Consider the following 72,089-nt stretch of genomic DNA (forward strand, 5'->3'; position numbering starts at 1 on the left):
CTGAGGATAATGGTATGGCCTGACATTGACGGGTTTGCAATTAGGAGTGAGGTGAATTTTATGGTCTATATTTTGCTGGGGAGGGAGGCCAGTTGGCGGAGCAAAGACTACCTTATATTGAAGGAGGAGAAGATAAATAGATTCTGGCAAGGAAGTGGGTAAGTCAATTTCAAAAGTTGAGGATGTGGAGTTGGGAATATGGGACTCGGATGTGTTACTAGAGAGGAAATGTAGCTCGAATAAAGTGTCAACTGTTTCGCTGTGTAACAATGCTTGAAATTGATTAAAAGAGTTCAAATTAGGGAGTTGAATAGGATCACCTCGTAAAAGGACTTGGTTACCCTCCCAAAATCATTCCATAGTCATCTCTGAATAATCTGTGGAAACACGCCCAAGGCGTTGAAGCCACTGGATGCCCAAAACTACCTCCGGTCCCTCAATTGGTAAAACAAAGAAATCCAAGCAAAACTCATGGCCTTGAATAACAATTGGCACTTCCAGGCAGTGAAAACGACAAACCAAAAAATCCCCGTTGCCGATATAAACTCGAAAAGCTGAGGTGGATTGAATCGAAAGACCTACCCGTTCAGCTAGCTGCGGTTTGATGAAATTGTAAGTACTACCGCTGTCTATAAGAACATGGAATTGATGTTCGTTAATTTCACCCAAGACATTCAGAGACCGCGGATTGGACTGTCCAGCCAAGGCATTCAAGCATGAAATGTCTGCGGTAACCACTTTCTCAGTTTGCTCAATGACATTCATATCCTCCCCCGGGTCACACTCTTCATCATCAGTACCCATCAACAACAAGAATTTACTGCGACAGTGATGGTTTGCACTATATTTTTTTATCACAATTATAACATAACCACTTTTCTCTTTTATCTCGTAACTCAGCTAGAGTAAGGCGACGGATTAGTAAATTTAGGGTTGGTAATAATGGAGGTTGAGATGGTGGTTTTGGTGTAGTAATAACAAGGGCAGCCAGAGTATTGATATTTTTAAAAGTGGAAGTGTTTAGTAAAACATGGGGGAAATTTTGTGGAGCTAGAGGTGTAGTAGGAGGCCATTTTGACCAAGAACGACTGGTTGTTTTAACTTCATCAGATCTAGCCTCATAAGCTCTAGCAAGAGCAAAGGCTTCCATGAGAGAAGTTGGTCGAGTAAACAACAACTCACGACGGATATCGGGTTTTAAACCCGTGATAAAGAAACTAATTAACAAAGGCTCAGATATACCAGTAACGTTGTTCATTAGCTCTTCAAAAGCAGACTGAAAGTCAGTAGCTGTGGAGGTCTGTGTTAACTTTGAAAGATTCCCTTGATGGTCTTTATACATGGAAGCTCCAAAGCGATTCTTAAGATTGACAAAAAAACTTTGCCATGTGGTTAATAGATTGTTAGCTTTCATCCATTGATACCAAGCAGCGACTCTCCCTTCCATGTGAAACGATGCAATGCGAAGACGCAAATTATCTGGGGTCCCATGGAGGTCAAAAAACTTATTGATGCAAAAATCCCACCCGGTCGGATCCGAGCCGTTAAACTTGGGGATGTCCATTTTCATGGAACGTAAAAGCGGTGAAAAGTTTGTGCCCACAGCAGAACCCTCTGTAAACGCTGACATCGGCTCTAATGGTCATAAAGGGCCACTCAAAACGCCGACAGAACCACGAATTTGAGCTTGGAATTCCTCAAAACGGGAATCTACAGTGAACATGTACTGTTGTAAGGTCTGATGAGCAGAGAGCGTTTGCTTCTCAAAACGCTCCTTCATGGCGGAAAGAACCTCAGAATCAATTGTCTTTGTTTTCTCAATCATGGTGGAATTTTTTTTTTAAGAAGAAAAAGTCAATGAAAGTACCAATTGTACAACTCTGCAACTCAGAGCTTATATTGTAGATTTACACTTTTCGAGTAAGTACTGACTCCAGCAAAAAAAAGCAAAAAAGAATTGAAATTAGATGAGAAACATAGATAGCAGGAGAGACAAAGAGAGAAGAAGAATATTTGCCATTTCATTCCCTTTTATGACATGTTTCTCTCTACATATATCTTTTACCCCTCAACAATACACGCTTAACTAACCAACTATGTAATGATTGGCAAAAAAAAGGCCACAACAAAATAACCAATATCACAACTGCCATCTTTCTCTCTTTTTGTTCCTTCTCGAATATTCCTTAGGTAATGTAATCCTTGAGGTATGTTGGTGCCCTGCGCATACGAGCTGGACCTTTTATGAGCTCCTCGACCAGTTGGGCTTCTTCCTCTGTTTCAACTGTTGACTTGTCATTAATCTCGGGCAAAGTTGTATCAGCACTATATATAAGAAAGATATAGATAGATAATTGATGATTCTTATAGTAACGCACTACTTGGAGTAGTGGAAATTAAGGGATAAGGCATTATGACAATTGATAAAGTAATAGTAGCACATAAGTTTTTCCAATATGTTATTTGGAGATACTCTATTTAATTGCACCTTAAATACTTAAATAATTTCTCATATAATGAGTCACTTAAGTACTCCAGCTATAGGTAAAATATCTAACCTTACTTCAAAATTCAAATAAGCAAATAAAACATGTGTTTAATTTTAAATGAATGCTAAGATAGTGGCTAGATAAGAAACCACAAACTTGAAAATTTTGAATTCCTAAGTGTCATAGAAGTTGATAAATATATATCCTAAATTATGATTTGGATTATCATTTTTATGATATCACTTTTGAGTTAAGAAATAAGTATAGGTTAGATTTACTAAGAAATCTTGATTCAAGTATGAACAAACACCTAATGAGATAGCTCTACCAGATAACTCAATTCAATGGAATAATTGAAAAAGAATCCTATATCGTCTCTTAGAGATTGAAAGGAATTTCTTAACAATTATTTCATACTATGGTGATAAGCTAGGATTATTTGTATAGAGTTGTCACTCTAAATGCTAAGGAACTATAGATAAAAGCAATGATTAATAGATAAAGTCATCAAATGACAATTATGTCCGAGTCACAGTTGGTCAATTGCTAAATAAACCATTGCAAACAATAAGGTTGTGCATGTGTAAAGCGATAGGCATAAGTACAATATGGACTGTTAAAAGTTATATCTAAGGAGTTTAAATTAGAAAAAACTTTTGGCTAAGAGGTTTCTCTAAGGCAATTATTTCTGGTCAACTTGCACATGCATTCATCGTCATATCAATAGATGTAATAAATGCATCTCAGTAAAAAATCAGAGGAAGAAATATATATATATATATATGGAACAAATACTAGGTGTCGTTGCTAAAGTTTTTAAGCGCATAGTTGTACGCTCGAAATAATGTTGCCAAAACTTTTAAGCTCATAGTTTACTTGCTCAAAAGAATTTTATTAACGATTTTGAGTGCGTAGATTGCATGCTCAGAAGGCTTTTGCTAAAGACCTTAAGTGCATAGTCGGCTTGCTCTAAAAAGTCAATATATCTATATTATCTACAACATTCTCTTAATAATGGAATCTTAATTTTCATCAAGGCTTCTTTAATTACAAATATTGGATGATTTAAGATAGCCAATGCATTTATACATGTAGATGATATTTTTAGATGACTAGAAATTTTTTTAAAAAAAGGATCTTGTCAAAACCATTGGTATTGATTATCCAATCAAATATGGGCAAAGCTGCTTATATTTCAGGAATTTAAATCTAAATAGAATCCTTTAAGAATTTTTTAACACTATCATAAGAGTTATATTTAGATTAGAAACATTCTTAAAAGATTCAAAATGACAAATTGAAAGCTAAATGGATACTCCTATAGATATGAAAAATGTATGGCCTTGAAGAGTCCTCTACAAAAAAATAAAATGGCTAGTGTTCTTTATTTCAATGCCAATAATGGTCTCAGGTACACTGAGATGTACAACACTTGATATATGCTATGAGATGGGTAAGAAATACTAATAAATCCTGAATAAAGCATTGAGTTTCTTAAAGAGGTATTTAGCATACTTGTATGGCACTGTGAACTACACTTTGTACCAATGGGAAAATTTGCACTTGAATACTAACAAGTATGGCAATCTAGATGAGTGAAAATTGACCTCAAGAAAAATGCACATATCTTAGCAAAACATTAGTGCTATTACATACGATATTAAGATAATAAACATGCATAGCCTTGTCCATAATGAGGATATTTCTATACGCATATTTTGTTCAGTAATCTTTATAATATCTTGAGATTGTCATAAGTAATTAAAGACTAATGATTGAGAATGATAAACCAAACAAAAAGGTTTTACATATAGAGGACATTTATGTACCATATTGATAACCAAAATATTGCAATTTTATAATACACAATATGGTATAGATCAGTACAAAGAGGTGAGTAGAGATGTTTAGTGGTACAAGCTTGACCTATTGTAGATTTTGTTAGCCTAAAAGGCTATACGTATTGTAATTTTGATAATAACAAACATGTGTCTTAAGTAATTTGAAAAATATTGTATTTCACATTTTCACTAGTTCTTGAAGGATAATATTTACGATGAAGTGAATCACGTGAAATCAAGCTCAAGACACTCAACGGACAACGGCGCGATTACGAATAAAGTTTAGAGCTCAACAGACTCATTATTGTGACAATTCTTATAAAGCCAGTATGATTTAATATATGAATGGTTTAGTATTTGAGAAGCTCAAGATTTTGTTTAATAAATCATTATTGTTTCACATATAAAACGTTTTACAAGTATAAGCTAAGTATTTTATGAAGTTAGTTATTTTTCAAGATGTTGAGTAAAATAAAAAAGTTTTGCAATCTTTGATTTTAATAAGTATTGTTTTGAATTCTGGAGTTGGACTTATTTGCAAATATTTGAAACTTTTTGCCATATTATAATTTATGAAAGTTTAAGGGCCTGAGTGTAAATATCCTAAGTGGACAGAGAGTTAGCGGCTAACCGCCTGAGGGCTAGCGGGCTAGCCGCCTGAGGAAAACTTCGCACTTTCAAATTTTGGACTAAATTGAAATTTTTTTGAAAACTTTGAAATTTATGAGTATTATGTTAAATTTTGAATAGGACTATTTTAAAAATATTATCATGTATTGAACCATATCATAATTTCAGAAAATTTTGGGAATAGCATGTATTATTTAGAAATTCTGAAGTTCGACATGTTAGTAAAGTTTTATGACTGTTGGGCCATAGTATAATTACAAAAAGTTTTGGGCACAAATGTAATTTCATGAACAATGTTACTGTAGTAAAATTGAAATTTAATGGTAACTTTATTGTTCTGAAGCGGCGAGCCAGATAAATTAAGCAGCTAGCTGCTTGCTCGCTGGAATTTACCCATAACGGCTAGTTTTCGGGCTTTAACTATAAAAACTCAACTCCAACTTCAATTTTGAGACTCTTGTAAGCATAAAAAAGGGCAAACAACATATTTTGAGCTTCCAAATTTGAAAATCATCATAAATTAACTCTTTATTGTGCTATCATTTGTACATTTACTCTAAAAGAGAGTTCATTGTTGTAATCTTTATTTTATCATCAAATTTGTGAGTGTTTAAGTGTGAGAAACACTTGAGTGAAGAGATTGGAAGATAATCTCTTGGTTGTAAAGGTTTATTAACACTTTAGAAGTCAATTGTAAAGAACTTGAAGCCTTGGGAGGCTTGGATAGTGAAATCTTCGAGCTTGGTTGGCTTGGAGGCGTGGACGTAGGCGGGGATTGCCGAACCACGTAAAACTTTTTGTGTTTGCTTTCTCTTCCCTTACTCTTTTATTATTGTGCTTTATTGAATTTATTATTTTTTATTTGACTAAGGCAATAGATTAAATTGTTGTGCGAATTGTTTAGCGTAAGTTTTAAAATCCCAATTCACCCCCTCTTGTGTTGCATAACTTGCATTTCAGATTTGCAGGCTTATTGTCATAAATTAAGAATGTCATTACTAGATATTCTTATAACACCAAATTGTTAACAATGAAGTACCCAATTAGTACTTAAAATGTGTAGCTAGCATAACCACATATATAAGGTTGTAAAAAGATATGTAGTCAGGTTAAGACCAGCTATCTTACACGAGAGGTTGCCTTAGTTGCTATAGTAGCAAGCTGGGATGAGACATATAGAATTACAAAAGAATTAGATATGTGGTATATTGTCTTGGAGTTATGTAATTCTAAATAATGTGTCGCCTCAAGTAGGTCAAGATGAGGTCACATTAAGTAAGTTATTAGACCAACTACAATACACTCCATTGTCATGGAAACTTGATTTAAACTAGATATGAGTTTAACACCTTATGAAGGCAAGCTTATTAAAATTCAAGCTAGGCACTTTTAGTGCCGACTGAACAACGATATGTACAGTGAATAATTAGACATATGCTCTTTATTATAATAGAATTCATTATAATTGTGATTCATATGGTGCGCGCTTATTATGGTCAATAGGGAAAATGAGTGAAGAAAAAACTTAATGAATCCTTACTTCCTCATTATGTAAGTTCCTTCAAGGTAAAAATGAACCTTGGTTGGTATCCTTAGTCAACGTCAACTATATTTTGGGGTAAAAGATTAATGTTTGCTACTTTAGAATGTTATCTATGGCTTTGATGTTATGCTGCTTGTGAAAAATGTCTAAGAAAGCAATTGGTCTAGAATTTTCAAAATATGAGTAGAATCAAAAGATTTTTTTTCTTGCATCTGACTAGTTTATTCACCAGTTGCCCAGTTGTAATCCATATAGAGATAGTTACAATTGTGGATATATAGAGCTTATTGAGTCAAGCATATATTTTACTAAGGGATAAAATATGCTTAGACTGAAGTAGTAAAAATAAAATCTAAGATACATAAAGAACAAAATTTCTAATCTTTTGCATTTTTTTACAATTAATATTTCTTGATATTTTAGCTCCAACTTGTTCATAGGTCACATGTTGCATTTGCCTTTATGATATTGTATTTAAGGCTTCAAGCCTTATTACTCTCGTTACTTTGTTTATAGTGTCACCTACACGTGCGGGAGAGATGTTGGAATTGGCGCCCCATAATAGGCTAGACTAGCCCAACAAAAAGAAACATCTAAAAACTTATTTTAAATAGAGTTTCGTATGACTATTGTAAATCTAATTGGATTTTAAGTCTTATGAAGTCTTTCAGTTAACATCAATCACCCTTTTTAGCTTCTATATCAACATACCTATTGTATCTAAAATAAGTATTAATAAAATGTGTGTTTATTAATAATTCTTAAATGGGTCTAAATTTTCAATGCACATACTAAAATAATTAAAAATAAAAGATGAAAATTGAACATAAACATTCATAAATCTCGGCAATTTATTCCAAACAACAATTCCAATTGAATACCATATCATTTACAACTATTATGAATTATTCATAATATAAGAACCTGCAAGTGAACAGTGAGTTGTATTTATATATAAAATCACATAACGCAAGTCACCTACAAGTCAAGAGTAAAACGCATTAGCAACCTCACTTTTTTCTCAGAAACTGAAAGTTTCTGCAAATTCAACAGATAGAAAAATTAATTAAATAATTGTGAAAATTATAATATACACTTGGAGAACAAAAAGATAAATGGAAACAAGGCAGTTAATTAGCAAATGAAAGTAAGACGTAAGCTCAGCTAATCAAGCAAATGAAACTAAGACCCAAGCTTAGATAATCATTGCAGAAGCTTCAAATATACAGTTAAAAGTAAATTTAGACAAGTAAGTATCAAACATTAAATTGAAAGCTAAAATTGTTTGGGATAAAAAAAGAGATTAATTAATAAAGAAAATGGAATTATTAGTGGGATTTACTAAAGAGGGCGTGCACTCTTCATTTTTCTCCACCTTGTTGGGAAAATATGCTCTTTAAAAGCATATGTGTTTATTTAATTGTAATAAACATTTTTTCTGATTAATAAAATTAATGAGGTATTTTATTCAAATATCTTAATTGCATTAATATTTTTATCAAAATCCATTTAATCATATTATATGTATTTATGTGATCACCATGTGGATTCACAGAAGACATAAATACAAGTTATCTTATGATTAAATAAATTTTGTTCGCAGTTGATAAATAAAGTTGGACATTTTATTTAGGTATAGACTGTAATAAATTCATTGAATGATTTGTCTTAATCATGTATGAATTTATTGATATAGTACGACTACATTGAACAGGATCACATATGAGATTTAATTAACTTTGTAATAACTGTCAGACTTATTAAATCTCATAGGCATTGATTTTACTGTAATCTTAATCTTGAGTTAATTATAATTTCATGATTGTAATTGTTATTCCATTTGAGTTACCAATGGGCATGACACATACTTGTAGTCTAGATTACCCGATATTTTGGTGGGAGCATTTATGAGTATTGGAGTTATAGATTAACAATATAGAATTTGTACAACACATCTCTTGATGGGTTTTCAGCACTTGATCATAGAATTCTCTGGCCAGAGTGTGTCAAAATATTTAGTATGTTGAAAATGATCATTAGAGAAAACCAGTAAGTATCAAGGAATAAGATGTTATTAAATTGATTGGACAGTTGAGATATCAATTTAATTAACGATGTGGTACAAAGGATTGTGCAGTAAAGAAATCAATGTGGCTTGAGACGAATTATTATTCGAGCATACAATTATGGAAGTCAGTTCCAATCTTTTAGTGGAGTAGATTTGGAATTAAATAATTGGGTTAGTTTAATTATAGGCCTAATTATTGTAGCCACTATTGTATGTTCCCAAATGATCCTCGGGTTAGCTCATTTAATTGACTGCACCATTACTGGACTAATAAGTAAGATAACTAGCTATTTGGGTCAAAAGCATAAATATATCATTTAGTGGGAGGCTCCATTTAATTAATTTTTTTGTAAGGGGCCTTATGTTATTTTACAAGGTAGGTCCCCTATTGAAAAAGCAAAGAACGTGGTTTTTGTTTTTTGATTTTTTGGAGCCTAGGGTTTTCACTAAAGGGTGATATAAAAGGCTTATTTTTCTCTAAAGAAAATTGAGCAGCTACTTTATACAGATCAGAGAATAAGATTTTTCTCTCTATTGTTGAGAGAAAAATTTTCTCGTGCTAGTTGTTTTGGTAGTGATAAGGCGCCCACACGTCAAGTGCAGATAGAACCTGAGTCATAACCTAGAAGATCATTGGTGACAGTTCGTGATCTAACAAGTGTGGTGGTGACGGATCGTGATCTAACAGAAGTGGTGGTGGCGGATCGTGATCTAGGAGCCTAAATCACTTCAGCGGAAAAAGCCAACTCGAATTTTCAAGGTACGATTTATAGAATACAAATTCTTATATATTAAGGCTACTAATAACAATAAAGTACATCATAATCATTTTGAAGTACTAGAAATTAGAAACAAACAATCATTTTATAATCTATTTCATATGTACAGTACAATAAAACTCATAATCAGTTAAGTTATAATATAATAATCATTTTCAATTAATAATCCTTTAAGAAATCATTTATTAATAAAACCTTTCATTCATTCAATTACTAGCCAAAAATCATTTGAACATATAACCATTTGTTCAATACATCATTTCACTTAAAACAACAACTCATGTTACATAGTGTCACCTACACTCTCATTGACTTGGACAACTGATTTGTCACTTGTAATCCTAGTGTCCTAGCCAATAATTCAATCAGGGTATTGTACCCCACAATAATCATCAATAGGTGCGCACACTATAGATAACTCTTCAGTCATATCAATAATGATAACTATGGACAATGAGCCAAAACCTTAAATACAATTTTTCAATCTTTCATTATCAATAAAACACTCCTATAAGACATTTAATTGTCAAAGCTTTATAAATATTTTTTTAGGAACAATTTATGAACAAAAAAGTATTTTCAAGTCATTTTGAAAACAAATTTAGGAAAATATTTTAAATTAGTTTTTAACCAAAGTATAACTCATTATCATAAACTATAACAATAATATAACTTTCAAAAAAGTAAAATGACAATCCATTTGAACAACATTATTCCTTTCACAAATAGTTACATATATACTCACAATAATTATTATGCATGAATTCGCTTATTTCAATATAAAACAATCAACAATAACCCAACCACAAAAGCTCACTCTTGCCCTATGATTATTAAGACAAAATCTTCATCAATATCATATTTAATTCTGACCTTGATAGGTGATTGATATCAAAAAGTGTATATTTAATAAGTATAAAATTATCATTTTTCACTTGTAATGTCAATTAATGTGCTCATTATTCCCAAACTATCTTAACACTTCCCAAATACATAAATAAATTAATTTGTAATATGATAATTTTATTTTAATTTTATATTGTAGATATATTTCAAAAATAAAAAGGAGTTGGAACTACAAGTGAGAAATAAAGAAGAATTCTTGGAGCCATTTGGAATGCATTATTGAGGAGATGTAAAAAATAAAATAATAATTAAAAAATTAAAAATTTTAAAAAAGGATGAAAAGTAAGCAAACATGCTAGTAATGGTTAGGCGGCCATTTTGCCACTTGACCATCACACTTCTATATATATATATATATTATAAAAAAATAAAATAAAATAAAATAACTAATAATAAAAGAAAAGAAAAGGACGCATTCCTCGCCTATAAAAGGTAAGGGGATGCAAGCAGTATGGGAGAGCGGGAGAGAACGAGAGGAAACTTGAGAAATTCATTCTCTCTTTTTTTCTTCTATTTTCTTGTATAATCAATTTTCTTATAATATATTATAGAAATTTATTAAATAAAATGAGTATTTTATTTTTCGTGGCTAAATTTTCTAAACTAAGGTGAAAGGTAAAGTTCAAGGATTCAAATTATTAAATCAATTACTTTCTCAAGTGAGTGTTAAAGTTTCTTTTATTTGTTTGTATTTTTCTTCCTTACAGGTTTCTTTTATGTCATGTTAATTTATAAATACAAATCTCTTTAGAATTATATGATATTTTGACAGAATGTCGACACTCCAATATAGTTGTGGTACATCAAGTACTCGGTCCTATATTTATCCACACAAATAGTTAGTTAGTTAAAAATTAAATGACATAATAAGCAACTGACAAAAGAAATGCAAAATATAAATTTGAGAGAGTGTTATAACCATAATTTGAAATCCGAGAGAGGATCCCATAACCTTAGCATATTTTTAAATTGATTCTTATTAATTTCTTTTCCCGCATTTAATTTTCTTTTTTATAAATTGACCACTAATTTTAAATTCCTTGTGCTTCAACACCTGACTCATCGAGTAATAACACTTATGAGTTGTGTCAAATTTTTGATGCCATTGTTGGGGAGTTTTTTAAATTTAGTGTCAATTTTAGTTTTATTTTTTTATTCTCGTCTCTATTATTTTCCATGTTGAGCATCTCCCTTACGCCATTCCTTTGTTTGGTTCTAATAATTCATTTTGTAAAATTTTAATTAGCTCTCTTCTCTCTCTTATAATCATAGCATTGCCATAAAACTTGTGAATAATTTCATTTTAACCCAGAAACTTTGCGAATCAATCCTTAAATCGAAGTGGAACTTGGATCTCTAGATTATAACTTATTCTTTGGACTTTTGGAAATTATAGACAAGGACTCAGACTTTTAAAATTACCATTAAGGACCAAAAATTAAATTAATTTTCTAGTCATTCGGTAATTATTAAAATTCGTTAAAAAAAAGAAAGTTCCGCACTTTCTATTTATTTTCCTTTGTATTTTTTTATTGCTAATTTATGTAGATGATTCAACAACCTAAATTGTTATTTAAAATTCAGTTAATTTATTTTCAGTTTATCTATTTTATTCTTGTAATTTTCATTCCACAATTAATTTATATGTTATTATATAGCTGGTTCTAAAATACCGTCTACATCGTTATATTTTGTTAATTGTTTCCTTTAATTACTTTGTTTATATGGCTGGTTTAACCGCCTAATATTTTCATTTCAGTTAATTAAATTTCAATTTGTTTATTTTTATTTTGCATTTATTTATTTTTAATTTCTATACATTTATTTGCTTATTTAATTTTTAGTTTGTTTTTAATTGTGCAATTTTCATTTTGTATTTTATGCATCACTCATTTGTTTAACACACATCATTAGCATTGCATGCAATGTTGGTCTCGTACAGACAGTAGCAAACTAATTAAGAGATTATCTTCGCCACCCTTAGACATGGCCGACATTGGAGCTGATAATGTTTCAAAGCACAGAGATAACAAAGCCTTATAAAATCTTCATGAACAGCTGTTGGATATAAATTCAAATGCTATTGGTGTCAATGTGCAAGTGTACAAAACAAGTAATATAATGATGAGTATTTAAGATCGTCTCCATGAGGATTGATGTTATTGGATTTGCTACAGCAATTTTAGTAGTGTAGATTTTGTTCTAAATTAAAAGAAAACAATTAATGAAACTAATATACTAATTAAAATAAAAATGCAATAAATAAAATACAACAAAGTTAATTATGACGTCAAACTCAAGGATAAAACCAATGGAAATATAGAGTAGTTGAGTGAATAAACTTTCTTAATGGTTTTGACTATTTTTCTAATGTTTGGCTCGGTTGCTACAACATCTGCTACAGCATTGGGCAGAATCCTTATGTATCCTCAGCTGTTGCATGTTGGATATCTTATATCTATATGCAACCTAATAGCCACCATAAGATATAACATAGCACGCTTAAGTTCTATTTACCCTACAAGGTGAATCCATATATTTAGTTCATCAATGATTTTAGATTAAGCATGACCCTTTTGGGATCAAGTAAAACTCAATCCAGGAAACCCAATCTAAAACCAAGTATTGCTCTGATATGTTCCACTAAGATAGGCCTTTTTGTGGCTCTTCCTTAGCTAGTATTATTAAATGAGTGATCAACCAAAATAATGAATAAAAATAAATATTATCAAAACAAAATGCTACAGCAAATATGCAGCAACATATAAATTCAGTCAATAAACCATAAGGATTGTTTATCACTCAACCGCAAATAAATTTAGTTAATGATTTGTAAAAGAAAAATAAAGAATAAAGTTTCTATCAAACACATCTTCAAGACTAAAAAGTAAACAAGAAAACAAGAGAAGAATAAGAAGGACTGAGTTCTTGATTTATTTTTGTAAATTCTCTTCTTGTGCAGCCCTCAATCTCTCTCTTGAATCGTGTTTTTCTTTTTTTTTTCTTTGTGGTTTTTCTTTTTGGGTGACGGCTCCCCTTTTCCTTATAATGTGTGCTTTTTTTATAGTTGAAAATTAGGGTAAATGGAAGCCTAGGCCACGCATAAGTCAGATTAGGAAACTACAGATCGCAATTCTATAATTATCCCACACATAATTTCTGTCATTGTTCCAGGATTGCTGCAGCAACTGCACTATTCCAAATTTGCTTCAATTCTTTTATAGCCATGTTCTTTCCTTATTTTTGCAAGCCTATTGCATCAACATTCCTTCCTTGAAATTTGAGCTTATGGACACCTACAACTATGCATATGATTTAAGCACACAAATTATTCTAAATCAAACAAAATTTATTACGAATAAACTAAGATGAATGTTTATGCAAAATGTAACAAAAATGCAATGAAAACACATTATTTACTCTCTAAGTATTATTGATTTAAGTCTAAAAGTGTCATGATAACTCTTATTTCATAGAGTTATCAACAACTTAGGACACTTAGAAATTTAATACATCTTACTAGAATATGGTCACTATCATGCATAATTTTTTCCATTGAGACATTTTGTTTTAATTTCAAACCTGATATCATTCAACTTCTACATACTTTTCATGGTTTTGAATTTGAAAATCCACACTTGCATTGAGATTTGAGGAAGTTTGTAACACTTGTACTGATCAAAATTATAGCATGAACATAGTCAAACTTAAGTTTTTCCTTTCTCAGGGAAAAACTAAAACTTTGCTACAAAATCTTAGATCAAGGTCTATTAAAACTTATGATGAAATGTAAGCACATTTTAAAAAAAAAATCTTTCCACCCCACAGAACAAATTCTTTCAAAAGACAAATCACCACCTTCACTCAAAAACCAGGAGAAAACCTCTACCAATGTTGGGATAGGTATAAAGAGCTACTTAACATTTGTCCACACTATGGTTTTGAAACATGGAGGTTAGTGTCTTATTTCTACAAGGGGCTAACATCCCAAAGTGGACAAATCGTTGAAAAACACATTCTGAACCTATAAGCCAAGTCAAATCGGTTGATGGTGAATTTAGGAACAAAAGTCATGAAGATGCATTATATTATCTCGACAATATAGCAGAGGATGCACAACATTAGGACATAATTAGTTTGCATGAGCCATCGAGTAAACCTCAATTATCTCCATCTAGTGGTGACATGTACAACCTTAGAAAAGACCAATACATTCAAGCCAAATTTGCATCTTTAACTAGAAAATTTGAAATATTAGAGTCGAAAAAAAATGATTATGTAAAGTTTGTTCAAGATTTTTCATGTTATGTTTACGATTCTACTGACCATTCTACGCAGAACTGTCCTACCTTACTAGCTCTGAGATAAAGTTTGAACGAACAAGTAAATGACGTCAACAATTTCAAAAAGTTGAATCCTAATCCATACTCCCAAATCTACAACTTTGGTTGGAGAAAACCACCAAATTTCAATTGGAAAAATGACAATCATGCACAACCTTCATAACCAGCTCCTCCACGTTAAAATTTCCAAAACTTTCAGAGTTACCCACCATATGTCCCACCACCAAAAAAACTTTGGAAGACATGCATTCATTCATTGAAAAATAGGAGTCAATCAATAACCAAACGATGCAAACATTAACTAATTTGACAGAAATTGTCTTCAAACTTACTTCTACTCTCAACATGCATGAAAAATGTAAGTTTTCTGCTCAACCTAAACCAAACCCCAAGAGTCAACGACATCCTCAAATGGGTAATGTAGGAAACCAAAAGATGAGCCATTTCAAATTGGTTATAACCCTCCGTAATTGTAAAGTTGTCGAAAAACACATTTTGGACACTCGTGAACTAGTAAAGATTTAATTTTAGAGAATAAGAAAGAATCTATTGAACCTTTAATCTATAAAGAAATAACCAACTCTCCTCATATACTCTCATTTCCTCAAGCAATAGTCAAGCCAAAGAAATCAAACCACAGTCTAGAAATTTATGAAGTCTTTAAACAGTCAAAGTCAACATTTCTTTGTTGGACATCATTAAACAAGTACCATCTTATGCTGAATTACTGAAAGATATGTGCACTGTGAAAAAAAAATGCTGTAAAAGAAAGCTTTTCTAGCAGATATGATATAACTTGAAAAGCCAAATAAAGAGAAAGCATCAAAGTTCGAATTAAAGTCCTTACCAAAAGAATTAAAGTATGCATATCTTGGAGAACAACAGACCTATCCAGTGGTAATTTCATCCCAACTCACAAGTGATCAAAAAGATATTTATTTTCTAGACACGATGCTAAGACAAGATTGATATAATGGATTTTGCTACTTCAAGAATTTAACCTGACAATGAAGGACAAAAAAAGTGCTAAAAATGTGAAAGGCCATAAAATTAGAGCTCCCGAGACAAGAAGAAATTCTTAACAAAAGTAAAAAATTTTTACTGAGATGATCCATACATATTCAAATGTTGTTCATATAAAATTTTTCAAAGATTCATACCAAATGACAAGGTAAGTAGGGTCATTCAATTTTGTCATTCTGAAGCATGTGGTGGCCACTTTTCTAAAAAAAAAACAACTTCACAAATATTGCAATGTAGATTTTATTGACCTATATTATGTAAAGATTCATATGCATGCTGTAAAGTGTGTAAAAATTGTCAAATGACGGCGTCTATTTCAAAGAAAAACATGATGTCTTTAAACTCTATCCTTATCATTGAATATTTGATTGTTAGAGAATTGGTTTTATAGGCCCTTTTCCATCATCATTTGGATTTGTATATATTTTGGTTGCCATTGATTATGTTTCAAAATGGATTGAAGCGATTCCTTGTCGGCACAACGATCATAAGACTATGATATACTTTTTAATAGGAAATCTTTTGAGCTTATTTGGAATACCTCGAGCTATTATTAGTGATGGAGGTAAGTATTTTTGTAACAAACCATTTGAGTCCTTAATAAAGAAATATAGAATTACACATAAAGTTGCTACCCTTTATTACCCTCAAACAAGTGGTCAATTTGAATTCGTAAATAAGGAGATAAAACAAATTTTAATACTAAGTAGCTACGCAATCAACAGAAAGTTAGTGACGTGACTTGCTCCTCAATGGGGATCCCCATACTAATAGCTTGCTTGTGGAACCCTTTGATTGGTACTTTTACTGGGGATCCTCATTTTAGTCAACCGACCATGGAAGCTTTTTCTCAGGGAGGTGCTCTTGGCCCGGTGAATATCGCACTAAACAACACAGCAGTAAAGTATACAGCGGATGAACCTAGCTGAAAAATGAATGCGAATGTATGAAACTTTTTACCTCAATGTGGCAGCAAGAATACATATAATATGTCGAATGAAACTAAAGGCAAACAGACACTTAAACCTCAAGGATTTTCCCTAATGTGCACATAGACTTTCAGTGGTTCAAAAATGAATACAAACACCCTCTTTTAGGTCGATCTTGTGCGTTCAAATCTTGATAATGCTGGTAATGGGTATAAATTGCAATTGAATGAACTTGAGGAATTAAGGAATGATGCATATGAGAATTCCATAATCATTAAGACAAGAACCAAAGTTTTTTATGATAAAAGAATATTTTGGAAAACATTTGAGATTGCTCAAGAAGTGTTGCTTTATAATTCTTGTCTTCATTTGTTTCCAGGGAAGTTAAAGTCAAAGTGGGGTGACCCATTTGTTGTTAAAAAAAAAATCATATGGGTCGTAGTAACTGAGAATCCAAAGGATGGTGTCACATTAAAAGTTAATGGTCAAAGATTGAAACCATATATGGAATGCCAACCATGTGAAGTAGATAATGAAATCAATTTGAGTAACCTACCAAATCTTGATTAAACATTTTGTTTTAACTTTTTGTCATTTTGTTTTATTGTTACTCAGCCATTTGAATTGTTTAATTTTTTTTTCTCTTTTTTCTATCTTGAATGAAGTGTCTTACGTTGTTTCTTATTTAAGTGTTTTTGCTTGACAATTGTGTTTCATTTCACCATTTTTGATATATGTCGTGTACCTCCATGAGAATAATCCTTTTCAAAATCTTAAAGAACTTTACGTGTAAAATTTCACCTGAGAAGCTTGCTCTGAATTTGTAAATCACATCCTATTTAGGATCTACGTATGACCACCAGTGTTAGTATCCACTTTGAAGATCTAGAAAGACAACTCAAGGAAATAGAGAGTGGTATTTATGAACTCCAATTGAAAATTGAGGTAAATTCAATAAAAGATGAAAGGTGAATTACATGTTTGATTGTATTCATTGTGTGTTTTCATTTTGTTGTTTTGTTTTCCTTCACTTTTGACTTGATTTGTTTCTTTGATATGTTTTGATTCACTTACCTATATAAATGGCGGATAACGGTACTCCATGACTTTTTGAGTTAATATTTTCAATTTCCTACAATAACTAAAACCTTAAAATCAAGTATGGAAGAATACAACATAAATTGCATATGTGTTTTCCTTCTTACCCTCAAAATGCTCTGAAGAAGATTTACAAAACTCGTTGTGAATGAATTAGTTTGTTAATAATCAATGGAATTTCTTCTGACATTTGTTGGTAAAAGCTTATTTGTTAAAAAAAAAAACAAGAGCTTAGTAGCTTGGCTGTAAATATCCTAACTGTGTAAGACTTACTTACAATAAACCATGTTGTAAAACTTTAGGTATGGTTTCTGTAAATTGTGAAAATAAAATTAAATTCGTTAAGGAGTGCATGAATAAATAATCGTTAGATGATATTTTACGATCTCTTAAGATGCATCCGAGTGAATATGTGCAACGTGAGATTCATAATTTATAAAAGCTATTCCAAAAGGACAGTGCATAGTTTAGTCTTGGGAATTTGACTCTAAAAGACCATGTTTGCTAATTTTGTTAATTTAATTGGTGGGTTCAACCACCAAAATTGTTATTTAATTTTAAGTTATTAATTTTCTTTTGTACACTTATATTATTTGCATATTTAATTTAATTTTTTTTTCTTTTTGCAATTTTTATTTAGTTTTTGTGTTACTAATTTGTTTTTTATCTTTGTGATATAATTATTGTATGAGACATTGGTTTTGAACTTCAAGTGACAGGTTAATTCGTAGATCTCAATCACCACCACTAATCATGGACGAGATCCAAGTCGAAAACAATTTAGGCCAACTTAATCCTCCAATTGATCAGGGAGACAACTGATCTCAACATGATCAGAATCAATCGAGAACTTTGAGAGACTAGATGAATCCAACAAGAACTGAAGCACTGTCGTGTATAATATTTCCTTCAAAAGCATCTCGATTTAACTTCAAACCAGATATTATCCAAGTTTTACAAATATTTCATGGTTTAGAATCTAAAAATCCATATTTGCATCTAAGAGATTTTGAGGAAGTTTGTAATACATACACAGACCAAAATTGTAGCATGATAATTAGATTAAAGCTTTTTTTTCTTTTTCATTAAAAGACAAAGCTAAAACTTGGCTACAAAATCTTAGATCTGGATGAATAAGAACTTGGAATAACATGCAAGAACGATTTTTAAAAAAAATTCTTTCCATCTCATAGAAAAAATTCTTTTAAAAGGTAAATCACTTCTTTCACTCAAAAAAATGGAGAAACACTATACCAATGTTGGGATAGGTTTAAAGAATTGCTTAACATATGTCCACACCATGGTTTTGAAACTTGGCGATTGGTAACTTATTTCTATGAGAGTTTAACACCACAAAGTAGACAAGTTGTAGAAATGATGTGTAATGGTGAATTTAAAGATAAAAATCCTGAAGATGCACTAGATTACCTTGACCAATTAGCTGAAAATGCACAACATTGGGATACTGTTGAAACTTTTGAATTGACTAATAAACCACAACCATCTCCATCTAGTGGAGGAATCTACAACTTTAGGGAAGATCATAATTTATAAGTAAAATTTGCATCCCTAGTTAGGAAGGTTGAAGATTTAGAAAATAAAAAAAGTGATCAAGTAAAATCTGTTCAAGAAATTGCATGTGATGTTTGTAGTTCTAATGATCATTTTACTCAAGATTGTCCCACTTTGCCTGCACTTAAAGAATGTTTGTATGATCAAGCTAATGCCATCAACACTTTTAACAAGCCAAACCCATATTCACAGACTTATAATCCTGGTTGGAGAAATCATCCAAATTTTAGTTGGAGGAATAATAATAATGCACAATCTTCACAAGCACCACCTCCACAAAACTTTCAAAATACTCAGCCTTATGTACCATATATTCCACCACCATGGAAAAATTTGGAAGATACAATACATTCATTCATTAGGAAGTAGGATGCTATTAACAATCAAAATGCACAAACCTTTTCTAATTTGAAAGATACTCTTGCTAAAATTGCTTCTGCACTCACAATTCAAGAAAAATGAAAATTTCCATCTCAACTACAACCAAATCCTAAGATTCAAAATGCACCCATGGACCAAGTTAAGTCAGTTATAACTCTTCGTAGTGGTAAGGTTATTGATCGACCTATTCTTGAACCTTGTGAAAATGAAAATTCAAAGGGTAAGGAAGAACTAGATAAACTTACACCTAGTGAAGAAATAACTAATGTTCCATATGAACCACCATTTTCGCATGCATTGAATAAACCAAGGAAATCAAACCACTCTTCTAAAATTTATGAAATCTTTAAGCAAGTGAAAGTTAACATTCCTCTGTTAGATACAATCAAGCCGGTACCTTCATATACCAAATTTTTAAAGGACTTATGCACTATTAAGAGGAAATTGAAGGTAAAAAAGAGTGCTTTCATGGTTGAACAAGTAAGTACCATTTTGTCTACTAATAATAAGTTGAAATATAAAGATCCTGATTGTCCTACTATTTCTTGTATTATTGGAGATCACAAAATTGAGCATGCTTTGTTAGACCTTAGTGCTAGTGTTAATTTGCTTCCACATTCAGTTTATCTTCAACTTAATCTTGGTGAGTTAAAATTAACTTTAACTATACTTTTGCTTGCTGATAGATCAGTTAAAATACCAAAAGGAATAGTGGAAGATGTTTCAGTACAAGTTGATAAATTCATATACCCTGTGGATTTTATTATTTTAGAAACTGAACCTGTTGTGAATAATTATAAACCAATTCCTGTAATTTTGGGTCGACCATTTTTTGCAACTGTTAATGCTTTGATTAATTGTAGGAATGGTTTAATGAATTTGTCATTTGGAAATATGACTTTGGAATTGAATGTTTCAATATGTGTAGGCAACCTAATGAGAAAAATGAGAATGAAGAAGAAATTGATGAATAAAAGGAATTGCTTGAATCTTGTATAGAGGAGAATATTCAAAAAGTGAGTTTTTCTGAACTTAGTGATATTTGTTTGGTTAATTCGATTGAATCAAATAAATAACTTGAACATGATACTTCTAATATAAATTTGTTATTTGATTCTTGTCAGACTTTGCAAAGTGATGATGGGAAACCAAAATTTGAGGAGCTTGGAATCATTGAAAAGACTGAAAAACAAGAAGCACCTAAATTGGAATTGAAACCTTTGTTAGAAGGATTGAAGTATGCTTATCTTGGAGGAGAACAAACTTATCATGTTGTGATTTCTTCGACCTTATCAAACGACCAAGAAGGTAAGTTACTATATATTCTTAAAAAGCATTAAAACGCAATTGGATGAACTTTAAATGACATTAAAGGTATTAATCCTTTAATTTGCGCACATAGAATCAATTTGAAAGAAAATGCTAAAACATGTCAACAACCTCAAAGAAGATTAAACCCACACATGAAAGAAATAGTAAAAACAGAAGTTCTTAAGTTACTTGATGCATGAATTATTTACCCAATCTCTGATAGCAAGTGGGTAAGTCCTACACAAGTAGTGCCTAAAAAATCTAGAATCACTATTGTTAAAAATGAAAAAGATGAATTAATTCCAACACGAATTACATCTAGTTGGCGCATGTGCATTGATTATAGGAAATTAAATGAAGCCACTAGAAAAGATCATTTTTCATTACCATTTCTTGACCAAATCTTAGAAAGACTAGCTGGACATCCTTACTACTGCTTTTTAGATGGATATTCAGGTTATTACCAAATTCATATAGCACTTAAAGACCAAGAAAAAACCACATTTACATGTCCCTTTTGAACATTTGCATTTAAAATAATGTCATTTGGACTTTGTAATGCTCCTGCAACATTTCAAAGATGCATGCTAAGTATTTTCACTGATATGAGTGAACGTTGTTTAGAGGTCTTTATGGATGATTTGACAGTGTTTGGGAATTCTTTTGATGATTGCCTTGAAAATTTGGAAAACGTTTTAAAAATATGTGTTGAAAAAGAACTCGTTTTAAATTGGGAAAAATGTCATTACATGATTACTTCTGGAATTGTTTTGGGTCATGTTGTATCTTTTAAAGGAATTGAAGTTGACAAAGCAAAAATTGAAGTCATTTTTAAATTGTCACAACCAAAAACAGTTAGAAATGCGTGATCCATTTTAGGGTATGCATGATTTTATAAGAGGTTTATACAAAACTTTAGTGTCATATCTAAACCACTTTGTAACCTCTTATTAAAAGATACACCATTTGAATGGACTGATGATTGCCAAAAATCTTTTGAGAAAATAATTTGCCTTTTGACATCTGCACCTATTATGTAATTTCCTGATTGGTCTTTGCCTTTTGAATTAATGTGTGATACAAGTGACTTTGCTGTTAGGACAAAAAAAGGATCGTAAGTCGTTTGTGATTCATTATGCGAGTAAGACTTTGGATAGTACTCAAATGAATTATTCTACAATTGAAAAAGAATTACTTGTTGTGGTGTATGCATAAAACAAATTTCGCTCATATTTGATTGGTTCTAAAACTGTTGTTTTTACAGATCACGCTGTTGTGAGATATTTAATGACTAAACAGAATGCCAAACCAAGACTAATTCGTTGGATTTTGTTACTTCAAGAATTTGACCTCACCATCAAAGATAAAACGGGTGCCGAAAATGTCGTTGTTGATCATTTATCAGGACTCACATCTGAAATCTGCACTGATATAACACCCATCAATGATTCCTTTCCTGATGAATTTTTATTATCTGTTACTTCAATACCATGGTATGCTAACATTGTTAATTTCCTTGTTACAGGTGAAATACCTTCGCAATGGAATGCTTAGGAGAAGAAGAAATTTTTTATTGAAGTAAAGAAATTTTATTGAGATGATCCTTACTTGTTCAAATATTGCCTTGATCAGATTTTTCGACGATGCATTCCTGATAATGAGGTAAGTAGTGTCATTAATTTTTGTCATTATGAAGCATGCGGTGGACACTTTTCTTCAAGAAAAACTACGGCTAAAATTTTGCAATGTGGATTTTATTGGCCTACCATATTCAAAGACACATATGAATTTTACAAAACTTGTGAAAACTGTCAAAAATTAGGATCAATTAGTAAAAGAAATATGATGCCCTTAAATCCCATACTTGAGATTGAAATATTTAATTGTTGAGGAATTGATTTCATGGGTCCATTTCCACCATCTTTTGGATTTGTGTACATATTAGTTGCTGTTGATTATGTCTCAAAATGGATTGAAGCAATGTCTAGTCGAAATAATGATAGTAAAACTATCGTTAAATTTTTAAGAGAAAACATTTTAAGTCGATTTGGAATCCCTCGAGCCATTATTAGTGATGGAGGTAGGCATTTTTGTAATAAGTCATTTGAGCCTTTAATGAAAAAATATGGAATTACACATAAAATTGCTACCTCTTATCATCCTCAAACAAATTGTTAAGTTGAATTAGCAAATAGGGAGATAAAACAAATTTTAGAAAAAACAGTTAACCCAAACCGCAAAGATTGGTCTCTTCAATTGACTGATGCACTTTGGGCATATCATACTGCATTTAAAACGTCTTTAGGAATGTCACACTATCGGCTGGTTTATGGTAAACCTTGTCACTTACATGTTGAACTTGAGCATAAATCATTTTGGGTTATTAAAGGTTTTAATTCAAATTTGGATGATGCTGGTAACATGCGAAAATTGTAATTGAATGAACTTGAGGAATTAAGAAATGATGTATATGAAAATTCAAGAATTATTGAGGCAAGAACAAAAAATTTTCATGATAAAAGACTTTTTCGAAAAACATTTGAAATTGGTCAAAAAGTGTTGCTTTATAATTCTCGTCTTTATTTGTTTCTAGGAAAGTTAAAGTGAAAGTGGAGTGGCCCATTTATTGTAAAAAATGTATATCCACATGGGGCTATAGAAATTGAGAATCCAAAAAATAGTGTCACATTTAAAGTTAACAGACAAATAATAAAGCCCTATCTAGAAAACCAACCACGTGAGCCAAGCACCGAAATAAATTTGAGTGACTCACAAAATCTTGATTAAGTTTTTAATGAGTGTTTTAACTTTTCACTGTTGTTTTACCATTTGAATTGTTTAACTGTCTTGAATGATACGCGTTGTGATGTTTCTTACTTAAGTGTGTTTAATAATTGTGTTTTCTTCATCATTATACATCATGAGCACCTTAATAAGAAAGATTCTGTTCACACATCTTAAAAAACTTTTACGAATAAGATTTTACTTGAGAAGATTGATACAAAGCTGTAAATCACATCCAATTTGGGAACGACAACCACCAGAATTAGTGGCCTACGTTGAGGATCAAGAAAGACAACTTAGAGCAATAAAGCGTGATATATATGAATTTCAATTGAAGCTTGAGGTTAACTCAATGAGAGGACGAATGTAAGTTCATTTTCCTTTGTACATATTGTGTTTCTCTTTTGTTGTTCGCTTTCACATTTGATTTGATTTTGCAGATTTGATTTTGGTGTGTTTTGATTTATTTTCCTATATAAATGGCAGATAACAGTACTCCGTGAATTCTTAAGTTGGTATCCTTAGTTTCCCACAATAATTGAAATCTCAAAATCAAGCATGGAAGAAATACAACATAAATTGCATAAGCGTTTTCCTTCTCTCTCTTAAAATGCACTAAAAAAGATTTACAAAGCTTATTTTGAAAGATTGTGTTTGTTAATGATCAGTGGAATTCCTTTTTATATTCGTTGGTTAATTGAAGCAAAGGTCCGATTAGCTGGTGAGTTTCCTAATCCATTTATTTCTTACATGCCTGGTTTTAGTAAAAGCACATTTGCTAAAAAATGAAGATCTAGAAGACTTGGCTCAGAATGTCATAATTGTGTACGACTTAGTTGCAAACTAGAAGTTTGTAAATCTTTAGAAATGGTTTCTGATAATCGAGAAGACAAAATTAAATTTGTCAAAGATGGCACGCATAAAGAATCGTTGGATGATATCTTACGATCTCTTGAGACGCATCGAAGCGGACATGTGCAATATGAGATACACATGTTATGGAGACTATTCCAAAAAGAATGTGCAAAGTTTAGTCTTAGGAATCTAACTCAAAAAGATCTTGTTTGCCAGTTTATAAGAAAAGTGGATGGGAAACCTATCCTCAACCCATAGAGGGCGTTTAAGCCGTTACTGAACGTAAAACCAGAGGAAGATGTGAGCCACAATCACAACTACCAGTAAATATCCTTTTACTTTATTGTTCTTTTATCATTTGCATTATTGCATTTAATGGTGTGATTTTTTATTTAATCATTATTTATTTTCTTTTACTTTTTTTCTTTTCACTGTTTGCTTTTCTTTTTACTGTTTGTTTATGAATAATTGAGACGTGAGCTGTATGCGTCATCTGACAAATACAACAACCCATTTACAGTTGTTTCTCATTTTGTTTGTCACTCAGATCTTTAAATAAGAGCTCTTTTTCCAAACTACTCACAACTTGTTTTTGAAGATGATTCTAATGGCAGCATCTTCGAGTAGACAATTCAAAAACATTTGTGTGTTCTCTGGATTTCATTATGGAAAATACAAAGAGTTCGTTCAAGCAGCTGTAGATCTTGGTCATGCCATAGCTGAGAGGAAACTGCACCTTGTATATGGAGGAGGTGACCGCGGGTTATCAAAACTTATCTCAGAAGTTGTTTTTATTAGAGGAAACCAGGTGCTAGTTATCATTCCGCAAGCCTTAAAACCTCTGGGATGCATGTCTGATGTACTAATTGGAGAAGAGTTAGTTGTCTCAAATAAGCAAGAACGAATAACTGAGATCTTGCAACTTTAGAGGCATTGATTACATTTACATCTTGGGCCCATTTAAACATCCAAAAAAATCCATCGGTTTACTAAATGTTAATAATTTTTTGATGGGTTGCTTACATTCATTAACCATACAATTAAGAATCATTTTATTCCAATCTCTGCGAAAAATCTCTTTGTTTGTGCTTCTACTGCTAATGAGTTACATGATCTTTTACAAGCTTACAAAGCAGAGCCAGATCCTAAGACCTTGGCATTGGAATGGTCGACTAATGACAGTAACCCTAGCCCTAGTAAGAAGTACAAGTTAGACTTAACTCTTCGGTTGTAACTATCTTCTCAGAGCTATGAGGTTATGTCTTCTAAACTCTACTTCTTTCCTTTAAGTCATTGAGGACAATGTCTTGTTCAGGTTGGGAGGAGGGAATAGTTGACAACTGTGGAATATAGCAAATCATAGTAATGCTTTTGTCGAAGATGGCAGAATATGGGGTGTAGTGACCCTAGAAACGCATCTTCAGCGGCTTGTTCAAGTGTGATCTTTCATATTTCTTCTTTTATTATTTTTTTAATCTTTTTTTTTCCTTTTTGCATGCATATTTTTAAATTATGAATTATGTTTAGATTAGGTTGGGGGGAAGGGTAGTTGACGTAAATTGTAAATAGGTATGTTTATTTTTTTTTAAAACAAAACCCAAAAAAAAACCAAAAACAACAATTTTTTGTGTCTACGATGGCTGTGTAAAGAGTCAAAACTTTTGAGACGCATCCTAATAGTCTTGTTGTATTATATTTTGATTTAAAAATTCATAATAAGTTGTTTTTGTTCCCTTTTCTTTAAATTACTCAAATTTGTGAACTCTCCTCCATTTAGTTATAAAGTTATTTTGTTGTTTACTCATTTAACATGTATTATTAAATCATTCTTCACACACACACACTATGACACATACTAGTGGGTTGTAAGTTAAACTTTTTGTAACATTTAGTTCTTTTAATTTATTAGGGATAATATCTAAGGTGGTAGAAAGTGTATATTGCAAAAAAAAAAAAAAAAAAAGAGGTGAAAAAACAAAAAAAAAAGAAAAAGAAAAAAATTGAATGAGTTTAATTTTGTTATATCTAGAGCCCGAGTAATTAATTCTGTAGGGGTGTTTTAACACCTAGTGCCCTAAGGTCAACTGGTCTGGGAGTCACTGGCCTAAAGCTCGCTATATGGGTTATAGATATATTGTTTGCTTATTTATTAAAAACCCGAGTAATTAAGTCTGTAAGGGTGTTTCAACACCTAGTGCCCTAAGGTCAACTGGTCTGGGAGTCACTGGCCTAAAACTCGCTACATGAGTTATAGATATATTGTTTGCTTATTTATTAAAAACCCGAGTAATTAAGTCCGTAGGGGTGTTTCAACATTTAGTGCCCTAAGGTCAACTGGTCTAGGAGTCACTGGCCTAAAGCTCGATATATGGGTTAAAAATGTAATTTTCAAAAAAAAAAGCTTGAATAATCTACTATCTGAAAATAAAATTTCTAATGAGTTTTAGAACGAAAATGTTGTTTTCTTTTAATGAAACCCGATAAGTATTGTGTTAATTACTTGAGCAAAAAAGAAGGTTTATGATATTCTGGATAATGAGTGGACGACCAAGAGTTAAAAAAAACAATTGGGAGAGTTTATTTATTTGGTAGTTTAGAGGATAGATGAACAACTATTAACTTGCATGTAAATTTTTTAAATCTTAATTTAATATAACGCTTTAATTGCTAGGGGCTAACAATAAGCTAGTTGGGGGGTGTGATTAGTGTTAAAAATTGCATGTTTATTAAGGGATAAAAATATTATATTGTTTTATTAGTACAATTTATATTTGTAATTGTGTAACATATTGTGAATTTTTAATTATTTTTCTAAATATTTGATTTTGTATATTTTTGTATGTTTATTAGGTAAAAATAATAAGTTTATGCAATTTGAGGCTTTGAACAAATGTATGGATGTCAAATTTGGATTCCGCAAGTCCGAGAAATTATGTCATTGTCGAGGAGGATCCAAGACTTTTGTTGTAAATTTTTACAGTTTTACCACGGTAAATGTGGTAATTGTAAAATTATAAGTTTTTATCATATTAGGTATGATAATTATTAGTGGAATGTGTTGGATATGCTTGAGTGGATAAGTTAGGTTTATGTTTTATTAGTAGGATTATTAATGGGACAAATGTAAGGTTAAGATGTAATTAGATTTTTTTATTTGTGTGGTGAGGATTTACCATGTATTAGTATAAATAGAGGGGGTTGAATACACCTTTCCACACTTCTCTTCTCTTCTTTCCCCCCAAATTCTTCTTCTCGTCTCTCTTTGTAATTTATTTTCAATCAATAAAATTAGTTTTATTTCAATTTTCAAATTACATTTTTAATTATGTGTTTTTCAATTTAGTAATTTCCTTTATTAAAAAAATGTTTAGCTAAATACTAATAGTTAGGGGAAGGTAAAACTCTTAGGAAATAAATATGATTTAATCAATTTCTATTTTTAATTTTATAAATTAAGTTATTTTCTATTTAATTTTATGCATATTTTATATTATGAAATTTTAATTTATTGTAGACAAACAAGGGAGTTTGACACAATAAATTCTTATTATCTTAACATAAGGTATGGTAAAATGGTATTTTGACTTATTGTAGACAAATTAAATTTTGGCACAATGAATACTTAATCCATCATAAAATTAAATGGAAAATAATAATAATTTATATAATTAATCTTTTGGGCAATAAATCTAAAAAAATGGCAAAAAGAATTTATTAAGTTTTATTTACAACTAAGAGTGAATCCATAACCCTAACTAATTCAATTTCATAGTATAGTTTTATTTAAATTAAGTTGTTTATATTTAAGTTTTATTTTCAAATTTTAGATAAAATAAAATAAACAAATTAAATCTTTTATTTGTGGATCGACCTCGGACTCACCAAGATATATTATAACTAAGCACTCTTATACTTGAGAGTTAATCAAACACTTTTAAATTGTGCCATAAATTTTCAGACCTAGGATTTTAAAAAATGTCACAGGCACGAATACAAGCCCAAAACAATTAGAATTTTCGACAAAGCCACCAACAATCGATACAGTTCACTACACCAGCAATGTCCTATGTCCATTTTTAAGCTTGAATAAAACAAGGCGGCACAATTAACCTTTGATCTAAGCGACAATTGATTGGCATTAAAAAGTGTCATTTAATAACGATAAAATTATTAGTTTTTTACTTATTATGTCGATTAATGTGCTCATTACTTATAAATTATCTTAATACTCCCCAAATATATTTTTATGTTAAATTAATTCGCAATATGTTAATTTTTATCTTGTAAATATTTTTCAGGAATAAAGATGGAATTGGAATCGAAAGTGGGAACAAAGAAGGACCGTTGGAGCAATTTAGAATGCATCATTAAGGAGATGTAATAAATAATAAAAAATAAAAAATAAAAAAGAACAAAAGGCAATTATGATTTGGTTGCTTGTGATGGTCAGGAGGCCATCACGCCTCCTGGCCATCACACCTTGCAATATGTATATATAATATAAAAATAATATAAAATATTAATATTAATAAAATAAAAGAAAAGAATATGCTTCCCTTACCTATAAAAGGCAAGGGGATGCAAGCAATTTAGGGGGGAGTTGAGCCAAGAGCTGATAGAGAGAGTGGTAGCTAAGGGTGCAGCTAAAGAATTTCTTTCTTTCTTACTTTCTTACTTTTCTTTTCTTTGTTTCCATCTGTATCAATTTTCTTTGTAACATATTTCAAAAGTTTATCAAATAAAAATAATGTTGTGTTTTCTTTCAATATGAGTGGCTAATTTTACTAAGCTGAGGTAAAGGGTGAAGCTCAAAGTTTCAAACTATTAAATTTATTACTTTTTCAAATTGAGTTTTTAAGTTTATTTTATTCTTTTCTGGTTATTTTTATGTCATGTTAATTTATAGATTCTTTTGGATTTATATGGTATTTTGACATAATGTCGATACATTAATACAATTGTGGCACATTAGGTACTTTATTTCATATTTATCCACACACATAGAATTAAATGATATAATAATTAACTAGTAAAAGTGAGAAAAAAATATAAATGAGAGAGTATTAAAATTATAGTTTGAATATTAAGAGTGGATCCCATAACCTTAGCATATTTTAAAATTTTTTTTCTAGTGATTTCTTTTACCGCAATTAATTTTCTTTGTCTAATAAATTGACAACTAGATTTTAAATTTCCTATGGTTCGACCCCGGCTTCACCGGATTATATTATAATTAGACAATCTTATACTTGGGAGTAATATACTTTTGAGTTGTGTCAACAATTAATGCTCAAGCCATGCAATGGATTGACATTTTGACTTCTACAATATTAGAATATTGGATGATGTTTGGCAAGTAAGCAAGTAACAAGAAATACTGGAAAACGAGAGAGAATATTTTGAAGAAACTTGTAGAAGATTCTAATTAATTAATTGAAATGAAAGCACATTACATATTTATAGTGCTGAATTCTACATGCTTCTAATTCTGTTATAAATGCTTTTTATTCTGTTATGCTCACGTGAGCTTTGCTTAATACAAGTTAAACCAAATAGCTAATTCTGCTACATTAACTTAGTAGTTGATCTGCTGCTGTTGGCTACACCATATGCTCTGCATTCAAGTAACATCTGATTCACTTGCAGCCTCCCTCAAGTTAAAATGTCTAGAATGAACATTCAAGTATGTGCTTTGGTTCACAACTTAGCTATTTGGTCTGCACTTAGTATAAAACAAACTTGAATTTGCTTGGACACAACTTTGTCTCTAAAGAAATGTATGTCCAGTTCAATGTGTTTGGTTTTAGCATGATAAATAGGGTTATATGCCAAAGCAGTTGCTTCTTGATTGGCACACTAGATTATAGGCGTGGTGCTAGGTTGAATGAGTTAAAGCTATATACTCAGCCTTTGTGCTTGATCGAAAGACCACTGATTGGTTCTTAGATAACTATAAAGCCAAGTTGGGACCTAGATATATTGCAAATCCTTATCATCTCTATCACAAGCCCAATAATATTATACAAAATAGTTTAACTGCATAGCACAACAACTATAGAAATGCAATCCAAAACGTAAAGTACCCTTCAAGTATATCAAGAGTCTCATTCATGCTTCCTAATGATGAGTCCTTGGACGTAAGAAAAATAGGCTTAATTTGTTAATTGAGAAGGCTAGCTCTCGCGTTGTGAGAGTGGCATATTACAAAGCTCTAATAACACTTTTACACTAAGATGCATTATCAATTTCATCACCTAAGTCTTTAAGATATGACCAGTTCACATAGGTATAGGCACTGGACTACAACTAGCCATGTCCATGTTTTGCTAAAATATCGACAATATATTTGGCTTGAGATAAATGAACTATATTTTGAGTCTTTATGACTTCAATGCCTAGAAAATAATGGAGCTCTGCCAAGTCTTTTAAAGCAAATGTGTAATGCATTTCTTGAATAACCTGTTGAACTATAAAAGAGCTGGAGCTAGTGATGATCATGTCATAAACATATGCCAAAACTAGAACCAAACAACCTCTATCCCATTTGAGGAAAAGAGAGTTATCAGACTTGGAGTGCTGAAAATGCCACTGAGAAAGCCTTACATACTTGAACCTAACAAGCTAAGCTCTAAGTGCTTATTTTAAACTATACAAAGCCTTCTTTAATTTGTAAATATGTGGTGTGTGAAATCTTTAATGCTATGGATGTCAATGTGCAAGTGTACATAATAAGTAATATACTGATGAGTATTCAGATCGTCTCTATAGGGATTTATGTTATCAGATTTGCTATAACAATCTTAACAACGCAGTTTTGTTTTAATTGGAAATAAATTGACTAATAATACTAATAAACTAATTAAAATAAAAATGCAATAAATAAAAAATGTAGTAAAGAAAGTTATCACGTCAGACAGAGGGATAAAAGCAATGTAACTTAATGGTATTTACTGTCTTTCTAATTGAGAAACTGTTGCTACAGCACTGGGTAGAATCCCTTATGCATCCTCAGCTGTTGCTTGTTGGATATCTTATATCTAATGCAATCTAACAGTGACCAATTGTTATGCCAACATTAAATATAGCATTAAACTATCTAGATTCTATTTTCCCTACAAGGTGAACCCCTATGTCTAGTTTATCAATAATTTTAGATCAGATAGCTCATGGGTAAGTCCAGTCCAATGTGTTACATATAGATTCAATCTTCTCTGTTGAATATATATACATGTATATGTATGTGTGTGTGTGTGTGTGTGTGTGTGTGTGTATCAAAAACTTAAAACCAAATGATTATTTGACTGTGACTACAACTTAATAAAAGGATCCCAAAAAAGGATTTCCACTATGAATCTATAATTAAAATATTATTCCTAAATCTTTTAATGTAATTGAAGTTTTTAATTACAATACCCTCGCCAAATCCCCAACTCCAACATATTATAAGATTGACAAGGTTTTATGGCTTGATTGTAGATGAAAATAATAGACACATCAGTGACATCACAATTAATTTTGTAAAAGCTTCAAAGTGGCATTGCTAGGGACACAAATTCAGTTTTGTAAAGTTTCATCAACCAAGAAAAAATTACAATGAGTTTATGATAAGAAACTTTTATTAATCCTAAAAAATAATTATTTTTAACCAACACTAAAGCAAGTTTTTGAAATTCAAAGTTATGGTAGAAAAAAATTTTATCTATCGCTTAAAACACCATTATGGTGGAAAAGAATAAAGGGCTATTTTTGAAATTAAGAGGGATGTTTAATAAAGGAATATTTTTTAAATTAAGAGGGATGTTTAAAGGATAATCATAAATTTAAAATTTAATTAATGGGTATCAGGAGAAATACAGCATAAAAGATTTTTTTTATGGGTTTAAAACTTCAAATAGTTTTACTCTTTATTTTTTTATTTCCATTCATCTCAACTTGAATTGACTAAAATGCCGATGCGCATTATTTTAATTTTTATCATTACTCTTTCTTTTATCCATTTTCTCTCTCCTCTCTCTCTCTTTTTATATTAAAAACCATGCTAGAGTGGAGTCCTGTGCCTATAAACTAAGAGCATCTCCAAAAGACTCTATAAATTTTACTCTTCAAATATCTATTTGCTTACCTATGTGGCAAATAGAAGGGTGAAAAAATATGATATTCTCCAAAAGACTCTTCAAATAGAAACAAGTTAATATTATTTTAATCATATAATTAGTTTTTTAAAGGAAAAGTCAATAGCAATTAAAGCACTTCTCTCTCTTTTTTCAATGAAAAATAATAAAATATAAATTGAAGAGAGAGAGATTAACTCTCCAAATTTGAAGAGAGAGAATTAATTCTTATTCGAAGAATCTTAATTGGAGTGTTTTTTGGAGCTTTAAATATTGATGTGGCTCTTCAAATAAGTAATAAAATCTTATATGAAGAGCCTTTTGGTGATGCTCTAAGATTGCATTTGTTTTTTTATCTGAAATCTGAATATGTCTGAATTTAACTAAAATCTGAATAAGTCTGAATGAAAATATCTTAATGACATCTTTGTTTTTCTTTTTCAGCCTCTAAAGAGAAAAACTTAAAAACTAGTAATTTGGCATAAATATCATTTTAAGTGGTGCATATATTTGTTCTTCATAGTTTATAATTTTCACAAGTTGATTAGTTTGGTAACATTAAAAAAATATTATCATTATTGATCTTCTTTTAATTTTTTAATGAAAGATGTAATTATAGCATCAAATTTTATTTTAAACTCAACACTATTATTTTATTTTTGATTCATCACAATTAACATAATTTGATTTGTTCAATATTTCAGTTTAGTTAATGTTATCATGTGAATAAAAATTTAAAGCAATTAAAAAAATAACTTCAAGAATAATACAGAAATATAAGGTTTATACATAATATTGGAAATACATGAATTGTTAAGGGTATTTTTGAGATTTGAAATTAAAAATTTCTATTTAGACTTCAGACTTCAAATAAAGTGGACTTTTTCTACTTTTTTTTATTTAGATAAAACTATCTGACAATAAGTGATAAATTAAAAAAAATAATCTAAAATAAACAAATGTCTAAAAAAAATTAAATTCAGACTTCAAACTAAAAAATAAACAGCACTTAAGTAAAAGAGAAAAATCATTTTTCATCCCTTGAATTTGTTGCAATAGCCTAATTCATCCTTATTATTCAAACGACAGTTCATTTCATCCATACTTTTAAAAAAAAAATTGCTCAAAACACCCTTCCGTTAATTTACTGTTGTTTACTGTGTAATTTATTGAGGGTAAAATTGAATTTTTTTAATTAACACTACAAGAAAAATGGTCTTTGCTGACACTTATCTTGTGACACTTTATTAAAAAGTATCAATAATTACATGCATTTGGGACATTTTCTACATTTAATAGATAAGTATCAAAGATATGTGACATTAAGGTATCAGTAATTAAAAAAATAAAATTTTAATTTTGTATACGCTAGGAGTCGAACCGCAGACTTCTAAGCTTTAGCTTTTTAATTTTAAATGTTAAACCACCAGACCACAAGTTGTATTTTCGCTTGATGTAGTAATTATTAAAAATTAAATTAAATTATCTAGAAACTATGCCGTTTTAATGAGGTGTACATGGAAACCTAAAATCTAAAAATTTTGATGAGAAAAAAATCTATCCCCACGGCCATTTTCTTCTTTGAACTGAAGCTCTCTTCTCTTTCTCTCTCTCTCTCTCTCTATTTAACAATGATCTACCTCACAAGCCACTTCTATAAACCTTCAAAGCCACCATCCTTGAGCTAAAATACCCCTGGAAATAAACCTCAAAACTTTTGTAAAGAACTTGGCTAAAGTTAGAGTTTGAAAGTTTGATTAAAAAAAAGAGAATGAGTTCGTCGCCATCACCAGCTAATTAGACGAAACCAATATCAATCATGGGAACCACATAGGCTAATATACGAAGAACCTGTGACTTGAAAAAGGTTTTGTTTTATCTTCATTTATAATTACTTTTTTTTTCTATGTGAAACCCTGATTTTGATTCCTTTAGGGTTGAAGTTTTCAATTGAAGTTGGGCTTTATGAAAGCAAAGAAGAAGCAGCGAGAGAAGAGGTTCTCGGTCGAATTAATCAGGTAATAATTTTTTTTAATTATTAGTGATTTTGAAACTAAGATGACTTCTTGTGATATTTTCGTTATCAGTTGGTTCATTCTTCATTTTGTAATTTGGTTATGAATTAAGCTTGTTTGAGTTGTATTGGTTATCTTAGAGATTCTATTTTGTTAGAGAATTTAGTGATAAACTAGAAAATTAGAAGAATTGATTCAAGATGGCAATGATAATTGGTTTTCTTTATTTTAGTCTAAGAGTCAGAGCGCTAGTTATAGGCCAATATATTATTCCTCTGAGTGATATGATTTCAAATCTAGTTTGTCATTTGGCCTTTATGTGTATATAGTTCATTATGTTTTGTGATTTTTTTGCCTTCTAGGACATGATAAGTGGATTTGGGAAAACTGATTTTTGTGTTAAATTGATGAAAATATAAATTACTTGCCATTTAATTCGTTCAAATAATTGTGGGTATTGGTCCAAAAATCTCAATTTAAACTAAAGCGTCTAGATTCATGTCCCAACAAACTCTTTTTTCTTTCTAAATATTCTTAATAATATATTTGGATAAGAGTTGTCTTTTCTCACGTTAGTAGTTTGTGGGTGGAGTTGTCTTCTCCCTCGTTAAATTGTGGTTGAGCTACTATTTTTAGTAATTTGTAAGAGTTAAATATGTTTTTAATATATTTTTCGATGAGAGTTATCTTTTCTCTTATTAGGTTGTGTGTGGAGCTGACTTCTTCCTCATAGTTCCCATTGCCTTCTAATTATAGATATATTAGTTGTTTTATATATCTTATAGAAAAAAAAAAGTAATTCAAATGGTCTCCATGTGCAAAGAAAGGACTATAAGCCAATATTCATAAAAATAAACATTCCATAATCAGATTACAAATTATAAAGTTTAAGTTAATAAATTTTACAATAATTTAGATGCAACCATAACTGTAATTGTGGGGAATAAATTAGGATAAACACAATCTTAGTGCTTATAATTAAAAAAAATCAAATTTTTTTAAAAAAAATTCTAATACATTTTAAAATTTAAATGTTTTACTTGAAAGAATGGCAAAAACACAATTTGAGTGCTTAGAAATTAATGGAAGTCATGGTCACTAACAAATCTTTCAGTAGATGTGTAGGCAGGGTCCAGCCTTGAAATGTAGCTTGGACTGTTGGAGACTTTTCACTTTGCTGGCTCTTTTCTTCTTAGCCAAATAAAATAAAATAATTTAATTTAATTTAAAACGAACACAGATAGGAAAAGCAGAAACCATTTCTGGTTGTGAAAAGGAAAAGCGAAGAAGCTTCAAGTTTTAGACTCTCTATGTTTCCTTAATCTCAGCTTTTTGCTTTCCCTAACGGTACTTCCTTTCTCCCTCACTATTTTGTTTCATTATTTTTTAATTTTAATTATGTATCTCAAGCTTAATTTAATGGTAATTACATCATTTTTTATTCTCATTAAATCAAGTTTTGTTTTGATGCTTGAGTTTTGTGTTGCAAATGTAAAATTTTCAAATGAAATTGCAAATGCCGTGATTTTTGAGTTTTTTTCTAATGCACACAATATCACTTTGCTTTGCTTTCATTTTTAGTTTGAATTTTTGATTTGCGTTACATTGAGTGAATAGATTTAAAAGTATATATGTATTTGAAATATGTGATGCACTGTACTGCATTAACTATTTTTATTATCTTGGTAATACTCTGTTAAATGATTTATGCACATTTAGGTGGCGTTTGTTTTTTTATCTGAAATCTGAATAGACATGAATGAATCTGAATTCTGAATAGATCTCAATAATTGGATTTTGCATGGAGAAAAGCTTGTTAAGAAGCTATCAACTACTAGCAACACTCAATCTACAAGAGAATTTGAAACAAGAGCCTTTGAAACTGAATCTGTGGCCAGCACTGTAGAGATGATTCAAGGAGCTTATGATCATTTTGAAAAAAATCCTAAACAATTTGAGAATTTATTGGCTGATGCTGAGAAAAAGTTATATCCAAGTTGTAGTAAGTTCACAAAATTATCTGCATTGGTAAAATTGTACAGCCTAAAAGCAAGAAATGGGTGGTCAGACCGAGGCTTTTCAGATTTGTTGAAATTGTTAAGAGAAATGTTGCATGACAATAATAAAATGCCTTATTCAATGTACAAGGCAAAAAAAACCTTAAATGCATTAGGGATGGAGTATGAGAAGATACATGCATGTCCAAATGACTGTATACTTTATAGAAAAGACTATAAAGATGTTGTTATATGTCCTAATTATGGTGTAGCAAGGTGGAAGTTGAAAAAAAAAATCAATTGAGATGAAGATTGGTGTTCTAGCAAAGGTTTTATGGTATTTCCCACCAATCCCAAGGTTTAAAAGAATGTTTTGAAGTGTTGAAACTTTGAAAAATCTAACATGGCATGCCACTCAAAGGGAAACTGATGGACTATTACATCATCCTGTAGATACCTGATAACTCTAGGAAATGAGAGTTATTACATCAATTCTAGACTTAAATCAAGATCACTTAGAGAACAAATAAGGTGTTTTTATTACATTTTGGTTATATTTTGCATAAACATTCATTTTAGTTGAGCCTTAATAAGTTTTGCTTGAATCAAAATAATTTGTGCTAAAACCAGGTGCATAATTGTAGGTTTTCAGAAAGTCTTAATTTATGAGGGGATGTTGAGACATTAGATGAGCAAGAGGAGGAAAGAAGATGGCCGCAAAAGAAGTAAGCACAACTGGGAATAGTGCAGTATTGTTGCGGATGTCAGAGCAACCAGTGCTGTAGCAATCTGGGAGCAATGTGGGAGAAAATTTAGGCACGGGTCAGCTGCAAAAGTCGTGATTTTCATGTTTTATAATTTAACTCATGCACGCCTATGGACTTTTATTTTTACCCTAGTTTGCAGTATAAAAGGGAGGCGTGCACCATATAGAAAGGCGAAAAAAAATTATCATTGGAATCATTAGAGAGGAAATGAAAAGAAAGATCATAATTGAAGAGTGTTGTTTCAGCAACATTGAAGAATCTTGCAGAAGTATTTGGATTTGTCTTTCACCGTGCTCAACTTATATTTATCTTCTTCCTGTGATTGTTTTGATGTATCCCGTGAACAATACATTTATGTTATTTTTCTCATTCAGAATATGAACTAGATTTGCTTGTAGTTGAGTGACAAATAATCCAATGGGTTCTTGAATGTTCTTATGTGTTGTTATGTCATTACTGTAGCATTTTACTCTAGTAGCTATTATGAATATAACTGTTATTTTGGTTGACCACTCATTTAATAGTTCCAGTCAAGATAGAGCAGCAAAAAGGCATGTCTTAGCGGACATTATTAGAGTATTACTTGATCTTAATTTAAGTTTCCTGGATTAAGTTATCTTGAATCCCATAAGGGCTATACTTGAAGTTAAGATTTGTGACACACTAGACATAGGTGTTCACCTTGTAGGGTGGAGAGACTAAAGATCATAATGTCATACCATAAGTAGATTAGCAACTAGTCATTGTTAATAGATTTAAGGGTATGAGACTTCCAATATGCGATAGCTGAGGATGAAAATTAATTTTGCCCAGTGCTGCAGCACTTGGCGTAACAACTGGTGTTAACATGATGAAAAGTAGTCAGCCCATAAGGAGAGTTTGATCATTCAACTACCATAATCTCAATTGAATCTTAGACACATTTAATCTAGTTTATTTCATTACGGTATTGTTTTACTTAGTTTTCTCACAATCATCAATTACGATAGAACTTAATTTACAATTTTTAACTTTGGCCTTAAGTTGATTTGCACTATTGTGATTGCTGTAGTATTTCGAGTAACATCAATCTCTGTGGAGACGATCTTGAATATTCATCACTTTAATACTTGTTGTGTATACTTGCACATTGGCATTGGTAGCAATTGATTATAAAAATAACCAACAATACCCCAGCATGGAAACTAATAGATCACTTATGGCCTGATTTTGGAGCTGAACCAAGGAACTTGCGACTTGCATTATCTGCAGACGGGATTAATCCATATAATTCTCTTAGTAGTAGGTATAGTTGTTGGCCCGTGATAGTAGTGACATATAATCTTCCTCCATGGCTTTGTATGAAGAGGAAATTTATGATGCTGACATTGTTAATTTAAGGTCCTAAACAGCCTGGTAATGATATTGATGTCTACTTAGCTCCATTGATTGATGATCTTAAAATATTGTAGGAGGTAGGCATTGAAGCTTATGATACTTATTGTCAAGAGTCTTTCACATTGAAAGCTATTTTAATGTGAATTATAAATGATTTTACTGTTTATGGAAACTTGGTTGGTTGCATTGTAAAAGGATATAAAGCATGTCCAACTTGTAGTGAAAAAACATGTGCAGTTTGGCTTGACCATAGTAAAACAATGTCTTATATCGGTCATAGAAGATTTTTACCACGATATCATCCATATCAATTTCAGAAAAAGGCATTTAATAATGAAGAGGAAATTGAAATTGCTCTAGAACCGCTGAAAGGAGAGGAAATCTTGGCACAAGTTCAAAGATTAAATTTCTGGTTAGGGAAAAAAAAAGCAAATAGTCGTGCAACTGATATCAATGAAAAGTTTGCTGGAAGAAAAAATCTATTTTTTTCGATTGATTATTGGAAGTCTTTATATGTTAGACACACCCTTGATGTTATGCATATTGAAAAGAATGTGTGTGAAAGTCTTGTGGGGACTTTACTTGACATTCCAGGGAAATCAAAAGATGGTTTTGCAACTCGTATGGATCTAGATGAAATGGGTGTAAGGAAAGAATTACTACCAAGAGTTGGCCAAAATGGAACAAAATTGCCTCCTGCGTGTTATACTTTGTCAAGGGAAGAAAAGAAAAATTTTTGTAAGACATTGTTTGAAAATAAGGTTCCTGATGGTTATTGTTCAAATTTTAGAAATCTAATCTCATTGCAAGATTTGAAACTCTATGGCTTGAAATCTCATGATTGTCATGCTTTGATGCAACAATTGCTTCCTTTAGCAATACGATCCTTGTTACCGAAACATGTTAGATATGTAATAACAAGATTTTGTGCTTTTTTTAGCAACCTGTGCAGCAAAGTAGTGGATGTGTCAAAAATTGGATCAAATGCAAGAAGATTTGGTGAATATTATATGCTTGTTAGAAAAATATTTCTTGCTAGCTTTCTTTGATATTATGATTCACTTACCAGTGCACCTTGTTAGAGAAGTCAAACTCTGTGGACCTGTTTACCTCCGATGGATCGATCAATTTGAGAGGCAAATGAAAATATTGAAGGATTATGTACAAAATCGGGATAAACCAGAGGGTTGCATTGCTGAATCATATATAGCTAAAGAGGCTATTGAGTTCTGCATAGAATACTTATATGAAGTTGATGAAATTGGCATTACACCTAAAAAATACAGATTTGATGTTGGATTACTTTTACCAAGTGGATGTGTTGTTAGAATAGATCATAAATTGTGGGTGCAGGCATATAGATATGTACTAGAAAATACAAATGAAGTTCAGCCGTATATCATGTTAGTAACTATTTCCTTTATCTTATATATATTAATTATATTTTCTGTAATAGTTATAATCATTCTTATTTCATCTTTAAGATCTTAGAGAGCATATGGAGTTCTTGAAGAAGAAATATCCAGCAAAGTCAAAGAAGAAAAAGTGGCTACAGGATGAATATAATAAGACTTTCATATATTGGTTGCATTAAAAAGTAATTAACTATATAGTTCATCCATAAACATTTTTTTGTTATTCTAAGATATTTGTGTATTATTTATATACATTTTTATTACTATCATATAGGTTGAAATTCAACTTAACGAATCAAGGAACAATATCTTGGAAGCCTTAAGATGGATTGCACATGGACCTCGCCCTGAAGTGATAAAGTACCAAGGCTATGAAATTAATGGTTATCGTTTTCATACTAAAGAACGTGATGACTTACGAGTTGTACAGAACAGTGGAGTCTATTTAGATGCAAACACATTTCAGATTTCAATTGCTAAAGATAAGAACCATGTGGTGGCAAATATGTCATTTTATGGAGTTATACAAGAGATATGGGAGCTTGATTACAACCAGTTCAAGATTCCTGTATTTAAGTGTGATTGGGCTGAAAACAATCGTGTGATAAAAAAAGATGAGCAAGGACTTACGTTGGTAAACCTTAATAGGATAGGCCATAAAGATGATGGTTTTATTTTGGCTTCTCAACCGACACAAGTATTTTATGTTGAAGATCAACTCGATCCAAGGTGGTCTATTGTGATAGTGACTCCACGTGGGGAATATATATATGATTCAAGAGAAGATCTAGGTGACATCATGTTAGAACATCGAAATTCTAGCAATTTAATGCCATCTGTTGAGTTATTTGATAAAAATGAGTGATGACGATTTAGCTTACATCAGAACTGATATCAATGAGGAAACATTGGTTGAAAACGTTTATTAGAAAACAAACGTAAGTTTTTTTTCAACAAAGTTGGTGTATTGAATTATTATTTTAATGTATAGCATTGTTTAGCTTATGTGACCTGTTATTCTTCTATTAAATTCTCATCAATTTTTTTCTTTTCTTTTTCTTTAGTTTTTTTGCAGCAGGTTTATAAAACATTGCTACAGAAATGAGTTCAACAGTCAAAAAAAGAAAAAGTAGAGGTCGAACGAATTTACCTCAGCTGGTCAGAAATAGAAACAATGGATAGAAGCTTATAGTCGAGTATAACAAAAGAGGACAACAACACGGCAATGTAGCAACATGATTGTTTAGCTTTTTAGGTGTCTTGGCACGCACCATGGTTCTAATTTCTTATAAAGATTAGAGCAAAGTGCCATCAGAGACCAAAGAAAAGATATGGGAATGCGTAAAAGTATGTGTTTACAGCCCTTTTCCTGAAATAATACACATTTATTTAATTTGTGAAAATTTTTTAAACATGCTATGCATATTGCAGTTCTCTTTTAAGGTGGATGATGAGCTTCAAGGCAAATTCTTATCTTTAGCTACGAATAAATGAAGAACCTTCAAGAATAGACTCACCACTAAATATATCAAGAGATATAAAGATAAGCCAGAGGCACTGAAGTGCCTGCCTAAAATGTATGATTTTATCGAGCAAGAAGATTGGGAAGTTTTTGTACGTTATCGAACTTCTAGTGCATTTGAGGTATTAACTAACTTTTTTAATTAAATGTATGTTTGTCATTGTTTGCGTACTTACCTTGATTATTGAATGCAGGAAATTAGCCAAAAATATAGAGAAAGAAGGGCAAAAAATATATACAATCATTGCCTTTCAAGGAAAGGCTATGTGGGATTAGAGGATGAACTGGTATGTACACAAATATTTATATGTATGTATAACTTTCCTTTTCAGTCTATCACCTTAATTAAGAAAGTTATGTATGACTTTAATTCATTTAAATTTATATATAGCAACAAGCTGCTAGAAACAATAAAGATATTAGTCGCTCTACCTTATGGAAAACAGCACACAAAAATAAGAAAGGTAGACACACGAGCGAGGTCATTAGAGAAAAGGCTAATGAAATAGTAAGTTTATAAATATATGATTTTGAATAATTTAACATATGAACTAAAAAGTTGCTGATTTCTTGTTATTATTCAAATGTAAGATGAGATAACAAAGAAAAGTGAGGAAGGGGTTATAGCTACTGGTGGTAGGAATGATGTTCTAACAATAGCTTTAGGAACCCCTGAAAGTTCAAGTCGAGTAAGAACTGGAGGACGTTTTGCCACACCTTCTTCATACTTTGGAAGGAAAAAAACAAAGTTTCTCATCCAACAATGAGTTACAAGAGCGTATAACTCAACTAGAGGAAAATTATGAGAAAATTTCACAAGAAAAATTTCTATTAGAGAAAAATGTAGGGAAGATTGTATAAGAACAAATGATGCATTTTTTTGAAGAATTCTGAAAGAATGGAGTCCTACCGATCTAGTCACCAAAAGTTCGCTCAGAAAAAGGCAGCTGCTCCAAAGAACCAAGAATGAAGAAAAAGTGCTCCAAGAAAAAACAAGTACATATGCAAAATGAGTGCTTCAAGAAGAAAAAAGTATAAATAAAAAATAAGTGCAGTTCTATATTTTTTTTAAATTCCAAATCTCAAAGTTTAGATTTTAATCACTTATAATGCTATGATTAATACTTTACTCATAGATGATGCAGGGCAAATCATGTATGTTAGCAGTGGGCAGCATAAATAGTATTGTAACCAAAGGTACAATGTTAGAAAACAATGATCTTAATTCTACTATGCATGGAGTACCATTGGCAGTCACGGATGTTCGTGTGGCTATTAATATTGCAATTAAAGGGGATGCCTTTTTACCAAGGCCTGTCAGGGATGAGTTAGTTATTGTTAGCCATGCCATTGGATCCCATGTTGCGTGCCTAAGCAATTTGTCATCTTGAATGATTTTGAGGTATATATCTATAATTAATTGTTTGCTTTTGATTCGTCTTAAATTATTAATATTTTTTTTTTAATTTTGGAGTGGGGAATAGGGTATCAAACAAATAAACAACATTCGTGAAGTGTTGCTTATTTGTTTGATACACATAATTTATCCCGCAGCTGTCTAGAAAATTTTACAAACTGCAATCAAATACAACTCTTGTAGCTAAGTAATGTTTCGAAGATAGAAATATGTGTATTGTAAGAAAATGATAGTAATGTTCATGCCGCGGTAGTTATTATTTCTGTCTTACCACTGTTCAAATATCATTTTCCATTTAATATGTGGTCATCACAAAGTCAAAAACACCCCAAATCATATCCGAAATTATATTCTTGCTTAATGAACAGTGAACATTAACCCTTTGAAAAATTGCGTTGAAAGATTTAAAAAATCACATAGAGTCTAAGTATTCTGCCATTATATGTCGCACTCGTATATAAATTTAGCATTTAACTGAGCATATCATTGACGCCTATAATGTCTTATTCTTCTTTTTTTTAGTTAATTAATTTCTGTTTTCGCTTGTAGATATCTCATACATATTTGTAGTTACATAAAAAAATCTATTGAGAATGTGCAGGAATACAAAGCGCCAGCAAGAATAGATGCTCTTTGCAAGTACGCTCGCCGAGTGTTGACTAAAGCATTATTTATTGAAATTTATCCAGGGATCTTCGACAATGAACAAGTTGAATTATATTTATCAGTTGATGACATTGTACAATTTTGTAGCATGGAAAAGATTGGGGTCGCAACAATAACTTGTTACATGAAGTAATTTAATTAAATTACTTATTTTCTTGGCAAAATAATTAGTTATAATTTTTATTTATACAGTGAAGTAATTATTACTTGTTTTCTGTAGGCATCTGTACCAAGTCTTGAAGGATCATCCCCTGGAACATATTTACAAATTTGATAATCCTTCAATCTTTTGTAATGAAACTGGAAATAATTATGAGACTAGAGCTCGTGCAATGGTATTTAGAATGGAAATACTTGATCCAGAACAACTTATGATGTTTCCTTACAATACCAGGTTTGTTATTTTATTAATTGTATATAGCATTTGGAGTTTATTCTCTTTTTCTTTTACAAAAATATGCAAGGCTGATATTTATCATTATATATAGCAAACATTGGATGTTGATTGTTGTGGATCCGCACAAAGTTATAGTATATGTTTTATTCACTCGGTCATGAACATCGCCCTGATTTGAAGAACTTTGTATCACTATAAGTTATTGTCGTTTTTTGTCAATTATAATGCATTTATTAAAACATGCTTGACTAAATGTGTATTTAATTATGTATCTTAAGTGCTTTCAAGATTTTTGTAGCAAAAATGGGAAATACGAATCGGAAATCCTTTGTTTGGAAAAGGGTTAAGGTATATGAAATTGTACATATGTATGTTCAATTTAAATTTATTTACATATGTAGATGACATTAATTAATTCAAAATTTTTGTGTAGTGTCCTCAACAAACTACAAATGTTGAATGTGGATATTATGTCATGAGATTTATGAAGGAAATCATTGAAAACTAGGCCGATTCAATAAAAAAACTTGGTAGTTATCTCCTTATCCTTTTAAAATTTATAGATTTCATAAGGTTGATGCATGTATTAATGTTGACTATTTTGTGCATGAAATATAGTTTGTTGGACGAGATAGTTTCACTCAAAAGGATATTGATAAAGTAAGAGTGGAGTGGGTAGAGTACATATGGCAGAACATTTTTCGCTAAATTTTGTAGCACAATGACTTTGCGAGGTTAGTAAATGAATAGGATTATTATTTTTATCTACATCTTTTTTATTATCTTTGTTTCGAATAAGATATTAAAAAGGTTATAAAATTATTTCAATTATTTTGATTTTGTAATTAAGGAAGGTTCATCAAAAGGTTTCACTCTCCAACTCCCTTTGGCTTTGGCATGATTATTGGAGTAGCCAACTTGGGGGGGGGGGGGTAGCTGCATTTTGTTGTTCTTGTGAAGAATGTAATACGGTTCTATTTTAAGAAAAAAAGAGATATGGATATCTAGTTACTTTCATTTGGAAATTATAAACATAAAGATTATTTTTGGTATTGTTTGTCATGTGCCAAATTTATATACGAGTATTGTAATTGCTTGATGAATATTTATTTTTATGTTGCAGCTTTTCAAAAAAATTTATTGCAGTAATAATAATAATAATAATAATAATAATAATAATAATAGGCTTTTCAGATTTTCAGTAATCTATTCATATTATGGTGACTACTATTGTTGACGCCCATTACTTAAAATTAGTCATTTATACTCAGAGAGAAGATAGTTCTTTTACAATACTAAATGACTGATTTTTTGAAAAGTAAGTCACCTATGTTGATACTGAACACGGTTCTTTACAAAATTAGAACAACATTAGATGATTGCTTTTTGAGAAATGAGTCATCTATGGTGCTTATTAGATAACCATCTTTACGCTTCATCTTTTGTACCTCGTTTTAGATGACTGTTACAAAGATGACTAATTTTACTTCGTCATCATAAGATTAATTTAAATGTCATCTATGTTCATTTGTGTAGTAGTGATTGAGTGTTGTTCCAATCTGAGACTCCTGAATTGGAACAACATCCGGGAAGGAACTTTTGGACGTTGGATTGAAGTCCAACGGCCCTAAATTCCTTCTTTTTATTTTTTTCGGTTACGTGGCCTTTCGATTTGAATCCAAAGGCCACTAGCCTCCCTCTCGGACGCTGGTGTGTATATATATGTGTGTATATTGTTGAGTGTTAGAAAATATATATTTATAAAGGAGAAAATCGTCATTTTACATTTCAAGTCTTACTAACACCCTTACTTTTATGTATTTAAGCTTCTTGTGATTTAATTACGTGTGTTTTATTTTAATTAAGTATTTTATGTATTTTAGGGGCATCATAGTCATTTCACAATAAACGAGAGATCAAACGGCAAAATGGACATCACTTTTGAACTCAGGACGGTCGAAAACCTTAAGAGGAGCATAAAATGAAAAATGGCACCGTTCACATGTACGGTACTGTCTACGTTACTGTTCACGACACTGTTCACATAGACGGATCGATGACGTGGCATTGACCGATGATGTGGCATTGACTGATGAGGTGTCATGATCCTGTTGGACTAAAATTCTTATGTACTGTTTATGGTGACGTGGCAGCATATCAGTGGACCAAAAATATCGCGTACGGTACATGCATTACACAAGATTATTTTCAACCAAACCGCGTCACTGTTCAAGTCGGGTCAAACCGTATTACTGTTCAAACCGCGTGGTAAAACCGCGTACTGTTGACTGATGACGTGGCACAATCCTGAGTGTCCAAACTGTTTTTAATCTGATGGCAATGATTTACTCAATGTATCTATAAAAAGGGGACCTCCCCCTCTAATTTGATATCTCTTAATCCATTTTTTGACTCCATTTTCTGTAATTCCTTCTCCATCTTGTATTTTCTACGTATTTTTATAAATTCTTATTTTACCCCTAGTTCAATTATGAGTAGCTAATTTTCTTTCAAGCTTGGGTTGAAGGTGAAGTTTCAACATGTGTCATGGGCTTTATTTGGTAAATTTATTTTCTCTTCCCCTCTAGTTTTTGTGGATATTTTGACTTCTCGTCGACAAATAATAATAATCTTGTCTAGATACCGCCTTGGTTTCACCGGCTCTCTAGTTCAAGGTTATTATTATTTGGCACGATAAGCTCTTAGCACCATATTAATTAGAGTGTGGTTCATGAGGTGTGGATTCCCCCCTCATGATTTAATTGGCATTAATAAGGAATATTTAACCCATGGTGCATGTTGATACGGATCCAGATACCCAAGTACATCATTTCAATAGATTTCTCTTCAATTTATTCTCGCCATTTCAATTCCAATTTTAGGATAATCTAAGTCACTTTCACTACAAATCCAACCACCCTCATACAAAATTAATTCTATATATAATTAAAATCCACCTCCTCGTGGGATCGACACTCGTCACCATTAATTTATTCTACAATAGATTTGTGCACTTGCGAGTTCAATAAAATTTGCACAACAAGTTTTTCGCGCCGTTACCGGGGAGGTAAGTTATTTTAATTCATAAAATTAATTTTTGTGAATAATTTCTTTTATTTGTATTCTTGCATTTTTTTTATTGAAAAAAAAGAGTGAATTTATATTTTAAGGTAAGAATTTCATTTCATTTCTTTTTCTCTTCTTTAAAGTTCTGTAATTTAATTTTCAATTTATTTTTTTTGTAATTTTTTTTGTTTATCTTATTAATTTAGTTTTAGTTAATTTATTTCACGTATTTTTCTATGTATTTTTATAGTAAGGTTGTAACAACATGATAAGGTTAGTACCGTAATTTGGTTTTTTTTCTTTATTTTTATTTGTTTTGTTCCCATTTATTTTTGTGTTCCTTGCATGCATGGTCGTAGGTCATTATTACCTAATCTTGAACCTATAGACCTTGAACTAGAAAAAATACTTCGCACACACAAGCACGTTAAAAATAAATTTGAAATGGATTTGCAACAACAACAAGCACCACAGGAGAGGCCATTTAAGCACTATTTTAGTCCCTTAACTAATTTGAGCACATCATATATAAGATACCCAAATGTAGCTACTATGAGTTTTGAACTAAAACCTAGTGTGCTAAATTGTCTCCCAACATTCTATGGCTTAGAAAATGAGGACCCATATAATCATCTGAATGATTTTCATGATATTTGTCAAACTTTTAAATACGAGATTTTTTCAGACGATGATGTTAAACTCAGATTATTCCCATTTTCTTTAAAGGATAGAGCTCGTTCATGGATTAATATATTGCCTGCCAATAGCATCACATCATGGGAACAAATGGTAACGAAATTTTTGAATAAATATTTCCCAGTGCATAAAACCAATGCTATTCGCAGGGAAATCTCGGAGTTTACCCAGAGAGAAGATGAGTAGTTTTTCGAAACATGGGAGTGATTCAATGGGCTACTCTTGAAGTGTCCACATCATGGGTACGAGAAATGACACCAATGCCAATACGTTTTGGAGGGATTATTGCCGAATGTACAAGAATGGCTAATGGCAACAAGTAGAGGAGAGCTAATGTCAAAAAGTGCATCAGAGATTTGGGAATTCTTCTAGCGACAAGCGGATAATTCCCAATAACGGAGTCGAGCAATCATGAATACTAGAAGAATTAAGGGAGTAAATGAGGTTCACATTGGTGAGTCAAGTTCAGAAATTAAAGAAATCAAATCGATAATTGAAGGTCTCTCTCGACAAATAGCATCGTTATCAATTGCTAAATCAACAAAGTCACATGACCATGACTTATACTCAGATCAAGCCAATGCCATAGGTGTAATGAGAAAACCATCAAATTACAACCCATACTCCAACACATATAACCCTGGATGGAGAGACCACCCCAATTTTTCATGGTCTCAAGGATTCCAACAGAATGGACCAGCACCTCCAACTCCACCAATGCAACCAACTCCTCAAATTCCTCAAGCCTCTTAGCCCCCATTTAGACCATACAATCAAAACCAGAACTACACTCAACCCAGACCATGGGAGGATGCATTCCAGAATTTCAAGAATGTTACTCACTCTACCATTGAGCAACAGAACCGCACCATTGATGGACTACGAAATGAGTTGAGAGCAGGCTTCAACTCACAAGCCCAATCGTTTCAAGCCTCGAGAAGATGGTGGGACAACTTGCTTCTTTAGTTCAGACCTTGGCAATGACTGTTGAGAAAGGTAAATTTCCAAGTCAACCAGTGCTTAATCCTAAAGGAGTACATGAAGCAAGTACCAGTTCACCACAGCAGCATGGGGAGGTCAAAGCTGCCATGACCTTGCGAAAAGGAAAAGAAGTCGACAACAAAGTGGAGATGCCAGTGACAAAAGAAAATCAAATTGTACCTGTGAATGTTGAGGACTCATCACCGGAGGAGAAAGAAGAAACCAACCCACGAGAATATGTTCCCAAAGCTCCATTTCCTCAAAGGCTAGCTAAAGGAAAGAAGGGAATATTCACAGGTGAGATTCTTGAAATCTTCAAACAGGTAAGTGTTAACATCACTTTGCTTGATGCTATTAAACAAGTTCCATCTTCTGCCAAGTTTCTTAAAGACCTTTGTACTAAAAAGAGAAACATTCATGTTCAAAAGAAGGCATTTTTAATAGAAAACGTTAGTTCTATACTCCAACACAAAATTCCTCTAAAATGCAAAGACCTAGGCTCCTTCACAATCTCATGTAGTATAGGGAACCACACAATTGAGAATGCTTTGTTGGATTTAGGAGCTAGTGTAAATTTGTTACCTTACTCTGTATTCGTGAAACTTGGACTGGGAGAATTACACCCAACTCCAGTGGTGTTACAGCTTGCAGATCGGTCAACGAAAATACCTCGTGGTATTGTGGAGGACGTGCTTATCCAGGTAGACAAGTTTTATTTTCCTGTTGATTTCATTGTAATTAACACTCAACCAATACAGGATTCAAGGAAGCACATCCCCATTATTCTAGGCCGACCTTTCTTGGCAACTGCGGATGCTCACATTTAATGCAGGACTGGAAATATGTAGTTGTCCTTCGGCAACATGACTATGGAACTAAACATCTTCAACATTGCCAAACAACCTCATAATGCAGATGATGGAATTGTTGATGTGGATTTAATTGAATCATTAGTTGATAATACTTTTATTTCAAACCTTAGTGATGATCCTTTACAAACATGTTTAACTCACTTTGGTTTGGATTTTGATATTGACAGATCAGTTGAAGAGGACAACGCCCTACTTGACTCAGCACCATCCATGGACACTAATAAATGGAAGTCAAGAGTTGAACAACTAGCACCATCAGAGAAGAAACTCATCCCATCATCAGAATTACCACCGAAACTCGAGCTCAAACCATTACCCAACACATTGGAATATGCATTTTTGGGAGAAGAAAGTACTCTGCCGGTAATCATCTCATCATCCCTCAATGATGACAAAAAGGTAAGTTGTTGGATGTTTTAAAAGAGCACAAATGAGCATTAGGATGGACCATAGCAGACATAAAAGGTATAAACCCAGTAGACTGCATGCATTACATTCACCTTGATGAAAATGCTAAACCTACTAGGAAAATACAACGTCGGTTAAATCCTAACATGAAAGAAGTTGTTATAACTGAAGTCCTTAAACTATTAGACGCAGGTATCATTTACCCCATTTCTGATAGTTCATGGGTCAGTCATGTACAAGTTGTCCCCAAAAAGTCAGGAGTCACAGTAGTTACCAATGTCGATAATAAATTGATACCCACTAGAGTAAGTACAGGATGGCATGTATGCATTGATTATAGAAAGTTAAATTCTGTCACGCATAAAGACCATTTTCCTTCACCATTTATCGACCAAATGCTTGATAGATTAGCAGGCCATGAATTTTATTGCTTTCTAGATGGCTACTCAGGATATAATCAGATTCTCATAACACCAAAAGATCAAGAGAAAACCACTTTCACTTGCCCTTTTGGCACTTTGGCATATAGAAGAATGCCATTTGGATTATGTAATGCACCTGCTACATTTCAACGATGCATGTTGAGCATTTTTTCTGATATGGTTGAACGATTCCTTGAAGTCTTTATGGATGATTTTTCTGTCTTTGGTGACTTGTTTGATCAATGTTTACATCATATAACACTAGTTCTGCAGAGATGTATCAAGAAGAACTTAGTCTTAAATTGGGAGAAGTGCCATTTTATAGTAAAACAAGGTATTGTTCTCGGTCACATCATTTTGAGCAAAGGTATTGAGGTTGACAAAGCCAAGATGAATCTCATTTCTAATCTTCCTCCACCAAAAATAGTCAGAGAAGTAAGATCTTTTCTTGGGCATGTTGGTTTCTATAGACGTTTCATTAAAGATTTTAGTAAAGTTTCTAGACCCTTATGCAATCTACTTACTAAGGATGTACCTTTTATCTTTTATGATTCATGTCTTGTGGCATTTGAAAAATTAAAGTGATTGTTGACATCATCACCCATCATTCAGCCCCCAAATTGGAGCTTACCATTTGAGCTCATGTGTGATGCATCTGATTATGCAGTAGGAGCAGTATTAGGATAAAGAGTTGATCGAATTCTCCATATTATTTACTATGCTAGTATGACATTGAATGATGCACAGTTGAACTATTCAACTACTGAAAAAGAAATGCTAGCAGTAGTGTTTGCATTGGAAAAATTTCGATCTTATCTCATTGGTTGTAAAATAATTATATTCACAGATCATGCTGCTCTTAAATATCTTCTCACAAAGAAAGATGCAAAAGCTAGACTAATTCGTTGGGTGTTACTTTTGCAGGAATTTGACTTGGAATTCAAAGATAATAAAGGCATAGAAAATGTTGTGGCAGACCATCTCTCTCGTCTCTATTTTGACACAATTATGGAATCATTACCATTGAATGAATCATTTCCAGATGAAAAATTGATGAGTGTGGAAGTATTACCTTGGTATGCTGATATAGTTAATTATCTTGTTACAGGTCAACTTCCAGAGCATTGGACCAAGCAAGACAAGGCCAAATTTTTTGCAGCAATAAAGAATTTCTTTTGGGATGACCCTTATTTGTTCAAGTATTGTGCAGATCAAATTGTTAGTCAATGTGTCCCAGAAAGTGAAATTCAAAATATCCTTTCATTCTGCCACGAACAAGCTTGTGGAGGCCATTTCAGTGCTAAGAAAACAGCAACTAAAGTTTTACAATGTGGTTTCTATTGGCCAACTATATTTCGAGACGCTTACACCTCCTGTTCTTTATGTGATAGGTGTCAACGAATGGGGAGCATTACACGAAGGAATATGATGCCACTAAATCCAATTTTAGTGGTTGAGATTTTTTATGTATGGGGTATCGACTTCATAGGACCCTTTCCCCCTTCTTTTGGCTATCAATACATATTGGTTGCTGTTGACTACGTATCAAAATAGGTAGAAGCAATTCCATGTAGAACCAATGATCACAAGGTGGTGATAGGATTTTTGAAAAGCAACATTGTTTCACGCTTTGGATTCCCTCGAGTGATAATCAGTGATGGTGGTGTCCACTTTTGTAACAAAGCATTCAAAGCTCTTTTGACAAAGTATTCAATCACTCACAAAGTAGCGACCCCATATCATCCGCAAACCAGTGGCCAAGTTGAGATCTCCAATCGAGAAATAAAGCACATATTAGAAAAGACGGTGAGGCCAGACAGAAAAGATTGGTCATTAAGACTTGATAATGCATTATGGGCATATAGAACGGCTTTCAAGACCCCAATTGGGATGTCACCCTACAGGCTAGTGTATGGAAAAGCTTGCCACCTACCTGTGGAACTCGAGCATCATGCATATTGGGCTATCAAGAAATTCAACTTTGACATGTAGCAAGCCAGCTCAAAAAGAAGATTACAACTGGCACAACTTGAAGAAATTCGCAATGATGCATACAAAAATGCCAAAATTTACAAGCAACGAATGAAAGTCTTCCATGACAAGCAAATTATCAGAAAATCTTTCACTCCAGGTCAGAAAGTGCTTTTATTCAATTCTCGCTTGCACCTATTCCCAGGTAAGTTACACTCTCGATGGTCTGGCCCCTTTATTGTTCATACTATTTTTTCACATGGGGCAATTGAAATTAAGGATCCAAAAAACGGTGTCACGTTTAAAGTTAATGGTCAAAGATTAAAGCCATATCTAGAGTACAAATCATATGGAGAGGACACCGAAATAAATTTAAGTGATCCACCAGATTTGAATTGAATTTTTCTTTCTTTTCAGTGATTTGATTTTTTTCTCTTTTTATTATTCTTTTGCTAATTGAAATTATTTTTGCATAAGTGTGTTTGTTTAACCATTAAGTTTTCTCTTATCATTGTTAATCATGAGTGTCATAGCTAAACAGTTCCTCCTGAACATTCTTAAACCACTTCAACGTGTAAAACCTCATCTCAAAAGGCAGATTCGATTTTCTAAGACACATCGTATTTGGGCTTTGTAACCACCAGAGTTAGTATCCTATGTTGAGGATTTAGAAAGCCAACTCAGAGACATTGAGAGAGGTGTCTACAACATCCAGTTGGAGCTTGAGGTAAATTCAATAAGAGGACGATTTTAATTTTCTTTGTATGTTTTAATTTGTTTTTCTGTTTGTGTGCTTTAGTTTGTTACCCCGATGAAGTGGCGGATAACGGTACTCCGTGACAATCAAGTCGGTTACTTCAGTTTCCCATAATAACTGATATTCTAAGGCGAAGGTATGGACAGAAACGAGATTCTAGCAAAGCTTCACAATCGATTCCCTTCACTTTCTCAGAATGCCCTTCTTACAATCTATAAAGCCCGGTCCGAATGCATGCGATTGCTCATAGGGAATAACATACCTACTGACATCCATTGGTTAATCGAGGCGAAAGTACGATTAGCAGGTGAGTTGCCTCCAAAATTTATTGCATACATGCCTAGTTGTGGTAAAGGAAATTATGCAAGAAAACGACGAGCTCGAAGAATTTCTGTTGCTTGTCATAAGTGTGCCAGAATGAGTTGCGATAAAACCCATGTTCTTTAGGAATGGTGTCTGAAAACAGGGAAGATAAGATTCAATTCATTAGGGATGACTTGAATAAGGAGTCATTGGATGATATCCTTTTGCCTCTTGAAACGCATCCCAGTGGATATGTGCAAGGAGCGATTCTCCAGTTATGGCCATTATTCCAGAAAGAGCATGCACGATATAGTCTCGGGAATCTGACTATAAACAACCATGTTTGCTAGTTTATAAGAAAACTGGATGGGAAGCCTATCCTCGACCCATAGAGGGCGTTCAAGACGTTTCTAGATGTAAAACTAGAAGAAGATGTGAGCCACAGTCGCAACTACCTATAAATATCCTTTTACTTCACTGATATTTTATCTCACTGTTGTTTTATCATTTGCATTATTGTCTTTAATAATTTTATTTTTATTTTATCATTGTTTTTTTTCTTTTTACTATTTCCTTTTTGACTCGCGAGCCATGTGCTTTACGCCTTATTTGACATTGACATGCTACCTCATACACAGCTGTGACCCACTGTCACCAAGATTCTTAAATGTGATTTTTTTTGTCAAGCACTCACAAATTGTTTTTGAGAAGTATCCCAATGGTAGCTACTCCCAATAGACAATTCAAGAACATTTGTGTACTTTCTGGATTTAACTATGACAAACATAAAGAGTTCGTTGAGGCAGCCATAGATCTTGGTCGAAGCATAGCAGAGAGAAAATTACACTTGGTGTATGGAGGAGATAACCAAGGGTTATCAAAATTGGTCTCAGAAGCTGCTTTTGTTAGAGGAAGTCAAGTGTTAGGCATTATCCCAAGAGCTCTAAAACCTTTGAGCAGTTTGTTTGACTCATCGACTGGAGAAGAGTTAGTCGTCTCAGGTATGCAAGAAAGAATAACTGAAATGCTTAATCATGCTGATGCTTTTATTTTCCTTCCAGGAGATCTTGCAACATTAGAGGCACTTATCACACTAGCATCTTGGGCCCATCTGCACATTCACCAGAAACCCATCGGTTTGTTAAATGTCAATAACTTTTATGATGGCTTTATCGCATTTCTTAACCATGCAATAAAAAATTATTTCATTCCTTCCAATGCGAAAAAACTTTTTATTTGTGCTCACACTACTAATGAGCTACTTGATCTGCTACAAGCTTATAAACCGGAGCCAGACCCCTGGACCTTTGTGTTGGAGTATTCAAATAATGATGGTAAGAGTAGCCGCAGTAAGAAGTACAAATTAGATTTAACTCTCCGCTTGTAAATATTTTCTTCTATGTTACACCACCCAGGTGATGTCTTCTAAACTCTACTTATTTCCTTTAAAATATTGAGGACAATGTTTCGTTCCAGTTGGGTGGAGGGAATAGTCAACAATTGTGGAATCTTGGTTAAGTTTTTATTGATTTGTTGTTGTAGAAACTACCTGTTGCTAACTTTTTGTATTGAAGATGGCTGAATATGGAGTGTAGTGACTCTAGAAACGCATCTTCATCATTTGAAAAAAAAAATTCAGACATTTTCTTTTTCTTTATTAGGTTTTGATGTTCATTTTTCTTCTTCTTTTTAATTTCTCCTTTATAAATATACATTTTCAAATTTTTGAGTCGAAAATGGCTGAATATGGAGTGTAGTGCCTCTAGAAACGCATCTTCTAAGTTTTAAAAAAAATATTTTCTTTTTCTATCATTTTAAGTGTAACTTTTCTAATTAGTTTTTCTGCATCATTTTCGCATTTCTGCATACATATTTTCATTTCATGTTTAGAATAGGTTGGTGGGTATAATGTTGTTTGAAAAAAAAATTATGTGATTTGTTTTAACATTGGATGACATGATTAATTTCAAATTTTAGTATTTGTATTATGTTTGGTCTTAAGTGATGTTACGCTATGTTTGCTACTCTACATGTTGATGTCGGAGACAAATATGAGTTGCTTGAAGGAATGAACATGTCATAATAAGTACCAAGTGAGTTTTTGAGCCTATCATTTTTCTTGGAGAGCAACCATTATGCCCATTCTTTATATAGCTTAGCAGTTTATTATTTTATACACGATCTCTAGATTTCTTTTGAGTTAACCCTTAAAAAAATGAAAAAAAAAATGTGTGTTGCTACATTTGGAGGCCCATCTAACTAGTAAATATGGAAGATTATTTAGAGCCCTAAAAGACGATGGAAAAGCCATCTTTGATCCGTTTGAGCCTTTTTAGCCATCGCTTTTATGAAATATCCATAGTTAACCCTTTTGAGCCTTTTTAAAAACAAACATTTTCTTTGTCAAACTTATCATCTTGACCCACTCCGATTTGGAGTATTACCTAATATCTTACACGTTCCATCACCTATTTATGTTTGAGAAAAATGTAAATAATTATTTTGTTCAATCAAGTTGTGCCAAACAAAAAAAAAATTGTTGGTTCAAAAAAAAAAGAGAGAAAAAAATAATAACAATAATAGGTGAAATCTACCTTGCAACTTCCAAAACAAAAAAAAGAAATTCTCTGCATTTTTCTCAAACATACACTTTGTTTTCCTTATTTTCCTTCTTTGTTAGCCATGTCCTTAGCCTACGTTACGTCCTAATAAAAGTCCTTCTTGATTTTAGGGAACTATAGTTTGAAATAGAAACTAGTTATATGGGCTAAAAAGATGTAGTGGTGCATAATAAAAAAAAGATAAATAAATTGGGTTGACTAGCAATTTTGTTTGACTTGAGATCGTATTATTTCTAAGCTGAGGGCATATTTCTTTCATCTTGGTGAGAGTATGTGATATCACTTTTTTATTATTTTCTCTCTCAATTACCATTCATTAGAGTGACTATTTTTATTGGGTTTAATTTCTTTGTGAGAGTGTCACTATTTCCAGTGAGATTTTAGGGTTTAACATGTCATTCTTGAAAGGAGCTGTGACAAAGTCTACTGGGCTAATTTATGTGGATGGTTGATGTGGGTGTGATGTTTCTTTAGACTGGAGATAATGCTTATACTTTTATTTGATTACTATCATTTGTCTGATCGAATAAACATGATTGTTTAAAAAAAAAATCATTTTGGTTTTGAATTTTATTTTCGCTTTATTTGCTAGGGACTAGCAATAAGCTAGTTGGGGGGTGTGTTGAGTGTTAGAAAATGTATATTTATAAAGGAGAAAATCGTCATTTACATTTCAAGTCTTACTAACACCCTTACTTTTATGTATTGAAGCTTCTTGTGATTTAATTACGTGTGTTTTATGTTAACTAAGTATTTTATGTATTTTAGGGGCATCATAGTCATTTCACAATAAACGAGAGATCAAACGGAAAAACAGACATCACTTTTGAACTCAGGACAGTCGAAAACCTTAGGAGGAGCATAAAAGGAAAAATGGCACTGTTCACATGTACGATACTATTCACATGTACGGTACTGTCTACGTTACTGTTCACGACACTGTACATAGACGGATCGATGACGTGGCATTGACCGATGATGTGGCATTGACTGATGAGGTGTCATGATCCTGTTGGACTAAAATTCTTATGTACTGTTTATGGTGACGTGGCAGCATATCAGTGGACTAAAAATCTCACGTACGGTACATGCATTGCGCAGGATTATTTTCAACCAAACCGCATCACTTTTCAAGCTGGGTCAAACCATGTTACTGTTCAAACTGCGTACTGTTGACTGATGACGTGGCACAATCCTGAACGTCCAAACTGTTTTTAATCTGATGGCAATGATTTACTCAATGTATCTATAAAAAGGGGACCTCCCCCCCTAATTTGATATCTCATAATCCATTTTTGGACTCCATTTTGCTGTAATTCCTTTTCCATCTTGTATTTTCTATGTAATTTTATAAATTTCCATTTTGCCCCTACTTCAATTATGAGTAGCTAATTTTCTTTCAATCTTGGGTTGAAGGTGAAGTTTCAACATGTGTCATGGGCTTTATTTGGTACATTTATTTTCCCTTCCCCTCTAGTTTTTATGGATGTTTTGACTTCTCGTCGACAAATAATAATAACCTTGTCTACATACCGCCTTGGTTTCACCAGCTCTCTAGTACAAGGTTATTATTATTTGGCACGATAAGCCCTTAGCACCATATTGATTAGAGTGTGGTTCATGAGGTGTGGATTGCCCCCTCATGATTTAATTGGCATTAATAAGGAATATTTAGCCCATGGTGCATGTTGATACAGATCCAGATGCCCCAGTACATCGTTTCAATAGATTTTCTTTAATTTATTCTCGCTATTTCAATTCCAATTTTAGGATAATCTAAGTCACTTTCACTACAAATCCAACCACCCTCATACAAAATTAATTCTACATATAATTAAAATCCACCTCCTCATGGGATCGACACTCGTCACCATTAATCTATTCTACAATAGATTCATATACTTGCGAGTTCAATAAAATTTGCACAACATATATATATACATACATATATATATATATATATATATATATATATATATGTATGTATATATATGTGTGTATATATATATATATATATATGTATGTATATATATGTGTGTATATATATATATATTGCATATTCTTTAGTGTTATTTTTGTTTCTTTAAGTTATTCTTAAATTTTAAATTTATGTAGAAAGTCATATGCTAATTAACTATTCTTGAGATTTTTATTTACATCTATTTAACTAAAAATCATATTTTGCCCTTGAAAAATTATACATTAAACTATGTGTAAATTCACATAAGGGTATTTTCCACTACTGTTTGAAAAGTAGAGATAAAATAGGTCATTGTTTAAAATATAAGAATGATATGGGCTATTGCATCGAACCCTAGGGTAAAAAAGACATTTTCCCATATTAAAGAGAATAGAAGAGAAAGATAAAATATTAATGAGAGGAATACTAATAAAATTAATAGTTTATTATTTAAAAGGTAAAGGTGAAATAAGCTATTGTAACGAACCCTAGGAGTAAAAAAATATTTTCTCATATCAAAGAGAAGAGAGGAGAAAGATAGAGTATTAATGAAAGGAATACTAATAAAACTAATAAATCATGTCATCAAGTCTTGACCTTTGATTTTTTTTTCTGATCCACTAATTAGAAAATTGTGATTAAATTTGTGTATAAAAGTTGTATCCCTTGAACCTACCCTTATATTTATAATTTATTTTTCATTATTGTCTAATTGCATAAAGTAGAAAAAAAATAATGGATTTTTCAATGTTTGATCGGAAAGAAAGAAATCTATTTCGATAAGTAACCTAGTTTGCCAAATGTAAATTTTTTAGTCTCTTCTGTTTAAGATAATCCTTTTGATCTTGGTTATGTCCAAGAGATTCTCATGCTTACACTTGCATGTCTAGTAAGTCAGATGGAAATTTAAGTGAAATCTCGAATTCTTTTACCAAATCTTCTTAGGTTGCTTGCAAAGTTATTTTTCAAATTTTATTATACTTGCAAGTGCATGAACCTATTGTAGTATAAATTAATAGTGAAGAGTGTTGATCCCACAAGGAGGTAGATATAATTATGTATAAGGTTAATTTTTCAATTTTATATGTAAATTGGTTGGATGTAAATTCTGAATAGTACTGAAATTTAAATTAAAAAGATGTAGGAATAAATTAAAGATGAAACAATTCAAATTAAATACCTGAGTCTCTAGATTTACACTCAACACTTTACCATGATCTTAATATTCCTTTCTAGCTTTAATTAATTTATGGGGGAGATTATTTTTCACTCTTTATAATCCTCATTCTAATAAATATAGTATCAAGCACTCAATGTTCCAAGGGAAAATAATCTTCCACTAAATGTGGTGTCAAGCACACGTTGTGCCAGGCAATAATAATCTTACTGTCGACAATATTGTAAGACCGTCCACTAAACAACTTAGATGCATTCTTAGTTATGATCTTACTGTGAGGAGCCAATACACCATGTAAAATTTAGATAAGATTATTATTGTCTATTAACGATGAGTTAAAATAAGCCAAATAAATTAGAAAGAGAGTTAATAAATTTACCGAATTAAACACATGGATCATGTTGACGCTTCACCTTCAACTAAATATTGAAACTTGATTAGCCACTCATATTAAACTAGGAGTAACAAGGTAAAAATAAGATGAAAGAGAATTATATGAAATGACGATCAAATTTGGATTTAGAGCATCGAATTAGGGGGGCAGTCCCCTATTTATAGATACAATTGGTAAATCATGGCTATTAGATGAAAACAACTCGAATGCTCAGGAGTGCACCACGTACCAAGCTTTGATTGGATAGGACACGTCACCAAGACTGCGATTCGGTGAATTGGATATGACGTAAACACATTTTTTCATGTTGCCATGTCACCAGTTAAGGCAAAAATCAACTAGCATTGATTGAGTGTATTGCATGTATCGTAAGCTAATTTTTTGGCCCAATAGGATACTATCACATCATCAGTCAACGCAACAGGATGTTGCCACGTCATTGGACAGTGCCATGTTAGCTCGGCCAACCAAAATCCTAAAATTATGATTTTGCCTTTTATGAACTTCTTATGATTTTGAGCTATTCTAAGCTAAAAAATGGTATCTGTTTTGCTATTCGATTTTAATCATGAAATGACTAAAATATCCCTAAAATACTTAGATTATAACAAAATACAAAATCAAAGTTTAAAGGGCTTAAATACATAAAAGTAAAAATGTTACAAGACTTGAAGTGCAAAATAAGGATTTTACCATTTTTAAATATACATTCTCTAACACTTAACATAAGTTGTTATATTTCTTAAGAATAAGGCATAAGGGCACATTCTTGCATTAAAAGCAGATGGTTATAGGAATCAATAAACACAAAAATTATGATTCTTTTCATTATATTGATACATAAACGAGTATTAACTGTTTTGTACTTTGTCTTTTACATTAATTTAGAAGATCTTATTAATCTTTTGATTGAAAACCTTTTTTTCCACAATAAATGCTTTTGATTTAATGTCTTTCTATAAAATATTTGTTTGGAAATCTAAAACCTCACTTACTAACTGAGTTATTGTCACTATGTATCTCTTACTTGAACTCTGATAATGGTGGTAAAAAACATATTGACAGCTAGCAGATAGATCTATGTTAATAGGACTAATTGTACTTTAGATGTTATTTCACGAGTAGGGTGGGCGAATAACGTTTTGGATGCTAAATCCATCACATAACCTATTCTTATTTTCTAAACTAATCTTAGTGGGAAAATCTAGTCAAAGACAAAGAGTACAGTGCACATGTACCAATTTAGCAATTAAAGTTATTTTCTCATTAGAATTACACTCCTTAACCAGCGTTCCTTTTGATGATCAACTCGATAGTTTGTTTAAATGGCACATTTTGATGCCATGTACTATATTATCAAATATTGATGTGGCTAGAGCTTTAGTAAATGTATTTGTAAAATTATCTATGCAATGTATCTACTTGATATCGATCTTCTTATTTTGTTAGGGCACATGAATATAGAAGAACTTCAGTGAGATATGCTTTGTTCTATTTCTTTTAATATATTTCCCCCTTAGTTGTTTTTCATATATCATCATTGGGATGTCCGCGCTTCAAGATTATTTATTAGCACGCTGGATTTATTGGATGATGGACTAAGTATACGCATTCTCTACTTGTTTCATGCAGCACAAAGATCTCAAAGTGATTGGAGCACGTAGATATAAGACTTTACTTCATAGATTTTCAAGAAATCACTGTTCTACTTTAGCAAAAACATATTTTGTCTATGAACAAGGTTTATAAGAATAAATAACATGCATATGCATAACCAACAAGACCTAGATTTATGGTTAGTGTCAGAATTATGCCAATGATGGGCTAGTTAGCCCAACAAAAGAAAACATTTAGAAGTTTTTTTTAATAGAGTTTCATATGACTATTGTAAGTCTAATCGAACTCCAAGAGTTATGAAGTATTTTAGTTAAGTTTCTTAGTTTACTTCAATCACTCTTATTAGCTTTTATATAAACACACTTATTGTATCTAAAGTATATGTGTGTAATAATATATAGAGAATCCAAAGATTGAAAACAAGAGAAAAGGCGGTGGGCTCTTACAAAGTGATCTAAGGGGATTTTCTTTAATTATGATTATCCTCTGACCATAGGCATAAAGTGGCAAGAGGATTTTCCATGAGATTATCCTCTGTCTTTACAGTGACATAACCTTGTGTTTTACTTTACATTCAAAGGTCAAAAGATATGCTTTCGGATCTCTCATTAATTGTATGTTGAATATGAATGAAAATCAATTTTAGTATCAGAGCCAGATTAGGTTATATTCTGTTTTGAATGTATTTGCATTAGACATGCCATGTTCTTTGATGAAATATGTTTTTGGCGTGTAGAACATAGTTTAATGGTATGTAATGAATCACTCATCATTAGGCCTTGATTTTTGGTTTACAATCACATGAATAAATGTAGATTAAATCTGGATTTTTGTATGAATTGATATGGCCCAGCTTATGAGAAAACAAAAACCCTAATTCATGAACCTGTAGGATTCGTTTACTTACAACTTTTGATACAATCATTAATTCTCTATAACTTGATGTCATTAGAAAGAATTGATATGGCCTAGCTTATGAGAAAACAGAAACCCTAATTCATGAACTTGTAGGATTCGTTTACTTACAACTTTTGATACAATCATTAATTCTCTATAACTTGATATCATTAGAAAGAATTGATATGGCCTAGCTTATGAGAAAACAAAAACCCTAATTCATGAACTTGTAGGATTCGTTTACTTACAACTTTTGATACAATTATTAATTCTCTATAACTTGATATCATTAGAAAGATTATTAAGAGATCTTTCCAATGATACATTGTGCGCATAATTTTGAGTTATATGGAGAGAGAACAAGCCAATTGAATTTCTAGTTTGAAATTTAAAAATTTGGATAATGCATAAGACGATGAACAGTGCTAGATCCACCATATCACCCACCATGATGGCGCGTGAATCACAGTACTATACTATATCAGAAACAAATTAAGATATAAAATTAGGGCAATATTCTAAGTCGAAAGGTCATCAGTTGTCATTAAACAATTACTAACAATAGGTCCATGTATTATAGCCTTAGTCTCTTCAAGTAGAACAAATAAAACACTGTAGAGCCAGCTGGTTAAACCAAGTGAGCCGATGTGCCAGTGTGAGAGATTTAAACCAGCTTGCCGGCTTGGTCAACGCATCATTGCTTGGTTGCATTTGACCCACTTTTGTCTTCGGAGAGTGAGATACATGCTGTAACACCCCAAATCTAACACGTGCGGAGCACGTGAAGAAGGAGGTTACTCACAAATCATAATCTTTACTCATAAGTTTCAAACTGAAATTCCTCAAATTCTTATTCAAATAAATCCATAAATCCAAACGTCAAATACTAAATAATCTCTCTCGAGGACATATAAAAATAATAACAAAAGTCTCAAACTCCAAATTACACGTTCATAATAAAAGTAACTAAATAGAAACACAAGTTTATTCCTCTTCTTATTCAATAGCAAGCGGAAACTGGAAATCACTAACTCCAAAGCTAAGTGCACCTCTCAAAAGAAACTTAATCTGCAAAAAAAGTAATGACGAGGGGTGAGCCGTCAACTCGGTAAGTAAAACCATTCCTAACACACTAGGCCTATCGATACCAAAAATATTGCAAGCCTTCTTTTGTTTAAAGCATATATCATAATCCATAATTTTCATAAAACGATATATCACAATAACATAAGATAAATTCTTAATAATTCAGAATATTCAAAAGCATATTTACTTACGAAGCAAATCATGTAATACGTATACAGAAAACAAACAGGTTAGCTCATGTCACATAGTGTCACCTATAGTCCCGGTGACCCGGCCAGAAACATAATCAGAATATCGTGTGCACATTCAGAACAGAAACCCAGTACTGGTCCAGACAGATATATCGTATATTACGATCAGAATTAGAATCAGAATCAGAATAACTATGGACAATGAGCCAAAACATTAAGAATCTCATACAATCATCAATAATTGAAATCAAACATAGGTACAAAACATTCGTATCAGTTTCATAAAAGTTCATATCAATAATTTAGGCTTGCATAACATTTTATAAATAAAATCATAAAAGTAGGCATGTAACAAAATAACTTACATATTCAAAAGCATTTATAAAATACTTTGTTAAAAAGAATTTAGCTTTAAAACATTTACATAAAACTAATTTTATTATCAAAATCAATTAATCCTTTAAGTAGTATAAAAACATTTATACTTATAACAATAATATCAAAATACTTATACATATCCAGTATACTAGGAATGAAGTTACTTACCTCGACAAATGAACTTGGATTAACACACCTCTAAGCTTCTAAGAGCCTCAAACACCTTCAAAACCTTAAACAAATACAAGATATGACAATCAATAACTTATTCTAAGAATTTGATTTTCTAATTCATACCCGTACAGGTCTGATTCTCGGAATTTTAACTCTTAATCCAAGTCTCAGAATGATATAAAATCCTATGGAACCATTCTGGACATCCATGAGTACCCCATGTAAAATTTACAAGAGAATCCGATATCAAAAACATTTTAAAAACTATTTACTTCTCAGCAAATTCGAAACTGTTTTCACATAATCTAAACCAAACAGAACGGGTTCCGTGATTTTTATAAAATAAAATACTAATCAGAAAATTATGAAATTAAAACTGCGAATCCTAGACACATATATTAACATACATATAAACTTTCAGAATTTTTTGAGTTCATTTGGTGGTACAAATAGTCTTGTGAATCTGATCACAATACTGGAATCGTGGATTTCCAGTGCAGTGGTTTCTATTTCCAAAATACGTATAAAATTGAAAACGAAGTTGAATTTAATGAAATAAAATTTAATCAAGAAAGCATACATGTCTAGTTTCCAGAAATATAAATTTTATAGGAAAATTCGTTCAGAAAATATAGCTTTAAAAATTCGAGATACTCATGCTGTTCAGAATAAACGTTGTGAACTTACCCGTCGCTTTGAGTCTCTCCTAAACAAAGGTTTGAATCCTAAGATTTGGGTAGGAGCGTAAAGAGCAGCAGAGAAGAAGGATAAACGTTGTGAACTTAGGGTTATGGAAGGGGGAAAAGTATGTATTTATAGGGGATCTTAAGAAACCCTATTCAATAAGGAAAAATAGCCCTTTTCCAAAATGATCTCATAAATAACCTCTATTTAATTAGTACCCCTTTCTAAATAAGGGTTATAGGCCACCCATAATTCTCAATGAAAGCCCAATTTCCATAATTTAATATGTATGGGAATTTGTGGCGTTACACATGCGCTATCTTCTTAACTTCTATTTTGGCGCTATTTATGGTAACTATCTTGTAATTTTATCGTCTTTTATTTTGTGATCTAGAAAACATTTATTGTTTATATTAAATTTTTTTGAATTAAATTCTTTTGAAGATGTTTAAATAAAACAATAATTTAAAAGTGAGATAAAATTTGAGAAAAATAAATTTTTAAATATTTTGAGATGCGATTGATAGTGTTATGCTTTTATGAGATCTGTTTCAACATGATAATATATGTGCGCTCCTAAAAATGCATATTGGTAAATTATCTAATACTTGTTGAGATAATTTATATTGTTTGTTTTAAGACAAGCATGATTGTTTTATTAATCCATATGATGATCATGATGAATTGATTTATGAATTATGTTTTTATGTCAAATGTAATCATTTTAATGAGAACACAAGAAGATTAAAATTTATTGGGATTTATAGGGTAGTATTGTTAATGTATGATATATCTAGAAACATTCGGTTAAAAAGACGATAATAATCTAAGAAAATTGGGTATTTAAGTGGGACTATTAGACCCCACCGATTTCCTAGGAAATTTTATGGTGTATTATTCACATGAATAAATGTATGGAGGCTACTTTATTCCCATTATATTTATAAATTCATAGTGAGAGTTCGAATATTAAGATTCTATGAATAAATAATAATTGAACTAAATGTTTTGAGCAATAAAATATAATTACGTTGATTTAATGTTTGGAAAAGATGATGATTGAAAGCCTCGAAGACTTTTTGATTCCAGTCCTCATGTGAAATTTTCATTAATTTGGTATATGGTTGTGGCAAAATATATTAAATGTGTATCAAATGAATACTATATAACATTGATTGAATTTATTTTATGATTTGGAATTAAATCATGAGACTTTAAATAAATACTAATTTTGAACTGGTGCATACCACTTCTCTTTAGAAGATAGGAGCATTCTCTCATCTTATTGCTGAGGAACATATTTTATGAGCTTATTAATAAGTCCAAGATGTATTAGGTTGCTCATAAAATAGAGCTCAAATATGCTAGACACATTGTAAATGTCAATATTAGGTCCAGGCAATAAAATGTCCAACCCTAATAGTCGGGACAATATGAGAATTTATATAATGCATAACCTTAAGGATTTGAAGAATGGTGCCAATAGACTACTAGAACTTCTAATCAAATATACATAGAAAATGGGCACCTAGAGACAACTAATACTTTTAGCAAACATCATATGATTGATACTTGTTTGAGAAAATAAGTGCATAGAACCAGTAATGCTTTCTAAATCAACTTAACAAGAAAGAGTTTAACTTGTGGAAAGCTTCAAGCTTTGAGCATAAGAGAAAGGGTAATCTTTCCTAGTGGGAGTTTAGGACTCAATCCTCATCTCAGCAATCTAATGCTAGAAATTGCCAAATGAGGCAAGCATGCTTAGAAAATAGAAGGACAATACATAGATGCTTACTCACCATGTATTTCAATTACTCGCTCGTGATTGCATTGAACAGAAATAGACTAAGTAGCCATGACTTGGGACCAGAGATAACAAAAAGGTTTTGAATTTTTGTTCTTTTGTAATTGTCAAAGGAAAGGAAAGGACAAATGGAAATATACTCGCTGTAGAACTTAAGAGTATAAGCACCTGCAAGTTGGTATTGCGCGGTCCTTATTTTTCCAATGACAAATATACAACAAAAACTTAGTCTTTATCATTAACCATCTAAGATTTTTACTTTTGAGTGTTTTTTAACCACTTTTGAAAAGAGGTTTTATGAAAAGTTGATCATTATGCATCATTTTGTGGTGATAATGTACATATTAAAATTTGGCATATTGGACTGAGACAAATGGCTAAGTTCACTAGAAAGAGAACATTGGGCTCACTCGCTACAATGATAAAGCATATATGGAATAGTTGTTTAATATAGAAGAATAACTTGGAAAATAGTAAATGTCCATTTTGACACTTAAAGTAAAAAGAATGTAAAGGCTAAGAATGAAGCCTTTAGTGATTACATTTATGCATATATCAAGTTTAATCTAATCTTTATGATCTCCTATAAATCAGTTATATTACGTTACTTTAGGTTTTTCTTGAATATGGTAAGGAATAAACATGAACCGAAATATGCATATCTTTCCAAGTAATTCAGAGCACTATATATAAGAAAGATATAGATAGATAATTGATGATTCTTATAATAACGCACTACTTGGAGTAGTGGAAATTAAGGGATAAGGCATTATGAGAATTGATAAAGTAATAGTAGCACATAAGTTTTTCCAATATGTTATTTGGAGATACTCTATTTAATTGTATCTTAAATAATTAACTAATTTCTCATATAATGAGTCACTTAAGTATTCCAGCTATAGGTAAAGTTACTTCAAAATTCAAAATTCAAAATTCAAATAAGCAAATAAAGCACGTGTTTAATGTTAAATGAATGGCTAAGATAGTGGCTGGATTCTAAAACCACAAACTTGAAAATTTTGAATTCCTAAGCGTCATAGAAGTTGATAAAGATATATCCTAAATTTTGATTTGGATTATCCTTTTTATGATATCACTTTTGAGTTAAGAATTGAGTATAGGTTAGATTTACTAAGAAATCTTGATTCTAGTATGAACAAACACCTAATGGGACCAGATAACTCAATTCAATGGGAATAATTGAAAAAAAATCATATATCATCTTTTAGAGACTGAAAGGAATTTCTTAACAATTATTTCATATTGTGGTGATAAGTTAGGATTATTTGTACAGAACTGTCACTCTAAATGCTAAGAAACTATAGATAAAAGCAATTATTAATAGATAAAGTCATTAAATGACAATTATGTCCGAGTTACAGTTGGTCAATTGTTGAATAAACCATTACAAAGAATAAGGTTGTGCATGTGTAAAGCGATAGGCATAAGTACAATATGGACTGTTAAAAGTTATATCTAAGGAGTTTAAATTAGAAAGAAACTTTTGGCTAAGAGGTTTCTCTAAGGCAATTATTTCTAGTCAACTTTCACATGCATTCATCGTCATATCAATAGATGTAATTAATGCATCTCAATAGAAAATCAGAGGAAGAAATATATATATGGAACAAATACTAGGTGTTGTTGCTAAAGCTTTTAAACGCATAGTTGCACGCTCAAAATAATGTTGCCAAAACTTTTAAGCTCATAGTTTACTTGCTCAAAAGAATTTTATTAAAGATTTTGAGTGCGTAGACTGTATGCTCAGAAGGCTTTCGCTAAAGACCTTAAGCACATAGTCGGGTTGCTCTAAAAAGTCTATATATCTATATTGTCTATGACATTCTCTTAAAAATGGAATCTTAATTTTCATCAAGCCTTATTTATTTACAAATATTGGATGATTTAAGATAGCCAATGCATTTATACTTGTAGATGATATTTTTAGATGACTAGAAATTAAAAAAAGAAAAAGAAAAAAGATCTTTTCAAAACCATTGGTATTGATTATCCAATGAAATATGGGCAAAGCTACTTATATTTCAGGAATTTAAATACAAATAGAATCCTTTAAGAAATTTTTAACAATATCATAAGAGTGATATTTAGATTAGAAACATCCTTAAAAGATTCAAAATGATAAATTGAAAGCTAAATGGATACTCTTGTAGATATGAAAAATGTATGGCCTTGAAGAGTCCTTTACAAAAAAATAAAATGTCTAGTGTTCTTTATTTCAATGCCAATAATGGTCTCAGGTACACTGAGATGCACAACACTTGATATGTACTATGAGATTGATAAGAAATACTAATCGAATCCTAAATAAAGCATTGAGTTTGTTAAAGAGGTATTTAGCATACTTTTATGGCACTGTGAACTACACTTTGTATCTATGAGAAATTTGCGCTTGGATACCAACAAGTATGGCAATCTAGATGAGTGAAATTTAACCTCAAGATAAATGCACATATCTTAGGAAAACATTAGTGCTATTACATGCGATATTAAGATAATAAACATGCATGGCTTTGTCCATAACGAGGATATTTCTATACGCATATTTTGTTTAGTAATCTTTATAATATCTTGAGATCATCATAAATACTTAGAGACTAATGATTGGAAATGATAAACCAAACAAAAAGGTTTTACATATAGAGGACATTGATGTACCATATTGATAAACAAAATATTGCAGTTTTATAATATATATGCATACACAATATGGTATAGATCAGTAGAAAGGTGTGAGTAGAGATGTTTAGTGGTACAAGCTTGACCTATTATCGATTCGCAGGCTTGTTGTCATATATTAAGAATGTCATTGCTAGATATTCTTATAACACCAAATTGTTAACAATGAAGTACCCAATTAGTACTTAAAATGCGTGGTTAGCATAACCACATATATCAGGTTGTAAAAAGATATGTCGTCAGGTTAAGACAAGCTATCTTACACGAGAGGTCACCTCATTTGCTATAGCAGCAAGCTGGGATGAGACATATAGAATTACAAAACAATTAGATATGTGGTATATTGTCTTGGAGTTATGTAATTCTAAATAATGTGTCGCCTCAACTAAGTCAAGATGAGGTCACATTAAGTAAGTTATTAGACCAACTACAATACACTCCATTTTCATGGAAACTTGATTTAAACTAGATATAAGTTTAACACCTTGTGAAGGAAAGTTTATTAAAATTCAAGCCAGGCACTTTTAGTGGCGACTAAACATAAATATGTACAGTGAATAATTAGACATATGCTCTTTATTAAAATATAATTCATTATAACTGTGATTCATATCATGCGCACTTATTATGGTCAATAGGGAAAATGAGTGAAGAAAAAACTTAATGAATCCTTACTTCCTCATTATGTAAGTTCCTTCGAGGTAAATATGAACCTTGGTTGGTATCCTTAGTCACCGTCAACTATATTTTGAGGTAAAATATTAATGTCTGCTACTTTAGAATGTTATCTATGGCTTTGATGTTATGCTGCTTGTGAAAAATGTCTAAGAAAGCAATTGGTTTAGAATTTTCAAAATGTAAGTAGAATCAAAAGTTTTTTTTTTCTTACATCTGACTAGTGTATTCACCAGTCGCCCAGTAGTAATCCATATAGAGATAGTTACAATTGTGGATATATAGAGCTTATTGAGTCAAGCATATATTTACTAAGGGATAAAATATGTTTAGATTGAAGTAATAAAAATAAAATCTAGGATACATAAAGAACAAATTTTCTAATCTCTTGCATTTGTTTACAATTAATATTTCTTAATATTTTAGCTCCAACTTGTTGTTCATAGGTTACATGTTGCATTTGGCTAATGATATTGTATTTAAGGCTTCAAACCTTATTACTCTCGTTACTTTGTTTATAGTGTCACCTATCACGTGCGAGAGAGATGTTGGAATTGGCGCCCCATAATAGGGTAGATTGGCGCTTCTATATCAACATACCTATTGTATCTAAAATAAGTATCTAAGAGGATTTTATTTAATTATGATTATCCTCCAACCATAAGCATACAGTGGCATGAAAATTTTCCATGAGATCATCTTCTATCTCTATAGTCACATAACCTCATTGTGATCAACTTTTGTAATTAGATATGAAAATTTACACTTCTAGATCTCCCACTAATTTTATGTTGAATATGAATGAAAATCAACAATTAGTTTATTAGAATAAAATAAACCCAAATAAATAGTTCCACAAAGATAAGGAAAAATATGTTTAACACCATCCTAATGTTGTCTAGTTAGTTTAAAACTAAATATGTCTAGTCTAGTACATTGGGCTAAATACATTAGAGCGACGTTCAACTATGGTAATTTAGGACTAAGTACTTGTTCATCATCCTTTTTGGGACAAAATAGGTCTTTCTTAGGACAAGAATTAGACTCTCATTAGGGTACTCAATGGGTAAGCTTTATTCATATTGAAGCATTTTAATATCTTTTTAGTATACGATGGAAAAAGATACGATGAGACATGTGCTCGGTCTATATCTCTAAGTAGTATCTAGTTGTTTCTCAAAATCTTTCATTTTAAACTCTTTTTTTCAAATAATCAGTAGTCTTTTGGAAATATCTGAGAACAGACTCAAAGGGTTTAGGGGGTTCGAGATGGCCAGTGGAGGTAATTGGTGAAGGGATAAAAGGCTTAGACACAACATTTCGTTGGGAGTCGGTGTGGGGGTCTAAGGATGGAAAAGAGGAGGAGTAGTCTGAAGAGGTAGAGGAAAACATCATACAAGCCAAAGGTGGGGTTTGAAGTGGGATTGGGGATGGAGTCTCAGTTTTGCAATGTTTGGCAATCCATCTGAGTTCCTTTTTGTAAAAGGGTAATGGAGCCGGTGGAGGTGGAGGATCTGATGGTGGTTTGAGACCATAGTGGTGACAGGAGGCCGGAGGTTTTTTCTTTTTGGGTTTTCTTTTGGTAGTATAATCATCATCGTCTTCCCAATCATCCCAGCAGGGGCAAGTTGGGTCACACATGCCTGAGCCTGGGACATCCCATAGGAAATGTCCATTTTGCTTTGTAGGATAAACAGGATAGCCGTCGGAATTAAATCCGGAAATGGGCAGGTCTTCCTGGGCTGTGAGAACAGCCGTAAGCATTGAGGAATAAGTAAAGGAAAGCCGAGGAGGTTCTTGTGGAGCACTGGGAGGTGGTTTGAAAGTCAGTCTGACAGTTCCATCCTGTCGTCTTTCAAACATGCTTTCAGATGTCTGAATTGGAGCTGTATTATTATGGAACTGCTCATAGTTGGAGATCCATTCAAGAGGCATAAGCTTGAGAAGCTCATGACGGGGGATTTGTCTTGGGATCTGGATGATGGTAGGGATCTGGTCAGATTCAGCTAACACCATGAGGGT

At 31.8% G+C, this 72,089-nt stretch overlaps 1 protein-coding gene, 1 long non-coding RNA gene and 2 other non-coding genes across 4 annotated transcripts; 2 read left to right on the forward strand and 2 right to left on the reverse strand.

The window, feature by feature from the left end:
• Nucleotides 1-18,847: 18,847 nt before the first annotated feature.
• On the reverse strand, nucleotides 18,848-18,956 carry LOC112496373 (small nucleolar RNA R71). Its single transcript, XR_003062910.2, has one exon. It is a non-coding gene; the product is annotated as a small nucleolar RNA R71 (small nucleolar RNA).
• Nucleotides 18,957-39,079: 20,123 nt separating this feature from the next.
• On the forward strand, nucleotides 39,080-41,099 carry LOC127899867 (uncharacterized). The gene is made up of 3 exons (XM_052434006.1): nucleotides 39,080-39,590; nucleotides 39,889-40,172; nucleotides 40,509-41,099. The coding sequence occupies exons 1-3, from the start codon at nucleotides 39,080-39,082 to the stop codon at nucleotides 41,097-41,099; spliced, it is 1,386 nt and encodes a 461-aa protein (XP_052289966.1).
• Nucleotides 41,100-41,480: 381 nt separating this feature from the next.
• Nucleotides 41,481-42,043, forward strand: LOC127900051 (uncharacterized). Its single transcript, XR_008052031.1, has 3 exons — nucleotides 41,481-41,581; nucleotides 41,666-41,878; nucleotides 41,951-42,043. It is a non-coding gene; the product is annotated as an uncharacterized LOC127900051 (long non-coding RNA).
• A 6,096-nt stretch (nucleotides 42,044-48,139) lies between these two features.
• Nucleotides 48,140-48,243, reverse strand: LOC127900127 (small nucleolar RNA R71). The gene has a single exon (XR_008052149.1). It is a non-coding gene; the product is annotated as a small nucleolar RNA R71 (small nucleolar RNA).
• Nucleotides 48,244-72,089: the final 23,846 nt, after the last annotated feature.

Source organism: Citrus sinensis, chromosome 9 (assembly GCF_022201045.2).
Source record: "Citrus sinensis cultivar Valencia sweet orange chromosome 9, DVS_A1.0, whole genome shotgun sequence".
Classification (NCBI taxonomy): domain Eukaryota; kingdom Viridiplantae; phylum Streptophyta; class Magnoliopsida; order Sapindales; family Rutaceae; genus Citrus; species Citrus sinensis.

Excerpts from the sequence above, each read along its gene's own strand:
- LOC127899867 (XM_052434006.1), top strand. The coding sequence starts at position 39,080 with ATGTCTTATATCGGTCATAGAAGATTTTTACCACGATATCATCCATAT. Across the intron at positions 39,591-39,888 it reads TGAAAATAAGGTTCCTGATG|TGCACCTTGTTAGAGAAGTC; the intron begins GTTATTGTTCAA and ends TTCACTTACCAG. Across the intron at positions 40,173-40,508 it reads ATCATAAATTGTGGGTGCAG|GTTGAAATTCAACTTAACGA; the intron begins GCATATAGATAT and ends ACTATCATATAG.